This window comes from Semicossyphus pulcher, unplaced genomic scaffold, assembly GCF_022749685.1.
Source record: "Semicossyphus pulcher isolate SPU_LCO1_2020_fin unplaced genomic scaffold, fSemPul1.0.p SCAF_14, whole genome shotgun sequence".
NCBI lineage: Eukaryota > Metazoa > Chordata > Actinopteri > Labriformes > Labridae > Semicossyphus > Semicossyphus pulcher.
In genome coordinates, this window is record NW_027211648.1 from 2,448,416 (window position 1) to 2,509,282 (window position 60,867).

Sequence of the window (60,867 nt, forward strand, 5' to 3'; positions counted from 1 at the left end):
CTCTGCTGCTCACTGACGAAGCTGAAGTCCATCCACAGATCGATGACGAGCGGGGAGAGGAAGGGGCAGCTCCTTCACAGTTTATTTTAAAGTTCAGACTCGACAGCTGTTTGCTAGTTTAACTGTCTGTAACGCAGCTTCATCCTGTGAGCAAGCTCGAAACAGCAGCTTGTCCAGATATAACAGCCTAATCCCTGTCATGCGTAACGACCGTGTGTCCGTGTGGAAAACTCCAGATTATAATAATAATGACAAAATATTATCGACAGATTGTTTTTACTGACAAATACATTTTTTGATCACACAGAAGGTGGACTTGTCGCCATGATCAGTGTAAACTCAGAGCGCGACAGCCCTTATAATGCTGCGCTGCAGTTACCACCAGCTCTCTGCAGACGGTAATGTTTTCTCTCTCACTGCGCGCTGCTGTTAGCGCTGCTGTTGGTGAATTAGACGCTTTTTGCCACGAGGCTCATTTACATTAGGGGCAAAATTTGCCCTGAATGTCTGCATAATGACTCATTAAACGCAAACGGCACCAGAGCACAGAGACGCTGTTTGCTCTGCAGCACACTTTGGGGTGCATTCAACCCTCTGTGTGTGCTCGGAGAATTGAGTCTTTTTGTGTCATTTGACCAGGTGTCGCAGGTGCAAAAGCCGCGCAATCCTTTCATGAGTTTGGCCCTCAGTCTCAAGTTCGCCGTTTTTCTGTCATGAGGCGGGACATGACTTTAATAGTACGCTGCAGTCCCCGCAACTGGCAAACAATGTCTGCGTCGGCCCTCACAGCCAGAAGCTTCTGAATCTCTCCATCTCTCCAGTCTGCGGACATCTTTGCTGTCGACGTCACCGATCCTTCTTCTTCAACCTCGGATGTTTTTAATCGTCCTGTTATGCGCCGCTCTTCTGGTTTCACTCCGGTCACATGATATCAACCTCATCACTTCGCTCACGGTGAATGTTCCTAACTGTTACCTGCTGTGTTCACACATCGGCTCACCCCGACTTCTTGCAGACTTTTTACTCGGAGGCTGGCAGGAAGAAGACTGCATAAAGTCGGGGGGAGAAAAAAATTGGCGGTTTGCGTTCACACACGCAGCCCACCCGGACAATGTTGGGATATTTTCAGGAGTGCAGTGCATGTGTGGAAGGGGCTTGTGATAGTTTCAATAGTAACTATCAGTAAATGCACAGGAGTCATGTGTTCCATCATCTGTTGTCAGTCTCCTCAGTATTAAGGTGCAAAAGACAACAACAGTCGCAGATGATAAAATAGTTCCTTGCTTCCTGTCAGAGTTGTATTCCTGCTTCCCTGCTGTGAGTGCGTCTCCAGCATCAGGCAGTAATTGGGAGTTGTAGTCGGGCAGATGTCAGCGCTTGAAACCAAAGTCTTGACAGAGACGCTCCGGCTGTCAGATCTGTTTTTGCATCACGCTCTGACTCTGCTCTCTGTCTCTCCTGTGCTCACTCTCTCTCTCATTATATAACTTTCACTTCTCTCTTCTTCCTCACCTTTCAGTCTTTCTTTTCCCCTTTCCTCTGTTCCTCCTCTTCCACTGCGCTGTGAATTTAAACAGATTAAGTTTACTTTAACAAGACTGGGTCAAACCCCAGTATGTGGCTGACCACATGGGGCGGTCTGAAAGGTGTTGGTGTGTCTGTCTGTCATTCCAGCCAGAGTGTGTGAGGCATGTTTGGAGTGGGATGCCACCAGCTCTGACGCAATGACACCCTGGCTGTGTGTGTGTGTGTGTGTGTGTGTGTGTGTGTGTGTGTGTGTGTGTGTGTAAATAGCTGCAGTAATGTTTGCATCTCAGGTTTCTGTCTGAGCCTGGCGGGCAGGCAGGACACCGTGTCCCATGTGACCCCTGCTTCTTCTTCTTCTGCGGCTCCCGCTCCTTCAGCTTCTTATTTTTCTACTTCTTCTTTTCATCTATCTTCTCCTTCTCCCCTCCTTCTTCCTTTTCCCCTTCTCCTCCTTCATCGCCTTCTCCTTTTTTCATCTGATTCTTCTTTTCGTCCTTCTTCCTTTTTCTCCTTCTCTCCCTCTTCTAGTTCTTCTTCGTGCCCTCCACCTTCTTCTCCTTCTTTCTTCTTCCAGTCTTCTCTTTCTCCTTCTCCTCATTATTTTCCTTTGTCATCTTGGCCTTCTTCTCCTCCATCTTTTTGTTTGTTCTTCCTCTTCTCCTTCCCCTTCTTCTCGATCTTCTCTTCTCCTTTCAACATGGCGCCGGCTAAATTCCTGAACTCAAAGGGCTTCGAAAATGCAGTTGACACACCAGTGGACGACTTCACGGTGGCTACGTCCACTTGTATACAGTCTATAGTTTGAACATGTGATGTGTACAGTGTACAGTTGCACGGTGCGACAGGTGCGGGATGTCTCCTTCCCAAACGTCACTCTGAAGTTTGACAGGCTGTGATGAAGAGGCTGTGACGGATGAACGTGCAGCTGTAACGTTCAGCTGACGCACTCAGAAATCAGTGTTCAAAGCCTGTGATTTGTGAGCAGACGTGTGGAGAGCAGCAGGAAATCAAGAGGTTTGATTGTCTTTCTTTAAAGTTAATAGCACTGACGTGCAGCGGCCTGTATGCATAACAGGCTTTTAAATGACTCACTCTGAGCAGGTGGGCTCACTTCGACAGGCAGTTGATTGACACGTGAGCTGCTGCAGGGACCGAACCTGTTCATTTAAACGCACTTTACTGGGATTTAAAAACAAAATAAAGTGCAGTGAACGCAGCCTGTCGGAGCGGTGCACACATACTGCTCTTACAGCAGGCTGAGCTGCAGAACTTGCTGATGCTGCTTTTGTGATCATCCTGGGCTGTTTTCTGCATCATGAAAAAAATGTAACACAAGCGAGCTGCTCATTACATTAATTAATTTCTGTCCTTTCCAAAACACTTGAGATCACCATCATGAGTTGTTAGCTGTATAAACGATGCCAGCTGTGACCAGTGTTGGGTAACGTTACTTTTAAAAATAACTCGTTACGTTGCTGCGTTTCCTCCTGAGAAAAGTAACGTGTTAGATTACATTTGTGTTAGCAAAAATGAACCCAACTTTGAGACTCGTTCCACATGTGTGTGATGGAGGGGAGGGCGTGTAGCCTGCTGTAGGTTGAATGTATCGACTCTACCATCGTTGCGTCGCCTCCTTCACGTCCCATAATCTGTAACTCTGCAGCCTAACAGGACTGACAGACGCAGTATAACCTTTACAGCTCTTTATGATGCTAACAGTCTGACAGTGAACTGGGCAGAGGCATACAGTGTTAGGCACAGCTGTTTCCATGACAACAGTACAACACAGGCTCTTAGTCCCACCAGTGTTGTGGAGCTGTGTTTAGCTGCAGATGCTTCTTCACGTTTGAAGTTGAACTCTTCACAGCTGACGAGCACTTCTCCTCCAGACACAGCTTACATTTCACCGTCATGTTGTTCTCGTCCCTTTCACCCAAACATTCAGAATAATGTGAATATTTCCACAAAGTAAACGCTGTCCTCTCTGACAGCTCGCTAGCTGAGTTAGCTAGCTACACATGCGCACTGACACAGCTGTGTTTACCTTCTGCTGGTACGCAGCGACCTGCCAAGAAGGAGGAGAGAAACAGAAACAGAGCTTCAGGGAGTTTCTGTTTCTGTGGCAACAAAAGGAAAAGTAACAGATTACTTTGTATGAAATGGTACCTAAATAACAGATTACTTGAATTGCAGAAGAAAAGTGTTACGTTACACGTTACAACAGAAAAGTAAGGAGTTCTCTAATGGATTACTTTGCACGCATTACTCCAACTCTGTTCCTAACCATGAGATTCGTTCCTGTAACTACAAAAGATTCCTTATTACATTAATACAGTATAACTACATGATAAGCATGACTGAGCTTAGAGATAGAGCAGAAAAGACCCAGCAGGGTCTTACACAAGTCTTAATCCAGTGAAATCTGACAATGTAGAGCTGAGTCTAAAACTGTCTGAAACTTCAAAAGTCGTCGCTCAAATGACGATACATTTTTGGCTGACTGCCGGGGTCAGCCCTACACATGGGTCTGTTTGTGAGTGAGTGAGTGAGTGAGTGACGGTACTTTCAGAGCCATAGAGAGTAGGCGGGGCTGCTTCTCCGCTGCTCGTCCGCTGTCCTCCGCAGCGCGCATATTCAGGGGTAGTTTGTGGTCTTTGTTTTAAAGGTTTCCGTGTGTTGGTCTTCAATGGTTGTTGACAGTATTTTAAATTCCTCCACAGAAAGTTTATGTGAAAGTGAGACCAGTATTATTTGTTGTTCCTGAGGCTTTAATGGCTGCCTGTGCCACACAGACATGACACGCTCTGACAGGTGAAACATCTATTGTCTGACAGGAGAAAATCCTCCGTCTAACTCCAGAGCAGCTCAGAGTTTCCTCTCAGTCCATTGAAGAAATGCTATTTCTCAAATTTCACTCACCGGCGCTCAGAGAGTCTCTGCAGACTTGTTTTCACGATTTTTCTCAGTGAGTCACAGAGAGAGGGACGGTTTGAATCAGACTGACGGAGAGAGAAAGAGAAGCGGAAGGCCTGTCAGAGGGAGGGAGAGAGGGATGGACGGAGACGGGGGGATGTTGGTTTTCCACAACCTCCAGAGACGTGAGAATTGAGGTCACATCATCTGGCTGACACACAAACATTCAAACGCTGTGAGAAGCAGCTTCAGGACATGTTTATATCAGCCTGTTCTCACTCACAACTCATCAAACACAGCAGCTTCAAAATGTGACACTGTAGGAACAACTCAATGACTGTATATAAAGATGGATGAGGCGGATGAAGCCTGAATACCCCTTCAGCGGGCGCTGCCACCTGGCTCCAGAGAGAGATCGGCTGGAGGAGCCGCTGTACGCAACAACACGAGGCTGATGTTGGAAAATGGGGTTTCGGCTTCATTTTCGTACAACAAGAGGAGGTGGAGACGCGTCGGCCATCTTTATAAGGTCATTGTTGTAGACTAGGAAAGAGCAGTGAGCGCTGACGTGTGTGGCTTTTCCCCACCGACATTTGAAATAGAAAAAAGAAGGAGAGCTCCAAAAACTGTTCATATGACAAATATTTACAGATGTTTGGCTCTCAGTGATATTAAAGTGTTAATTGTGAAATACGAAAGGTGTTTCGGTGCATTCTGCTGCAGTGTGATGTCCTGACTCAGCCTGAATGACGTTCATGCGAGAAGTGGAAGTGCTGCAGGTCAGGAGAGTCGGGACTTCTCTGCTTTGTCGTGCTCTGAAATGATTTCCTGCTTTTTTCTCCCTCTCAGCCCTGAAGTGTTGAAGGTCGGCGTTAATCCAATTTCAATCCAGCCGATTCAGAAATTGGATTTTTCTTTCAAAGATTGAAGGTCTCAGAAAAGCATGATGCGTGTCCTCTCGCTCAGGATGAGATTGTGTGCTTTGTTATCGAACGCTGAATTGCAGTTTGACTCTACGTTTTTCCTTTTTCAGGGCACGACAGAGAAGTTACTTTAAAAAAACACCTTTATCTGAGCCTGGCCGTGACATTTAATCAAGAAGAACGCAGACGTGTGAAATGATTCTTATAAGTTCTGTCTTTCTTTAGAGATTATAGTTTTAGGTGTTTTTTGATTCATTTGGTCTAAAAGCCTCGGGACGGATCTCGTGCCTTGATGGATGAAAGAACGCCACCTTCAGCTCAACCTATCCAAGACGGAGCTCCTTGTCATCCCAGCCAGTCCCTCTATGCAACCACAGATCAACATCCAGCTCGGACACACTGAACTCATACCCACTAAGTCTGCCCGGAACCTGGGCGTCATAATCGACAACCAGCTCACCTTTAAGGTTCACGGGGCTTCGATTGCTCAGTCATGTCGATTTGCCCTGTACAACATCAGGCAGATCAGACCCTACCTGTCAGAGCATGCAAAACAACTACTGGTACAGGCTCTCATGATATCACGCATTGATTACTGCAGCTCCCGACTGGATGCATGCACATTCAAACCTCTACAGATGATCCAGAACGCAGCAGCACGACTGGTCTTCAATCAACCCAAAACAGCACACGTCGCTCCACCGCTCGTATCCCTCCACTGGTCATATCCCTCCACTGGCTCCCAGTCGCCGCTCGCATCAAATTCAAACCCTGTTGCTCGCTTACAAAATAGCAACAGAAACGTCTCCTGCCTACCTGAACGCCCTCATCCAGGTCTACACTCCGTCCCGCCCACTACGCTCCGCCAATGAAAGGCGCCTGGTACTCCCATCACAACAGGGCCCTAAGTCTCTTACTAGACTCTCCTCCTCAGTCGTCCCCCGGTGGTGGAACGAGCTACCAAACTCCATTCGGTCCGCAGAGTCCCTTTCACCTTTAAGAAGAAGCTAAAGACCCAGCTCTTTATGACCTCTGACCTTAATGAGATTGATGCTATTGATGATGATGACATCGAGGATATTGATTTTGTTGATTAGGATATTCATGATGATGATGATGACTGTATTGACCTTGTTGATGTTGTTATTAATGATGGTTATAAAAAAAACGCCCTACACACTTCCTGTCAGCACCAGTGTCCGATCGCACTTGAAGCTGTTTGTTGGCTCTTACTGACTCCGCCCCCTCCTGTCCTGATCGTTGCTTGTGTTGTATTTACTCTAAGATGTACGTCGCTTTGGACAAAAGCTAAATGAAATTGTAACATGGTAAAAAATGTGTGTTTTTCTCTTTAGATGCACAGCTATCATTTTAATTAGATAAATGCATCAATTAGTTTTAGGCTGGAATATCTAACGTCCACTCAAGACTGCTCCTCTTCTGATATCTGATACGTAGTTAACTCAATTGTTACGTCGTGTTCGAGCAGCTATTTTAAGTGCCTCAGTGTGTGTGTGTGTGTGTGTGTGTGTGTGTGAGGTCCGGTGCAGAGGAGCAGGAAGTGGCAGTGTGAAGTGTGTAAATCTCATTATGGATGCAGCTCGGTGCAGCAGTGTAACAGAAGGAGCAAAACCAGGAGAAACTGAACCTGGGATGTTTCTGTTACCCGACCTCCACGCCGCCGACATCTTGATTTATGACCAAGTTTCTGCACAACAAAGGCATTAAACTGGACTTTGTGTTAAGTGCTAATTTGTGTGTCAGCAAACGTCTGCTTTGCAATAGCAGTGCAGGAGAATTCTTCAGGCCCTGTTGTCTCTTCTGTGTGTTTACATTCTGCTCGGTGTTGATTCGTCTTCGCCTCCAAAACAAATTCCTGTTGGTCTGTTGTTCTTGGCAGGTGAAGTGATTGTTATTGTGCTCTCACAGCACAACACAGAGCCTTTTCCAGAGCATCTGTGCTGATCTGGCCATCGGATCAGGGTTTGGCAGGGCCTGGGCTGCAGGCGGCTGGCCGCGTGTTTGAGCGAGTCTCTCTGAGGCTGCAGCGACGGGACAGAAGAGGGAACAGGTTTCTTTGCTGCAACGCCAAGACAGCAGCTGTGTGTTGAATGTGTGTGAAGACAGACAGAAAGCTCAGTGTACAAATGCTGGTGGCAGTGAGTGTGTCCTCTTCAGTTCAGAGTGAAAAAAGCAGCTGTTGGGTGAAACCTCAGATACTGTATATCAGTCTTTGTATCAGAGAGGGAGCTGTTGGAGGCTGATTCTCCTCGCTGCTTCACAACTCTGATGAAATCAATGTGATAAAATTGTGATGTCACCCTGAAAAACTCCAAACTTTTCACACTGAAAGATTTGTTCCTGAACAACATGACAACTCCCTAAAAGTGAGGCCAATCCCTCTCTGTCGCCCCCTGCTGACTGGCTGCAGTATAGCTCATAAAGCCCGCCTCCTCCATGTTAACAGATGGGACATGAGTCAAACTATAAAATCAAAATACACGTCAAATACATTTTTCTCAAACATGGTTTCTGTCATTATAGTTAGTTCTTATCATGCTGATTTATGTCCAAGTGTTCATTTTTCGGACAAGTTTACTTTTAATTAGTTATTTGATGCTGTAAAAAGGGGGCGTGGACTCATGATTGACAGCTCTGTTGACAAATGGGGCTCCTGCAGCGTTCTGTTCCCGAGTAGCAGAGTAGAGGAGGAACGGGGAGAGGAGACGTAACTGTTCTGCTGCAGAGTGAACCCGCCTGAGGGCTCCAACACGGCCACAAGGTAAAGGTGTGTGACGGGTAGAGGAAGGGGCGGGACGTCAATACTGCGGCTCCACCAGCCGATCTCTACTGCACACACTCTGGATACAAATGAGCAAGATGACGGGAGGCTCTTTGCCATCATACAGCCATTGGTCTATACTACTCGTGCTCAGTGCAACCGAGGGTTAGTTGGCTAATTAGATAGTTAAGCATTGTAAAGATTCTGTTTGTGGTGGTGGCTGATCTGAGCAGTTTCTTCATCAGACTGAAGAAGCTAAGACAGCTTGTAGAACGTAGATGGCTTGTTCGACCAAACCTCCGTTGTATGATGTACCGTGTAACTTAAAACAACCGGCCTCCTCATGGGTTGTTGGGGAAAAGTCAACAACAGTCCTGACTCCCACGCACAGGCCTCCACAAATATATGAATGTATGACAAACACTGAAGCTAGCAAGCCAGGTATTGTGAGCACAGACACAGATACCAGCTAATTGGTGCTAACAAAGCAACATGATAGTACTAAAACTTCAAACGGTGAAAGAACTGGAGCTCAGCCTTCTTGGTTGGTCTCTTAACACCTTAAACCGCACAACAAGACAGATTATTTGTCCAATATTTGCATAAAAAATCTTGATAAACGCGGCCCGGCAGTTAAGTTCAGGGACTGAATTAGCTGAGGCGACACCTAGCAGACAGCTCGCAGCTCCCACCTGTCGCTCAAAGAGGCCACGCCACTTCTTAAGCCTTAACATAATGTAAACAGGTGAGTTATATAAAGATTCTCACAATACAGTTGTCAGGAAGAGAAAAAAGAGCTACAGAGGTCAAAACTGTTGCTCGTACATGACTGTAAACATGTTTATTTCTGCTGTTAAGTTTTAACATGGGGCTCTATGGGGATTGGCTCGCTTTTGGGGCCAGCCTCTAATGGCCATTTGAGGAACTGCAGTTTTTGGCGCTTTTGAATTGGCTTCATTTTTTTATCCTGTTGAAGACTTAAAGCAATAGAATAGAAGAGAAAGACATAAACGCCTCGATTAGGGAGGGTAGGTTCAAGAGCTGAGACTACATCTGAGGTAGACATGATACGTTTTCTTGTTAGTATTTAGCTGTAAAAAGTTCAAGACCAAATCTTTATTGGGCTATAATTATGTCACCACCCAAACACAAATGAGTCACCAATGATCCTCTTATAATAAGTGGAATTTTTATTTCCCTTTCGGCTCTTTAGCCGCAACATTAACCCCAAAACAAACATCCAGAAGCTAAATGTGACTTTACAGTGAGATCCGTCTGTGCGGCAGATATCATTCCTCTGCCCACTCAAACCAACATCCAGCCACCTAGCATAGCTGGAATAGATGCTGCTGTGGGCTTGGAACCAATGGGAACAGGGTAGAACACAAAACAGCAGAAGAAGAATGCTGCGTATTGTCTGTGTGAGAGCAGGCTGAAGACAATGTGGGCCTTCACTGGCTTGTGTCCGTTGTGCCTGGGGTTTCTTGGGCCGCGTCTCAGCTGCACAAGAGAAAGGTCTTCATTCAGGCTGCTGGGGGGCTTCTTCAAACCTGCTATTGTCATCTCTTCTTCTCTCTACGTCTCAGTGTTTTCCTTTCTCTCCGGGCTGATTGATTCACCTCTGCCGCAGAGACGCAGCGTCGTGTCATTCAGCACCCTGCGAGGGGTTTTTCTTTTGTTTGCAGCCTCACCTTTCTGTCAGTGTTTGCCTCCAGTTCTCAGAATAGGACAAGTGGAGAGGAGATCGGTTACATCCAAGGTCAACTCCTCAGTCCGTACACTGAGTGATGGAAGATATTCGAGTTTTAATGTAGCTCTCCAGGTCTTTTGTCGTAGTACAAATACTTTGTTGACAGGTATCTGTACTTAACTTGAGTATTTACTTTTTTCACAACTTTTTACCTTTACCTGCCACACTGTAACACAAATATCTGCACTTTCTACTCCTTAAACCTTCAAAAAAGACTTTACCTTTGAGGTGTTTAAGAGGAATTATTGCGTGACACCTTCCCAACAAAAAGACCAGTTTGCGCCTAAACTGACTGAACAATAACACACATAGAAGACAATTGGATAAACATTAGTGCATGTAACGTACGACAGATGTAACAATTTGACAACCAAGTTTAAGGCTTTTACCGTCCGGCAGACCATACAGAGTCCCCAAATGCAAACTAAACCGTTTCAAAAAGTCGTTTGTGCACACGTTGATCAAAATTCTAAACGCTTCCTGAGGTGATGTGGATTGTGGATTGTGCAATAGCATCATGGTGTTCCTATATTTTTATCTTTCCTCTTATTTCATACTTTCTTTTATGTGGATCTGTGCAATATGGGTTACACAGGCATGTACTCTTGTTTACATGTGGATTGTGTTGGTTTCTATTGTCTTTAATTTACTGATCCTCCTGTAATGGGAGCAGTGTGTGCGCAGCAGCATTGGAGTCCAAGACAAATTTCCTCAAGGGGACAATAAAATGTATCGTGTCAAGATGAAAGAGACGAGAGGGAAACTCAGCTGTGGAGAAGAAGTGTCTCATTATTGTGATGTGCAGTGCGAGCTCGTAGCAACATGGATGAAAGTGAGGCATCCAACATGGCCGTTGACGTCCGAGCAGATTCAGAGCAGCAAGACATTCCCCGTCCAAATGATTTGCACAATAAGCACGTTTCTACGGAAGCCCTGCACCCAGAGAAAGACATGACAGTAATGTTTCATAACTTGCTAAGACACAATATACAACATGTACAGTGTGTTTAAAGTCCTGAGAGAAGAAAGTATGAGATTTTCTTTTATACAAAAGGTATTTCTATACTTCGGCCTTATGTGGCCAAAATGAAACTAAAACAACAGACAGAAAAAAAAGTGTCCGAATTTGTTTTTTTTGTCACAGACAGAAAAAAGTACTACAAAAAAGGATGCTGCAAACTGTTTTTCCCAGCTGCTTGAACTTGTGGAGAAAAAAACCTGCAAATTGAACAGAATGATCCAAGACAAAAGTTTTCTTCCACTTGACCACATTTTTCTTCCCTCAAAATGTTTCACAGATGAACAAAAAAATCAAGGAACTAAGAGAGATTATGTTCGCAAAACACATTTTCCACACCTCTTCTTAAGTAATTAACACAAGAGAGAAAAGATCAGACTTAAGTGGGTCCTCAGATTTTCTTTTCACATTGGCCTCTCAGGGCTTCCGTACATTTCTCGTTATGGCAGTTTTGACCCACATCTTTTACTCTGTGTGAATATAAAGCCATTCCTGCAGCTGAACGACATTCAATACTGTGTTGTTTTTATTGTTGTTCCCCTGAATAATGTAGGAGTGATGTCACTCTGACCAGCAGCCACATGAACACTGCTGAATTCTGCTGTAAAAAGAGGAGCCAGATGATAAATGGCTGGTGAAAATAGGCCTCTGGATTGTGAGCAGCCAGCCAGTTTCTTTTGAATGCCAAAGAACCAAAGAAAACCTCCTTTTAAAAAGCCTTTCTTTTTCATTTGGTGAGGAAGTGTCTGAAAAAATCGTGACAGGCTTGTTAAAGCAAACACACACTGCTCCAACAAAGCTCCCCCGGCTGCCCCGCCACCAGCCTGCCTCTGTGTGGTTACTCTGCCCTGCTGGCAGAGGTCTATAAGAGGGGGGAGGGGGGTCACTCAGCCTGCTGCTAGCTAACAAGTGGACAAATTTAGAAATGTGTCTGATTTTTGGCCAAATTTCTTCCACTTTTCTGGGACTCACTGTTGAGAATGCTGGTCCAATGTCTGCCCCATAACCTGTTAGATTTGGCAGATACTGTTATCAATTTTAACGATGGTATTTGTCATTTAAAGGTCCTGTGAGGAGTTTTTAACTTGACTTAAAACAGATGCCTCCACATGACCTACGAAAGCAAACAAGACCATCAGGAAGATTATTTTTATAAAGCTATAGCCACCAAGTCGGTGTTACAAGAGATTAGACGTAACGCTTCGTCCACAGGGGGCGCCAAAAACCAAAGGTTCCTCACAGTAGCTTTAAAGCTACTACTTTAAAGTGAGTAGTAGTAGCAGGCGCAGCAAAAGCAGCAGTAGTAGCAGCAGTAGCAGCAGAAATAGCAGTAGTAGTAGTAGTAGCAGCAGCAGTATCAGTATCAGTAGTGATAGCAGTAGCAGCAGTAGCAGCAGTAGTAGCAGTAGCAGTAGTAGCAGCAGCAGCAGTAGTAGTAGCAGTAGTAGTAGCAGCATAAATAGTAGTAGTTTTAGTAGCAGCAGCAGTAGCAGAAATAGCAGTAGTAGTAGTGATAGTTGCAGCAGTAGCAGCAGTAGTAGTAGTAGTAGTCGCAGCAGTAGTAGTAGCAGTACTAGTAGCAGCAGCAGCAGTAGTAGAAGCAGTAGCAGCAGCAGCAGTAGTAGTCGTAGCAGTACTAGTAGCAGCAGCAGCAGTAGTAGTCGTAGCAGTACTAGTAGCAGCAGCAGCAGCAGCAGTAATAGCAGTAGCAGCAGTAGTGATAGTAGCAGTAGTAGTAGCAGTAGCAGTAGTAGTAGTAGCAGCACTAGTAGCAGCAGCAGCAGCAGTAGTAGCAGCAGTAGCAGTAGTAGTAGTAGTAGCAGCAGTAGCAGCAGCAGCAGTAGTAGCAGCAGCAGCAGCAGCAGCAGCAGCAGTAGTAGTAGTAGTAGTAGTAGTAGTAGCAGCAGCAGCAGCAGCAGCAGCAGCAGCAGCAGTAGTAGCAGCAGTAGTAGTAGCAGCAGTAGCAGTAGTAGCAGCAGTAATAGCAGCAGTAATAGCAGTAGTGATAGTAGCAGTAGTAGTAGTAGTAGCAGTAGTAGTAGCAGCAGTAATAGCAGTAGCAGCAGTAGTGATAGTAGCAGTAGCAGTAGTAGTAGCAGTAGCAGTAGCAGCAGAAATAGTAGTAGTAGCAGCAGTAGTGATATTAGCAGCAGCAGCAGTAGCAGCAGCAGTAGTAGTAGTAGCAGTAGCAGCAGTAATAGCAGTAGCAGCAGTAGTGATAGTAGCAGTAGCAGTAGTAGCAGCAGTAGTAGTAGTAGTAGTAGCAGTAGCAGCAGTAATAGCAGCAGTAGTAGTAGTAGCAGCAGCAGCAGTCGTAGTAGTAGCAGCAGTCGTAGTAGTAGCAGTAGCAGCAGAAATAGTAGTAGTAGCAGCAGTAGTGATAGTAGCAGCAGCAGCAGCAGCAGCAGCAGCAGCAGTAGTAGTAGTAGTAGTAGTAGTAGTAGCAGCAGCAGCAGCAGCAGCAGCAGCAGCAGTAGTAGTAGCAGTAGTAGTAGTAGCAGTAGCAGCAGAAATAGTAGTAGTAGCAGCAGTAGTGATAGTAGCAGCAGCAGCAGCAGCAGTAGTAGTAGTAGTAGTAGTAGTAGCAGCAGCAGTAGTAGTGGTAGCAGTAGTAGTAGTAGTAGTAGTAGTAGTAGTAGCAGTAGCAGCAGAAATAGTAGTAGTAGCAGTAGCAGTAGTGATAGCAGCAGCAGCAGTAGCAGTAGTAGTAGTAGCAGTAGTGATAGCAGCAGCAGCAGCAGCAGCAGCAGTAGTAGCAGCAGTAGTAGTAGCAGTATCAGTAGTGATAGCAGCAGCAGCAGTAGTAGCAGCAGCAGTAGCAGCAGCAGTAGCAGTAGTGATAGCAGCAGCAGCAGTAGTAGCAGTAGTAGTAGTAGCAGTATCAGTAGTGATAGCAGCAGCAGCAGTAGTAGTAGCAGCAGCAGTAGCAGCAGTAGTAGCAGTAGTGATAGCAGCAGCAGCAGTAGTAGCAGCAGTAGTAGTAGCAGTATCAGTAGTGATAGCAGCAGCAGCAGCAGTAGTAGTAGCAGCAGCAGCAGTAGCAGTAGTGATAGCAGCAGCAGCAGCAGCAGTATTGCTTATAAGCCTACAAATCCACAGAAGTATCAATAAATCTCTGATAAGTTAAAATCCACCTATAAGATTAACTGGGCGAATGTTTTGGTCGTTTCTGTTTAAACACTGACCTCGCTCATATTCATCTGTTCAGAATGAGAGAATCAAATTAACACCTCCTGTGAGCTGTGAAATGATCACACCAGCACAGACTCATTCACCCTGATGACTGTGTTTCCTGACAGGATGTGTTTGGCTTCACTGTAAACTGTTTAATAAAAACACGTCTGCGTCTCTGCGTGAATGACTCATCTGTTTGTGCATATTTGATAAAAACACAGCAGAAGTAAACCTGTCTCCTCTCTCTGTGTGTCCGTGTTCAGGCTGTGCAGTCTGACTCTGAAGAAGCTGGTGGTGATGAGGGAACTCGATAAGGAGCTGATCTCTGTGGTCATAGCTGTTAAAATCCAGGTATGCTGCATAAACAGACATCAGGCATGTGCAAAGCTGGTACACGCACAAACACAAACAAAATATTTTGTCCCTGTCGTTTTGAGAAATTACACCTTAAATGCAAAATCTCAGAGGGAAAAGAAAAGGCAAGTAATTTAAGAACAAATGGTTTAAATGATTTCATTCTCATCAGAAAAATGGAAAACAAATCAAGATGTTAGAAACCCTTTTGAGCACATTTTTTCTGTGGCTGAAAATACGTCTGTTAACCCCGATGGACGTTATGGGCACAAGGATTTATTCTGCCTGTCGAACCTGTATTTAAATCACACCCTATTTTATATATGTGATAATATGATATAAAATGTGCTTTAATAGTTTAATTTACCATCAATATTAAGATACATTTTTCAGATTTATTCTAATGCTTACAGTCTATAATTATTATATATATTATTATTTATTATGTCACTCCCTCAAAATACAATATGATAAAAAAAAAAGTTAACGGCATAATTTTCACTTTTGCTTTCTTTTATTTTCTTTTATATTATCCATGCTGTTTAAGTTGTTTTAAGTCAACCATTTTTTAAAGTTGTTTTCTGTATGTCTTCTTGTTTCATTTCTACATTATAATGCTGTTTATTGTTGGGATTTTACGTTTTGTAAAGCAGGTTGTAATGTTAGTTTTGATACATACTAAACAAATAAACTTTGTCATTGTTATTATTATTATTATTGTACAGATAAGAATGAAAAAGATTTCTTTGTGAGTTAAAAATGAATGCATGAGAGGATATGATAAAGACAATAATTCAATAATTCGCTTTGTTAGCTTGTAATGCACTCTGAAGTACATGCTACTACATTACATGTTCTTAAACTGGCAACAACACTAATATAGCATTTTAAAATTTGTTGACTACTGTCTAATTATTAAAGCCTTGTACCTCTGCTGCAGTTTCCTCCAGGTGAAGAGCTCGCACTAAATTTAACCTTCTCTTTTTTACAGGGCTCAAAGCGGATCCTGAGGTCCCATGAGATCGTGCTGCCACCCAGTGGGTCTGTGGAGACGGATCTGGCTCTCACCTTTTCACTGCAGGTAGAAAAGAAAAATGTCACCATGATGCTGTTTGGGGAAAAATAAATGTTGGTTGCCAAATAAACAATATGTCAGTCCTTCCCTCGATGCTTTCAGACTTCTCCGGTTTGCCTCGTTCCTTATGAAGAAACTGCTGTTACATGTTGCTCTGCGAGGCCACCAGACTCCATTGACAAAAACAGTGAACTTACTGCAGAAACATGGGAGCTGCTGGTCTACCTCTGCCTCCAATGGCTAGTTTATCTATTGTAGTAAGGCAAAGGTGGCAAAATGTATAATCTCGGATCCAACAGAAGATATAAACACTAACAAACTAACCAAGCAAGGCAGCAGTGGACCAGCAACTCCCATCTCCTGTGAGGTAAATTTACTGTTTTTGTCAGGAGTCTGGTGGCATAGAAGAGGGCGATATAACAGCTGTTCCTGGTTTCAGAAAACCTTTTCACCCTTTAACAAAAAGGTATATCTCTGTAGGGACAGTTTTAATACCAATCTGAGCCTATTAGTGGCAAAAAAGCTTTTAGTGGACCGTCTTAAATCATCACAGCCTCTTTCATGGCTGTTGGCTGAAACAATCAATGGGAGCAAGAAAAAGAGGGATGCTAGGTGCTCACGGTAGCAAGTTGTTAATCAATGGGAGCAATTCCAAACATTCTGTATGTCTAAGTCATTTAGACTCCAAAATGTGTAAAAAAAAAAATAGGGCCAAGATTTAAAAATACTGTAGCTCCTTTTAAATTTGAAGATTAGTCCTATTAGCTACACAGTGAACACGTGTAAAAGGGTCAAATACTTGAATTTGTTTACATAAACAAATATATTGCATATCCTCTAACAGGGTCCTTAAAGTTACCAGTCATAACATCTAAGTATCTTATTGAGTCATTTATTTTTTTTCCTACTTTTTCTGTATTTCTTCCCCCTTCAGTACCCACACTTCTTAAAACGTGAAGGGAACAAACTGCAGATCATGTTGCAGAGGCGGAAGAGATACAAGAACCGGACCATTCTGGGCTACAAGACACTCGCAGTGGGATCTATTGACATGGCCGAGGTGCGGTGCTATATGACCTCAACATCATGTTCACGTTGGAAAATTTAATTCACCATGTTCACACGATTGTCATATTCCTCTACACCCCCGCTTAGAGTGGAAAGCTTAAATGCTAATGTACTGCTGTGTGTCAGGTAGCAAATTATATAAAGGGAATGTTACAATCGTGATCAATTTGAAAAGATAATTTTTTGTGAAATTCTGAAGGGAAATTGGGCTATAATTGAAGTAAAAACAACATAATTGATAACCCTTTAGCTTCATAGACACCGGCTAATGTTAGCCTGCAACCACTTCTTAGCTAACATTAGTGTTAGTTAGCTAACATTAGTTAACTACTGTGTTGTTCTCACTTGAAAAATGGCCGGTTGGTCTACTGGATTTGTACTCTTCATTTTCTTTTTAGTTGCGGATCAATCTGGAAGTCGTGAAATGATATAGATTTTGCCGCTAGCAGTTATGTTAGCTAGGAGGCTGTTGCATGCTAACAATGTCTGTCTGTCTGTCTGCTCTTTGAATCACGAAAAGACATTTTTATTGAGACATTTCTCTTCCAAATTAGACTCTCCTCTTTCTCAGAATGAACCTGCCTTGCTAAATTTGTCCTTACAGAAGTGAAGGAAACTCCCTTGCTTGAAGCTCACAGAGTGGTTGAATTTTTACTTAAGACGGCCATGTAGCCATGAATACGTGACTTTGTTCAGATGATTATTTTACAGTGCAGAGTTCCCTCATGGCTGACAAAGCTCTGTGGAGCTTATTAAGGTGACTTCTTAGCAGCTGAAAGAACATAAAATATATACTTTAGTGCCTGGGAGGAAATAGAAAAAAGAAGCAGAAAGACAGGGTTAGAAATTATTCTCACTTTTTTATCTTGATAAAAATAAAAAAGGAGCTCTTACACAACAAACCACAGAAGATACTGTGTAATATGCTAAAGGCTTACGAGGTCTAGCTGGAGAGACTCGCCCCGGTTTGGGGCTGTGCTGTCCTGACGTGACTTTGGTTTGATTATCTGGAGTTTTAATAAATTACAATCTTACTTAGGTGCTGTTGAGCAAGGCGTTTAATCATGGATTTTCCTGCTTTATTGTAAACTAGCTAGGAAACTACGCTACAAACAAAAGCCGAGGTACAGGTAGGCACTCCTTGAAGCCTAAAATTTGTCATTTAGCCAGTTTCACCATCTTGGTTTTAAGGTGCCAGAAAGGTTAGCAAATGCTAAGTTAGCAGCTAACATTAGCTAGATTCTCTTACTTATCTTACATACTTTTGTACATAACCTATCATACTTCTCTTGCTATGTTATCCTATTAGGCAGCCCTAAAAGAAAAAATGCAAGTTAATAGGTCTAACCATTTGTTTTTCAGTGTGAATGTTTCTGAAGGTTTGATTATTTCTTGTATTTGAGAAATTAAGGATCTAAAGAGCTCCATCTAACTCTTCCAGGTGATGCAGCATCCGACGGAGGGCGGCCAGGTTCTTCCTCTCTGCAGTAACCAGAAAGACATGCTGGGTAAGGTGGCCGAGATCTGGATCTTCTCCCTGTCCAGTCAGCCCATCGACCACGAGGAGGCGGCGCTGCATGGAGGACAGAAGATCAAATGCTCTGGTACTCTCAGACTCTCTGTGTTCTGAGGTTAAAACTGCATGAAGCTTCATAATCATCTAATGTGCTGAACAGAGCGGGATCACAGGGTTCAGGGTGTTTTTTCCCCCCCTTGCTAATCGTGCAGAAAGTGATTAAATTCAGGTATCATTCAGCTCTGTGTGCACTGTACATAACGTATATTTAGAATCTGGCTGCGTGTCAAGTTTTAAAGGGTCGTTGAAAAATGTATGAGGCTTCTATCTTCTACACTCTGCAGCCTTTAATCTCCCTGCTTGTCTTTAGATAACTACTCAGAGGAGGAATATGAGAGCTTCTCCTCAGAGCAGGAGGCCAGCGACGACGCCGTGCAGGGACAGGTGAGTCTGCATGGAAGTCACTAATGCAAAGAAAATGTTTAAGGTCGTGAAGTGAATCGATTGAACTCCTCCTGGTCAGATTGGTTAATAATTAAGCGTTAGGTCTGGGCATGAGGAATAAAAGAACATCGAGGCAAACTAGTCGAGAAGCCCCTCAAAGTTTGAATAATCGATTTAGAAGACCCAAAATCAAATCACATTTTCTCAGTCAAAATGATATATTTTTTAGCTGCATCATTGTACACAGAGCCATAGCAGCTGTTAAGAAACATAGTATTATACTTAACCGTCAGTATTCATCTTCTATAAGGTTTTTATTTGACTATATTACTTTGCTTTTTCAGGTTTGAACACGTTAACAAACAGAAACTCTATTTATATAAAAAGGAAAAATACATAAAAGTACGCTAAACAATATTACAACAATGAAGGCAAAATAATAAAAAGATCCAAATAAAATAGAAATAAGAAATACAAATCTACAAAGACAACAAAATAAAGAAATGGAATAAAAGCTGCATGAAATACAGACGTGTCCTCTTCTGAAAAACACACAGACCCAGTGATTAAAACCTGTAAAATACTGAATGAATATGTGTCTTGTTAAAAATAAGTGTTTCTCCAACATTCTTCCTTGGCAGACACAGGAGGTCAGGAGGGGCTGCGAGCTGAGCTGTTGCTAGCTTGTTTGTCTTAGCTAGCTTGTTTCTCTCTCTCAGCTAGCCTGTTTTAACGTTAGGATTCTGAAAGAGATTGTTGTTTGTGCGGTTTTTATCATGAGCTGAATTATTTACAGAGATCTCCCTTTCTCCAAAACAAGCAAAAAACAGTTTAAAGACTGAGTACAGATGTGTTCCTCTCTGGCAGACACTGGACGTCAGGAGGGGCCGTGTGCTGAGCTGCTGTTAGCTTGTTTCTCTCAACCAGCTTGTTTTAATGTAGGATCGTGAAACTGATTGCTGTTTGTGAGGTTGTTATCGGGAGGTGAATTATTGACAGAGATCTCCCTAACCCTCTTTAAAACAAGTGAAAACCAGTAAAAACACTGAATATAGATGTGTTGTCTCTGGCAGACACTGGACGTCAGGAGGGGCTGTGTGCTGAGCTGCTGCTAGCCTGTGTCTAGGTGCTAGCTTGTTTTTAGATTAGGATTCTGAAAGAGATGGTTGTTTGTGAGGTGTTTACCACATCTGAATTATTTACAGAGATCTCCCTCTGATCTCCAAAACAAGCAAAAAGGCTGAATAAATATGTGTTCCTCTAACGTCAGGAGGGGCTGCAAGCTCAGCTGCTGCTAGCTTGTTTCTAGATGCTAGCTTGTTTTTATGCTAGGATTCCGTAAGATATTATTGTTTTGGAGATTTTTATCAGAAACCGAATTATTTCTGAGGTCTCCTTTCCCCCATACAAACGGACCTGCTGAATAAAAACAGGTAACATTGACTTAAAAAATTACACAGAAAAAATCAGTTTCTCTTTGACGCTCTTCGGGGGGGCTTTTGGGAGTTAAGCTAGCTTTCTAACTTTAGCTTATTAGCTAAAAAAATATTCGACGTTTGAGTAAATTATGTAGTTAAAAATGACTTGAAGTCTTGAAACACAAAGAAAACTGTCGACTGGAAATGTTTTAACGTCCCCCTGACAGCCTGCACTTTTTTGAAAACTGCAATAAACCTGCTTCTTACAGGTAAATCATGAGACACATGTAGGAAAAAAAATTGTGATTTGAACAGCTGAATCCGATTTAAATGACATAATTCTGAGTCATGTACATCCCCACATAGAAGTGCATTGACTTGTTTTTATGATGGCTGTATTTTAACTAGGCTTCTCTTTGTTTTCAGGATCTCGAGGATGACGAGTATGATGTGAGGAAGCCAAAGAAGCAGAGGCGGTCGATAGTGAGGACCCCCTCCATCACCAGAGTAAGATACAAAAAACAGGAACACAAGGAGGCCGGCTTAAGAATGAAGAAACAGCATATTTAAGTCATTTTAAAGCAGCCATCATTATTAAGAATCTTTAGGAATCTTTAGGAATGTAGAATGGGCGAAACCACGAGCTGTTTGTACAACTTTCTCCACAGCTATGGCGCCAATTTCAAATATTATTGCTTCTATCGACTACAGAGAACACCAGCTTTGACTGACAGAGGCTGTTACCAGGGGCGAACTGCTCCTTTAAAATGATTTTATATTTGGAAACAAAATCTTTAAGTTTTTATTAATTTGCATGCATTCCTGAGTATCTTTCATCGAACCCCTTTTAAGCATGCTGTTGTTCATATATTGAATCAAATACAGCTATAGAAATCATTGTTAGCATATTCCAAGCTGTCACTGCTGTTCGAGACAAACCAACCTCAAATAACACATATTAAAGCTGCTTCATCTGCAGATCTTAGCTTAAATAAGAACTTGTTTTTGCTCAGAGGTTTTTGTGGTTTCATGCGGCTCAGTGAGCTGCAGATGAAAGCCCAGAAAGCAGATGAGGCCTGATGTTGCTTGATTATTGATTTACATGAGCACACGCAGCAAAATCGATACTCAGCCGACCCTGCAAATGTATCTACTGCCGGTAAAATGAGTAAAATGGAAGAGCTGCTTTCTCAGTATTGGATTGCTGAGAGCTCTGTAGGAAATCAGAACTAGGTCACAGACTGACTGTGTTTGCTCTCGTGTGTTTTAGCAGCAGAACTTTAAGCAGCGAGTGGTGGCTCTGCTGAAGCGCTTCAGAGTTTCAGACGAGGTGGGTGTTTCTGTCTCCTGTTGCTCTGGGAATTCCGACTCCTCTGGAGCTGCTGAAGATGTAATTCCTCTGCCTGTGTGTGTGTTTGTGTGTTTGTTTGTACGCCTGCAGGTGCTGGACTCGGAGCAGGACCCTGCAGAGCCTCCCCCGGAGGTGGAGGAGGAGGACCTGGACCTGGACAGTGTGGAGTTTGAGAACCCGAGTGACAGCGGCCCAGAGCTCGATGACGATGACAGCGTCCTGAGCACACCCAAACCTAAACTCAAGTGAGTAATGAGTGATTTATTTGTTCAGCAGTTGCCTTATTGGGGATGTTACAGGTTAAATAATGATGGTAATAACGTTTTAATGCTGCAGAAAAATCAATTATAAGACTAAAATTGCAAAGAAGACAGAGTTCTTTTCTATTGAAGCCGGGTAGCGTTATAACCTTCTTTCACCTTTACCCCAGAGAGCAACAGAGCGACACTCTGATAGTGATTACAATTGCTTTCCCGTTCGAGGCTGACTTACCCTTGGGAAGGAGTTTCCGACATATTGCCTGTTAGTACTTAGTTGTACTCCAACAGTTAGTATTGCATGTCAATAAAGAAATGAAAAGAATGGTTGAAATTAAAGCTGCAGATGTTCAGATATCCTGACTTTAGTTCCTAGTTCGACACGAGCTCTGTTAATGCTGGAATCTTTCGCTTAAACAGTGAAGCTCTTCACACTTACGTGTGTGATCTGTTGTTTTTGGTGTAATGAAAGTACATGTTTACTTAACGTCAGACTGTTTCTTGTGTTTCAGGCCATATTTCGAGGGTCTCTCCCTCTCCAGCTCTCAAACTGAGATTGGCAGCATCCACAGCAGCCGGAGCCACAGGGAGCCCCCGAGCCCGGTGAGTGACATCCCTATAAGACAGAAGCGCCTTATACCAGTTCAAGGCAGGATTATCTCACCTCTGTTACGTTCCCTCTTCTCTGTAAAACGCACTGAGGCAGAACGGTGGGGCAAAGTCTCTTAGCCGGCATCGGAGGTAGCAACAGAGATGTAACAGAGGCACGATGCTATGCTACGTCGTTAGCTTCTGTGAATCCTTGTAATCTCAGCTACAAATTCCGCCCATCTCCATCCGAGCAGCGCTCGAACATCGTTCCAAATTTGTCTGCGGCGAGTTTGATAAACGGACTGAATGAGTAATAGATACAATAAAGACCTAACCACCGTAACATCTTCACTGTTTACTAACCCTGTCTCCGGCGTGTTTGTGAAGTCAGACGGTGACGCAGCAGAAAAAAACCAAAAGGAGTAAACTTCACTGGCAATGGGAAAAAAGACAATCGGCATCTATAAGTGGGTCTTCCTGGGTCTGAAAAACCTGCGTCCGCACGCTAATTTCAGTGGGAAAGGGGTATAAATAAACAGCGGAACAGCGCTGTGTTTGTATTTGAAGCATGCGCTGTTTGTTTTCACCTTGTGCACGTTTTGCTTCCACAACACCGGAACGCTGTAAGAACACAGGCTGGGCTGCCTGTGTTGCTTGGTGCAATGTAAAATGGCGAAGGCTGCATGACGGCGGAGCTTCGTTTCAGCGCTGAGGCGGAACCGCAGTGTAACGAGGGCTTTGGTAACCTCAGCAGAGATGCAGTTTAGTTTCTGCAGATTTAAAACAAGGAACTTCAGTTTCAATAAAATCTGCCTTTTCCACTTCTTCTCTGATTTCAAAGCAACCTCGTACATTTACTTAAACAAACTGGGTTACCACTGAAACCAGTGAAACAGCGGGAAGCCGTCCAGTCTAACCACTGAACTGCACTGATGGCTGATGAGCAAATCCACTGGGGCAGAAAGGCGATAATTGTTCTGCTCGAGGGCATATTTCACCAAGTAGAGAAGAGTAAAATTTCCTTCATTCAGCAGGTTCAAACCTGTTATAATATGATCACAAGCCTGTTTATGGACCTGCAGGGCCTCTGTTGAACCATCACGAGATGTTTAATGAAAAAATGCTTTACTTTCTGTGAAAATAAAAGCCCCTGGGGTTCCTTCAAAACCAGATAATCTTTATTATTCTTCTCACCATCTCATTCCAGATTGACCCAGACAAAACAAAGTGCGGTGGAGCCAAATTTCCAGATGACAGTGTGTCTGATAACGTCCCTTATGTGAGTATCAACTCTGTAATGATTGCCATGTGATCTTTCTGGATATGCACCTGATCACAGCACGACCATGAAGAGGGCTTATTTTTGCTACTGGCAGGCTCAGATTGTTATTTTACAACATTACTGCAAGGAAAACTCAATGAAAGTCAAGGCATTGAAGATGGGTAAACGTGTGGTTTTGAAGGGAAAAGTGCATAAACACGTCTCTCAGCTCTGAACTCATCAGCCCGTTGTCTTCCCTCAGGAGCAGCCGGAGGCGGTGACTCCGACCACGGAGCTGGAGATGGACAACATGGACACGTTTTTAGAGAGGCTGCCACCAAGCGGCAAAATGACCAAGACGGAGTCTCTAATCATTTCATCCAACAGGTAGAAAGTCCACTACTTTCCAGCACTGATGTATGTCTGCATGATGTTTAGGGTTAATAACGTGGCCATATTTTTTTATTTTTCTTGACCCATGTTTATACAATTTGCGCCCAAATGCTCCTGATCAAAGTCCATCTACTAAAAGTTTTAGTCTCTACGACAGGCTCAGATTGTTACTACAAGTGTCTGACAACATTACAGAAAGGATCCCTACAGAGATGGACCTTTTTGTTACAGAGGAAGATGATTTTTTAAAGCTAGAAACAGACGTTACGTCACTCTCTTAAAAGCCACCAGACTCCATTGATAAAAACATAATTTTTTTACAACCCAGAACACAGGAGTTGCTGCTCTACTGCCTGGATTTGTTAGTTTGTTTGCATTATCGTGTGACCTCTCTTAAAAGGTGCTCCTGTGGTCTGGGGGGTAAAAAGGCAGTTTTTGTCAATAGAGTCTGGTGGGTTTTGTGAGAGAGTGATGCGATGGCTGTTTGTAGTTCCAAAAAATCAATCAATCTTCCTCTGTAACAAAAAGGTCCATCTCTGTAGGGATCCTTTATGTAATGTTGTCAGACACTTTGAATAACAATCTGAGCCTGTCAGTGGAAAAAACAAGATCTTATATCGGACGAACTTTGAGCCCTAAAGGATCACCTTACAGCCTAGTCATATGCTGCCTCAATCAAATCAAAACGTTTTTGTACCTTTTCGTCATTCAGACCCCCAAAAAAGGTCAAATTAGTGCCCTTGTTTCAAAATATCAGAATTTCCCCTTTAAATCTCTCTGATGGAAATTCTCTTCCTCTGCTGTTTGCAGGCAGGAACCTAAGTTGGCGGGGAGGCGAGGCAGGAGCACGTCACTGAAGGAGCGCCAGGCCAGCAGGCCACAGAACGAGAGGGCCAACAGCCTGGACAATGAGAGGTCCATGGACACACGCTGCCACCTACAGGTAGGAGGAGAGAACTGCAGGATTATCAGAACATATTGTACTAAAGCTTTACAAAGTTCTGGAAGCAATTTTACTAACACAAAACACCAGTTAATATCACAGACTCTTTACAAACCATGATGTGTCATCATTTTAATCCACCGCAAACTTCACACATATTATCAAACATATTTTATAGTCCAAAAAGTCTCAATGTGGTCCTTATTCTAACCCAAAGATGTATTATACTTTTATTCTTACCTGCCTAGATCCCAAGAAAGACAGTGTATGACCAACTTAACCACATCCTGGTGTCTGATAACCACCTCCCCGACAGCATCATTCTCATCAACACGTCAGACTGGCAGGGCCAGGTAAGAATACCTGCACAAGAACATTGTAATGGCTCCCACTTTCCTAAGCTGGTAAGCTAAGTTAAGCTGGTAATTAATGATTTAACCAACAAACTGATGAGATGCTTTTCATAATAAAGTCACACATGTTTGAAGTTTAGTCTTTGCCGCTCATCTGTGTCTTCTCCTCCTCCCTTCGTAGTATCTTTCAGATATGCTGCAAAACCACCACCTACCAGTGGTCTGCACCTGCACCACGGCCGACATCCAGGCTGCGTTCAACACCATCGTCTCACGTATACAGAGATTGTAAGGCTGACTCAGTGTGTTGACTTTGGCTGTCTGTCTTCTCCCATCATTTATATTCACTGTGTCACATTTATTTTCTTTCCCAGTTGCAACTGTAACTCCCAGACGCCCATTCCCATAAAGATCGCAGTGGCCGGAGCGCAGCACTACCTCAGCGCTGTTCTGAGGCTGTTTGTGGACCACCTCTCCCATAAGACCCCTGACTGGCTCGGATACATGAGGTTCCTTATCATCCCACTAGGTTAGTGACACCTTAAAGCTAATGTTGCTCATAAATATACATAAATAGAAGAATAATTCAGATAATTTTCTTCAGTTAAAATCAGAGTACAAGTCCTGTTACTTAGCAAGTTACTTAGCTACTTTCCCACCCCGCAAACTTTTATAATAAGCTGATGTTGCCATGTCTGTGAAGGTTCTCAGTCATCCAGGTCATGGTAATTCTAAGCTTAATCCAAAAGGCAACTGGGCTTTGTCACCCGAAAGGCTCCTTCAGCTCTAACTGACTGGTGGGCAGAGCTAGAAATATAAGCCTCTGTACAGAGGTTTAAGCTTAGACTTAATGTTGCCATGGTTACCTTAAACATGCATCCTATGCAAATAAAATGAAATAAAACTTTGTAATTTTCAGAAGGAGACCTTTTGTCAAGGAGTACGATCCTTTGTTTAACCAGAAACAGCAGCTCTCTTCATAGCCGCCAGACTCCATTGACAAAAACAGTCATTTTACCTCGCAGCACATGGAGTTGCCGACGATCAGTGAGTTTGTTGGTGGTATTGTGTGGTGTTTTAAACGGGGGCGGACAGTAATGAAGTAAATTTACTTGAGTACTGTGCTTAACTGAGTTGAGTTGAGTAATTTTTTGGGGGGAAACTTATCAATTTTACTCAACTACATTAGAAAGACAAATATTGTATTATTGACTCCACTACATTTCTATGAATGTTCTCGTTTCTCTTTTGATCTGAAGTCAGCTGATGAATTTTATTTTATCTTCTCAAATCCAAAAGACAATAACAAGTTTGTGTAGTTCTGCGTGCGGTTTGTCTCAGTGGTGTTGCCGTACCCGTACCTCGCGTGTCTCCATGGTTGTATGTAGAGCAAACGCAGAGCAAACGTCACTCAGATCAGGCACTTCATTTAGTGCTGAGCACCCATAGCCATAATGTTTTCTCACTGTGTAAAGCCGGGCTGACATTTTCCCCGGTCATCAGGTATTTTTGGTTGTTCGTATTATTGTTCCCATTATTTTGGAGCTGCAAATCTGGAAATCTGTAGCATTTTAGTTTTAAAATTTGAATACTTAAGTAGTTTAAAAGCTTAAAAGTCATAATTTGACTGAGCAACTTTCACTTGTATTGGAGTAACATTTTACCAGGAGTATCTATACTTTGACTCAAGTACTTTGTCCACCACTGGCTTTAAAGGTTTAGTTCGGTTCTGAACTAACGTGTGTTGCGACGTGTAACGAGGCAGCGGTAGACCAGCCAGTCCCGTGTTCTGCAAGATAAAAAATTACTGTTTTTGATAATGGAGTCTGGTGGCTTTGAAAACAGCGGTCTAATGACTGTTTCTGGTTAAACAAAGAACTTCCTTCAGTCTGGGTCAAAGGTGGTGTTTCCTTCAAACTCTCCTCCGTTCACGGCTCACTCACGTTACCAGCTGGTTAGTCGTTTCAGCCCAGCTCTCCTGCTTCACTTCGTCCTCTTAGTATTGATCTCATTTGTTTGCAGGGGTATTAATAATTAAATCTGCACATTTAAAGATGTTCAGTGTATGATTTTGGCTGTTTTTCTTTTTTTGGTTCAGGTGCACATCCTGTCTCCAAATATCTCGGCACTATTGACTATCGATACAACAGTTTGTTCCAGGATGCAGCGTGGAGGGACCTGTTTCACAAGCCAGAGGCCCCCGTCGTTGGTGGGTTTTTAGGTCTTTCAACTTAATGAGAAATAAAACTCTTGTTTTGTAGTTTACAGCACTCTGAAGAGGACATCTACATCCAGGACACCTGGTCATTTGTGCTTCTAAGTTACAGGGTTAAGAATTAGAAATCTAAAAATCAATAAAAGAACATTGTTTTTAATGTGTCTGACTGTATCCAGGTGTAAAGTTAGTAGTAGAGGGTTGATTTATTGCTGTTTCCTGTGCAGTCCAGGAGAACCCAGACGTGGTGTCCAGAGTAACTCAGTATATGGTGGGGGCCAACGGAGCTCACCAGCTCCCCATCGCAGAGGCCATGCTCACCTACAAACAGAAGAGGTATGTTTTCGATTGTTTTCAGGCGTTCATTCTCATTAATAGACAAAAAAACAGACCTGACACAATTACATAGTGAGCTGTAAAATTGGGGCTTTAAATGTGTCATAATGAGCCACAATAAGAGTTAAAGGTTTGGTCAAGTCGGAGGTTTTCATCTAACTAAAGCTTCTAATGCTTTCAGCAGTTTTTCAAAAGGGGGTTGAAATGTTCTGCGAAAGATGCTCTCTATGAACAAAACAGGTGATACATTAGCTGGCTTTTTAAAATATAAGTTATATATTTTTGGACATTATTTAAAAATTCAGGTAAACTTTTAGTTTAGCGTTTGTTTTATTTTAGTTTCACGTTTGGGAATTACGCTTTTTTTGCTTTCTGTCCAAGAGTTGGATAAAATAATGTATACCAATGTCAAATTGAAAGTGGTAGTTTTATATTTAATCTATAAACTAGAGTTGGTTTAGCAGGACTAGAACTGAATAATATCATTAAAGCATTTGATGTTTTTTTGTGTAAGTAGGCTAAATAGTTACTATACTAGTTGGATAAATGTTGACTAAAAAATATAATATTCCCTATGAAATGTAATGGAATTGTGCAGAAAAATTTGCAGAAAAACATCATATTTATGTACACTATTTGAGTACATTTTCTTAATTTACTACTTTACTTTATTTACTACTACTTACAGGGTTTTATTAGCAAAGTTTTAGCTTGAAATGTGTAGGATAGCAAGATGGCTAGCTTGGTTAGCGCTGATTCATTGCATAAAATGTATTTATAAATCACAATTTTGTACTCATCTCCAGTAAATCTACTACATTCAAGCAATGAGTTAAATTCATAACAGTAGGCTTAACACAGTGATTTAAAAGTTACTGACAATGTTGTAGTAGCAACACATTGACAGCTAGCTTAATGGAATTAACAGTAAACCCAACACAGTAGTAAAATAGTTAATTACGACATTGTTAGCCTATTTAGAATGTTTTAATAGCAAAATGTTAGCTTGAAACAGGTAGGTTAGCGAAATGGCTAGCTTAGTTAGCACTTGATAATGCTAATCCATTGCAGAAAAATGTCAAGCACTGCAGTAACCAGTAACTGTTAGCCCAACATAATAGTTAAGTAGTTACTTGCAATATTGTAAGTCTACTTAGAATGTTTTACGTGCAGCGTGTTAGCATAAAACAGGTAGGTTAATGAAAGGGCTAGCTTGGTACGCATTAAACTGATAGCAGGAATACATACAAAATCACATATCAGTACTTATGTAAATCTACAACATTGAAGCACTGAATTTATAACACAGTAATGTAATTTATCCTTAGAATGTTTTAGTAGCAACACACACATTAGAGAGCAGCTAGCTTAATGTGATTTCTAGCTTGGTTAGCATTAAACTGGTTTGCAAAAAAGAAGTACTAAATCACAAATCAGTGCTCTTTTCCAGGACATCTACTGAATTCAAGCTCTGAGGTCAACCAATAATGGTTAGCACAACACAGTAATGTCATAGTTGCTTACAGTGTTGTTGTAGCAACCATATTAGCTTGAGACCAGTGGCTTAATGAAATTGCTAGTTTGGTTAGCATTAAACTTGTTGAAAAAAAGAAGTAATGAATCACAATGCTCATTTCCAGTATCTACTGAATTCAAGCTCTGAGTTAAATCAATAACAGTTAGCCCAACACATTCATGTTATAGTTGCTTACAGTGTTGTACAAGCAACAAATTAGCTTAACATAGGTAGCTTAATGAAAAACAACAGCAAAGGAAGCAAGAAGAACATTTAAGGCGTGGATAAATGATGTTTACCAATATTTTCTCTTTCACAGATCTTAATGGCGGCTGTAGTATAAAGATGTCCGTTAAGCTGCCATGGAACTTTGTTAGGAGCGGTTGTTATTAGCAACAGAATGTTCAACTGAAACCAACTGTTTATCGTTAGCTAGTTAGCTAAGTGGTGAATGTATTCAAATGTTCAACCCCCTTTTGAAAAGCAGGTTGAGGTAAAGTTTTCACTAATGTTGCTGAGTTTGTGTGGGCACTGTTGGTGTCTTGTTAACATCACTGTCTTTCCATCACTGTGTCTGTGAATAACATGGTTTATCTTTGTGTTGTATTTTTTCTTTTCTGTCTTTAAAGGAAAAAGAGCTTTCATTTTGATTTTGCAGTAAGGTATTGTGGTCGATTGAGTTTGTTTCTCACGTAGCTTGGTGATTCATGTGCTTTCTGTGTGTTGGAGCCATTTTCCCCTGAACCCTCTGAGCATTTTCCTGGAGCTTGTCACTTTAACAGCTGCCTAGAAAAGTTTCTATTAACAGTTTGAACCATAAACAGCGAAGATAAGATGCAACTGAGCTGTGGCCTCAATAGCTGAGTAAGAGCAAGAGCACACAGATATGGCAGTGGGAGACTTCTTGAACTAATTAAAGCTGCACAAGGGCAACATTTTATTTAGAAGTCAACTTTTGTCAGTCTAGAAACGAGGGAAGCAACACGACACTGCGGCTTTGAGCCTTTAGTCTTATCTTTTTCAAACAATGTGAAAGTGTTAAAATTCTGGGGGAGATTTGTGTTGCAAGCAAAGAAATAAAAAAATGTGTCTCCCTGCCTCTCATTGAGAACTAGCAGTGCTAATGCTAATTTCATGCTGCAACTTTAATTGCCAATGCTGCAACTCAACAGGTACCTTGGTTTTGAAATCGTAAACATGAAATAGAGAGTTGAAGTGAAACCACAAGATTCAGGCTCATTTGCAAAATTAGTTAAATAGCCACTGACTTGTTTAACTGCGCTAATATCACAAGACAAGTTTGCAAGAGAACCCTTTTCAACTATTTGTCAGACATCTCGCCTAAGTTTGAAAACAGTTTTAATATTAGTTTATTCAATATTTTTGTTTTTAGTGGCCTTTAACAAACACCGTTTCCCACATTGCCTAGACTGTTGCAAGCTAAATAAAGCAAAAGTCCAAGTCATAGCCTGATAGTTGAGTCAAGGAGTCTTGGTTAGCTCAAATATTCTTTTGCGTTTCCAAAAGGCCAATGAAAGGACGCTGAAAAAGTTAGCTAAGCTAAGCACATGCTGGCTGTAGCTTTGTATTAACTGTGCAGACATAAAGTGGGATTGCTCTGCTCATTTTTGTAAATATGAATGTTTCTCAGTCCATCGTCTGTGCGCTCTTGTTGAGAACATTATTATTCCCATCATTAATGCCAATTCTCCTCCAAACAATCCTCCCTGATAAGACATCAGAGGACTGACTGGAGGGTAAGACGTGCTGATAAAGTGGCAAGAGACCAAAGAAAGCAGCTCTGTGTTTCCTCCTCTGGAACTTTTCTTCTGTTTCGTCCTCCCTGCTGTTTCCTCTCCATCACGTTCTGCTGGCCATCCATGTCTGTCTGTTATTTGTACCAGCTAGAATAGAAACCTGCACACGGTCACTGACATGACAAAAGAGTGACTTTTTTAACCTTTATGTTTATTATAATTTGACTGTTAGTCGTTTGACCAATCATAGTCGTCAGTGCTACTTGGACTATTTTAAAATTACACTCATAGATTTTTTTAATGTTTGCACTTCACTTTATTGCTCAATGCTATAGTCTTAAAACGTAACTATATTTTACAGGAAGTGTTGCAAAGTCTTTTTGGAGCCATTTGCAATTTTTTTGACATTAACAACATGTTTACAATTATTTGTTTTTGATATAAAACATCCATTAAAGAAAACAAATTTACATAAAACGCACTTTTAAAATGAAAAGCTTCCCTGTTTTCCCTGAAATCACTTCCAGATTGCATAAATCTCTCTAAAGAAATGCATTATTTTAATAGTTTAGGAAACGATGGGCCTTTAAAATAAAGTGTTGCTGTTCTTTATTTTGGCTAAAGCATTTTAGAAATATTCCCAACTTTACAAAAACCAGAAGCATTTATGAAGCTTAAAAAAACAATGTTTCAAAGGGTCTTAAATTAAAACAAGGGATACAAAGTAAATGGTACCTTAGTTGGAAAGCTAATAATAATTAAAAACATGAATTCACAAGACAATATATACATTCTCATACATTCTGTAAGGAAAACAAATCTATATGTTAAAGATGATACTAACAACTCTTATTTCTCGCAGCTTTAGAACCTAATTTTGACAGAAAAGCAGAACTAGATTTGCCTCCTATCTGAACAGGGCATGTGTTATATCCTTAGCCCACATCCATCTACATGGATTGACATGCATGTGCCTCTATTATCAGATAAATTGCACATCTAATGATAATTCCGGTATTCTTAAACCTGGGCTTTGTTTTTTTATATAAAATTTGGTGTCAAAGTGACTAATAGGTACTACGATTTTGGAGCTGCTCCAGGAGATCGCTTTATCGGGCAGCTATCAAACAGGCAGTAATGGCTGCAAAGCAACTGTGTGTGAAGTGTTTCACGTTCTAAAAGTTCTTGTTTTTCCACTGACAGGCCCAGACTGATTTTCTAGGTGTCTGACAACGTTACAGAAAGGATCCCTACAGAGATAGACTTTTTTGTTAAAGGGTAAGAAGGTTAACTTTACCCAGAAACAGCTTTTTCATCGCTCTCTTTTAAGCCACCAGACTCCATTGACAAAAAAAGCAATTCTACACACAGGAGTTGCTGGTCTTCACCTGCCTCAATCAGGGAGTTATTTTGTATTGCTCTGTCATCATGTTGTTTTAAATGACTAGTTTGGATCCAGCACAACAAAATAACATAAACTTAACCAACGAGTTGTGGCCGCTTGAGAACATCACCTCCTGTGTTCTGTAAAGTGAAATTAATGGTTTTGTCAATGGAGTCTGGTGGCTGTTAAGAGAGTGGTGTAACTGCTGTTTCTGGTTAAAAAAGAAGCATTTACCTTTTATGAAAAAAGGTCTATCTCTATAGGGATCCTTTCTTTAATGTTGTCAGACACTTAGTGAAATAAACAAGAACTTTTAGTGGTAAGATTACATTGCAGCTATTACAGCCTGTTTTGCAGCTGCCGGATGAAGAAATCGACAGGAGCAATTCCAAAACGTCTTGTACCTTTTAGTCATTTAGACCCTAAAATATGTAAATGACAACAATATGTAGGGCCCAGGTTTAAAAAGGTGGATCAAAAGCATCAGACAGAAGCCATGTTTTCTGTCAGAATCCATCCCTGCAAGGCGAGATGAACATAAAACACTCACATACCAGTCAGACATCCGGCTCCTTCCCTCTCCAGCTGCTCTGAGGCCGACCACAGCAGAGATGTGTTGTGTCGGGCAAACAGAAAGTGGCCTTGATGACGTGCAAACTGTGACCCACTGCAGACTGTCTTCTCTCTTTCTCTCCCCTCCTCCCGTAGTCTCTCTGTTTCTTCCCTGGGGGGGCGATGGCAGGTTTCTTCAAGGCAAGAGCAACAACCTTTCACATCATGACATACATTTTAGAAAACGTAGACGTAGAACCATTCAGGCTATTTTTCTGGTCGCTGCCGGGAAAATAGTTCATGGAAGGCTTGTAGTGACGCACTCCCGGAGAAGTGTTGGATGTAGGTTGGTGCTCTTCCTTCTCATCCACTTCTGTATGACTCTGTAGTTGAGTTTCTCCTCTGATGGACTTGCTGCCTCCTGAATGCACCCGGTTTGGTAGATCCAGCCCGTCTCTGCAGTACCTGGATGGCTTTTTGTGTGTGTTTTTTGGAGGCCTTAAATTGGCCCGATAACTTGCATGCTTCGCTCTCTGCTTCTGAATCGGTCATTGTGGAGGGTTAAAGCAGCAGCAGGTGCAGCATGCTCTGTTTCGGTTGTGATATCTCTGCATTCTCTCTCCAGTATTTCCAGATGTGAATCATCGGAAATCAAAAGTCCTTCTCAAGTTCCTTATATTAGATCTCAGTGGTACTAACTCTTGATTCTTTAAACTGTAAATTTAGATTTCCTTTAGATTCAATCAAAATATTCATCTACATTAATTTCTTCCCATAAATCAAAACATATTGATTCTTTTCTCGCCTCCTTTTTTAAACCTGAACTCTCTTCTGCCGCTCCACAGCCCTGACGAGGACTCGTGTCAGAAGTTTATCCCTTTCATTGGGGTAAGTAGCCTCTTTATTTCACAGTTTGCCATAAATATTCTGTGTTTTGCTGGTTTCTTTGTCCAACCAATGGTGCTCATTGTTAGGCTGCGACCTCTAGTGGCCATTGTAGTTATAGCAAGTGAAAAGGTGGAAGTAAGGCTATGTATTATAATTTGGAGGCGACAGAAGTGTCAAACAAACAAAAGGGATTACAGTTCAGGAGAATCAGTGTTGACTTATTTAAAGTTAGACTGACGGACTTTATTGATCCCAACCTGGGAAACTGGTGTGTTTCAGCAGCAGGTTATCAGAGCAAATACAGCACTGGAGAAAATAAGTACAAAATAAATATCTCTATCACTACAAGAAAGAAATATGTTCACCCAGAAATTCCATACGACAGTAATAAATTATAGCCTCAACGATAGTAAAATATATAAAATATAATATATTTTTGTTTAGATTGTAGGTTTTTTAGATTCTGTTTCATCTCAGATATATATGTGTAAAAAACTAAGAGTGTACAGAGGTGTCAATGTACACAGTTTAAGTGTTTCTAAATGTGCAAATTTTAGAAGGCAAGATCACTCGGGCAATTTCATGTATGTAACGTCACATGTGTAACAAAACATACATGCATAATTGACCTTACATAACCAGGGTTCTTATTTTAACCAAATCACAAACTTGTTGTAAACTTAACCAAGTCGTTTTGGTCCCTAAACCAAACCAAACAATGCCCGTTTTAAAACATGAACCTCATGTTTTTGGGGTTGCCCAGAGGGGAAAGGGGGGTTTTCTATAGTTATTTATTATTTTAAAACAATTGGATGCAAGTTATTTCAACACTATTTAAATTTATTTTCCTTGAATCCCATTTAAAACACACAAATTACAGCCTACCATCTGTTTTATCCATGTCAAGTTTGCAGTCCTGCTAGCTACCGGTGCTGTAGTTGAGCTCAGCCTACGGTAACGTTGATTGTTGTGAGGATGGTGGCTGCACTGGCGATCATGACTGCGCATGTCCGAGACGAAGCTTTAGCTAGATTATAGCGCCATCGTCTGGGTAAAATACGTAACACAATAAAATACCTCTGAGTTTATACTGGTATATAGGACACAACCCACTTTTTAGATGGAAAAAAAATGATTAGAAGTGCGTCTCATACACCGACTTTTACGGTAATTTAGGACACTCTTGGGTGGTTGTATCGGAGGACAAAGAAACATGACCTATGTGTTGTACTGGTTGGAGGATTGTTGTGCCATCTCGACCAGGTGTCTCTTTAATAAAGAGATCGTAAGGGACTTCCTGTTTTAATAAAGGTTAAATATAAATAAAATCATGAAAAAACAATCATCTAAATGAGAAGAGAATACTCTTTTGTTTGCATTTTGCCATCCATGAATGCAAACTATCACAAGACTCCTAAAACATTCCTTTACAGACAACACCGTCATTAATCTCCAACAGTTATACAACCAGACCTTCGATTACACGGCAGTCACATTTTATGTGTCAAAATTCCATAATTTTCCAGACTTGGAAATCACTAAAAATGTCATTCCAAACATTTCTGTACTGCATATGAACGCGGTACAACATGGGATGAAGAAATTGTTTGACTCTGACACAACTTCAACAATTCTTTCCTCTCTGTTTTGAATCCTGCAGATGGTAAAAGTCGGCATCGTGGAGCAAACATCTGCAACGTCAGGCAAGTGATGAGTTTGTTGAAAGTTCTTGACTTTGAAAAGGATAAATGTAATAAATCAGTTTACAGAGTGTACATACTAACCTGCACTAAAGTACCTTCAGGTTGCACCTGACACATCTACACAAAGGCTGCTCGTATGACGTAAATATATTTTTGAAAGTTAATGGCCGCCTGTGTCCTCCCTCAGGAGACTCTGATGATGCAGCTCCTCTGGGCTCCTCGCTGCTCTCCTCCACTCCTCCTCAAGTATCACCCGCACTCAAAGAGGCGTCACCCACCCCTCCCTCCTCTCCCTCTGTCAACTTCTGTGCTTACAGGTATGATGTGATGCATGAGGAGCTCATCTGTCATCTGATCTGTCACGATATTGTTTTTTTCTTACAGGATAATTGACTAAATATGTGGAGTTTTGTATGCAAAGATTTAGTTATGATAAAGGATATTAGCTAACATATGTAAGATATATTGATTTTGTTTGCTTTAAAGAAATAGTACAATATTTTGGGAAACACACTAACTGATGTTAAGATTGATACACATCTAATGTCTGTACTGTAAATATGAAGCTACAACAGCAGCTGGTTAGCTTAGCTTAGCATCAAGACTGGAAACAGAGGGAAGCAGTCCACAGGTGAAATAAACAACCTGCATTGGTTGTATTTTCAGATTTACCCTACATACATAGTAGTTGCACTAATTACCTTTTTAAATTATATATTATACATACTGTATATATTTTTTTCAGTTGTTGAATCATGCCTAGAATATACAGGAGTTTTCTGTTACTGCTTTAAAGTGCAATCTACTCGTCATATTTTAGACGATTCCTGAACTCCTATGTGAGTAAAAATAAAGTTTACACAACACCCACCTCTCTTATTTTCTCTCTGTAGTTCTGCAGGTCAGGCGGAGCTGATGGGGCTGCAGGTCGACTACTGGGTCGCTCCCACAGAAAGGAAGAAAGACTTGGAGAAGCGGGACTCCTCCTCCAAAAACACTCTCAAGTGCAATTTCCGCTCGCTGCAGGTCAGCCGGCTGCCACTGGGGGGCGCTGAGCCGAGCCCCCAGCCCACCATGTCCATGACTGTGGTGACCAAGGAGAAGAATAAGAAGGGTAGGCTGCACTCTTTGGATAACAGTAATGTAACACAAAGTGCGTCACATAAACAGAAAATCAATAAAAACTATATAATCAACCCGTCGCACAAAAAGGTAATAAATAAAGAACTCAGTAAAACAGGAAACTGAGGAACTGTGGAAACGCCATCATGTATGTGTGATGAGGAAACACAGGAGGTGAGATAAAGTGTTAAAAGTCTCTATAGCAAAATACTAGAATAAAATAAAATGGAAGAAATAAATAAGCTAATAAAAAAGTAGCACTTATACTTCAGTAAAGAGTCTGAATACTTTCTTACAGCCGACCTCAAACTTTGCACCACAGTGCCAAATGTTATTTAATCCCCATGAGAGCAGAAAGATTGTGACCCCTCATTAACTCACAGCGTGCGTCTCTGCTGTTTCCTTCTGTCAGTCATGTTCCTGCCAAAAAAGAGCAAAGACAAGGAGGTGGAGTCCAAGAGTCAAGTGATCGAGGGCATCAGCCGGCTCATCTGCACTGCCAAGCACCAGCAGACCATGCTGAGAGGTACGACGTGTCCGCAGCACAGCCACCCTCAGAGGGATGTTTTTCTGTTCTGGTTCATCTGCCCGACAGTTTAATGATGTCTGGAAAAGTTGATTTTCACAGAGTAAAACTGAAGAAACACACAGAACAGCGAGATTTAAATTAGAAGTAAAAGAAGGAAGAATGCTTTTATGATAATCTGCTGAGAGGAAGGTGCCTTTATGAAACAAACAATAATCTGTACTGACAAACCTCTGCTGTAGTTTAAACTATGTGGTTAATGCTGCACTGATTAGCCTCATAGACACATTAGAATTAAAGGCTTGTATGTGGTTTTTATTTTAGTAAAAGTAGCATTACTGCTGTGGAGCAATACTTCATACTTCTTATACAAGAATAAGAAACAGAATCTGAAATTTACTTCAGTTAGAGTACAAAGTATTCAGCTTAACAACATACTTAAAGAACCAAACATAAATTGGATTGATATTATGTATGCTTTAACGTGTTCAACACTTGATGTTTGCAGCTGGTAAAGGTGGGGCTATTTTGGGGCCCATACTTTAAGTATGTTTTATATCATACTTTATGTACAGGGACTACATATTATGGATGTATAAGGATAAATTGATACAGCGTCAGAGGCAAGGCCCAGTTCATTCCTGTTAAGCTGCTCTGTGGTGCAAAAAGCCAGTAAAGTTCAACTAATTTACCCGATTCTTTCACATAACTTCTGCATCATTTAAACTGTTGGAGGAAAATAACTGCAAATGACACAACAAGGCCGAGCACACGCAGAGGGTGAAATGCACTTCGAAGTGCACTGCAGAGCAAACGGCGTCTCTGCTCTCCGGTGCTGTTTGCATGTATTTAAATGAGTCATTATGCAGACATTCGGGGCAGATTTCACCCCTTTCTGTGCAAATGAGCCTCATGGCAAACATCTCGTGGCACCTAATTCACCAACAGCAGTGCTAACAGCACCGCGCAGTTAGAGAGTAAATATTACCGTCTGCAGAGAGCTGGTGGTAACTGCAGCGCAGCGTTATAAGGGCTGTCACGCTCCGAGTTTACACTGATCATGACGACAAGTCCACTTTTTGTGTGATCAAAAAATGTATTTGTCTGTAAATACCGTTTGTTACTAATATTTTGTCATCATTGTTATAATCCAGAGATCAATCGGTCCGGTCCTGTCTGAGGTTCAACCCCGGCACACACGCACACTTTGTCCACATGTGTGGACACGGTCGGGAGCCGTTATGCATCACAGGGATTTTTAGGCTATATGGAAGAGCTGCTGCTTCTCGCTCAAGTAATGAAGCTGTGCTACAAACAGTGAAAATAGTAAACGCCTGCCGAGTCTGAGCTTAATAATAAGCTGTTCAAAGAGCTGCCCCCTCCTCTCCCTGCTCATCACTGATCTGTGCATGGAGCTGAGCTCCGTCAGTGTGGAGCTCAGCACGGCGCAGCAGAGAGTGGAGTTGCAGACAGCTTCTCTTCAAAATCGGACACAAAAAAGGAGCAAACTGCTCATGTCTGCTGAACTGTATGGTGTTTTATGCTTCAATATCATCAGTGCAATCTGCTTTGTGAATCTGACCTTGAGACGGAGCAGATAACGGGTGCAAACCAGGCGCAATTTATGGCGCTATCAGCCGCACAACTGATTCTTAGTGAATTCCCCCTAAAAGATGATAGCCCTCGAACATGAAATATGGTTGTGGGACGTCTCTTTCACACCTGAAGTAGTAGCCACTGTCAGACTCATAGCACAGGACATCAAGGTGGGAAGGACGTACCACAACCTGCCACCTCACCTACATGATGGACAGTGAAGTACGTCACAGTGCAATAACAATGTTCTAAAATAACAATGAGCAAACATAGTGCAATAACATAAGAGTACATATATTGTTTTATACAGTGTCTCCTTTTGTATTTTAAGAAAGTGTTTTTTCTATAGTGTATATTTCTTGTGTTCACACATTTATTTATTTTTCCGCTCTTCTATCTTTTATATTTTATAAAGCTCACTCTAGGAGCAATACACACAAATTCCAAAGTACCTGTACTGTCCTGAACCCGTGCAAATGACCGGCCTGGAAGAAGTTATAACATGATTTGGTCCCGAAGACAAATTTGCTTAAAAGCCTGATGCACTTCCTGGTACAGCTTGACACATGTGTAAAATGAGTGAGCTAAATGTCCCCTTGTGAAAGTGAAGGCACTTGATTTAAAAACAAAAGGAATTAACACAAAATGTTTTATAGTCGAGGCAGAAGGGTTTGAAATGCCTCTATATTGATATACTGTACATGACTGGGTCGTACTTATGTACTATTTATTGTACATTATATTTAAGTACGGCACACAAATGTACTTAGTTACTTTCCCGCACTGGACTCTGGGTTGTGCAGAATAACTGTCACTCACTGCAGTAATGAAAGTGTAACGGCTGTTTGAAATGACGTTTGTGTTCCTCCTCTGCAGTACTGATCGACGGCGTCGAGTGGAACGACGTCAAGTTTTTCCAGCTAGCGGCACAGTGGTCCTCACACGTCAAACACTTCCCCATCGGGATCTTTGGACACACAAAAGGCCCGTATTAGCAGCACTAAGAGACTGAATCACTGAGGACAGCCCCCCTTTACCTTCCCCTCGTGCCAACAGCGTTTAACCCCCTCCTTCACACTCTCCCCGCTGCACTCTTCTTCTGTTCTGCCGTCTTAATTTAAGCTCCTGCTTTCACCTGTCACATTTGTCTGATTATTTAATCTTTTGCGTGTTTTTTTAATTTTCTATTTATGTAAAAACGTCTCGAGGCAAGAATATTTCTTTACTCAGCTTTTTATCCTGCTGATGTTTTATAGACTTTTAAGAAAAAATAACTAATTAAATAATAATTAGAAATGACTTTTAACCTTTAACATGCTGTAAAAGCGCCCAGGTTTCCCCCTCTGCCATCTTTTTTTTTAATTTGGTGAGGCACAGCACATTTAATCAAGAATATATTAAAAATAAAAGCAGCTGCCTTGTGATGAAGTGAATTATCATCTTGTTTCAAACCATGAAGACGACGTTTTGGAACTTCAGAGACTGTTAAATGTCAAAACCCTGAAGAAGAGAAAAAGACTCTTTGAAGAAGTCTGATGTGCAATAGACTGAATACTGTGTGAATGATGATTCTGAATAATAACCTGGCACTGATTTTCACTCTGTGTAAACCCATGTCTTCTGTTTTCTCTCCCCTGGTAAACTGGCTTGAAGGTTGAAGAGTTTTCCTCCTGAGTTAGACCTGTAATTAAAAAAAAAAAACCTGCACAGCACAAAGTAAACCACTTTTTACATTAAAGTACAGACTTAAATCTATAGGCCTACAGTTATATTTTGGGAAATGTGCTCATTCGTTTTCTTGCAGAAAGTTAGATAAAAAGATACCACCCAAATAGTTTCACAGTGCAGTAAACAAGTAGCTACAGCTAGCAGTATGTTAGCTTAGCTTAGGAAAGACACAGGAAACGGGGAAACGGCTAGCCTGGCTCTGTCTGAAGGAAACAAAATCCACCTACAAGCACCTCTTAACTTCGCTTGTTAAAATGCCTTTTCTTTTAAGGTTCTATATTAAACTCTGTAAGCTTGTGGCCATAAAGTGAAAATCATTTAGAATCCTGTAGCTAGCACTCTAGCCCTCTTTACGTGACGTGACAAACAGGAACTGAACATGATTGACTGGCATCACGTTACTAAGATATCTCTGCTTCGTAACGTTAGCTACATTGTGTACTGTTAAAAAAATAAATACTGTTGATCTAGTAATTAAGTTTCAATGACCATGCTAGTGCAAGTAAACCGCTGCGTTGAGAACCAAGCTAACAGTAGCTAACGAAACCTAATTTCCCCCTGACTAGTCCATGTAAGTTCACTCACAAAGTATCTTCAAACTCTACTTCAAGAAGTGTAAAAACAACTAGTTTGGGTTTCACAGGCGGTTAAAAGGAAACAGTCTGGCACACAACCACATGAAAAACAACACCTTGTCCTGTTTTACACTTCAGCTTTTGTGCAAACTAAGCAAAAGCTATTATTATCTAACCTTCAGATAGAGCAATGCTAACTGTTTATGTCTGTGGCTGCCTGCTTGCAAACAGCTAGCCTGGCTCTGGTGATTAAAAGTAACAAAAACAGCCTACCAGCATCTCTAAAGGTCATGTATAACACACAATGTCTTATTTTAATCTGTGCAGAAACTGAGCCAGGCTAATTGTTTCAGCTAATTAAGCTAACTACTGGCTTTGTAGCTATACATTGAAAGCATGAGAATAGTCCTTATCTTCAAGACAGCTCAAATGTTTACTTCCTTAAATGTCAAACTGTCTTTAAGCTCTGATTATTAAATGGAACTAATATTACAGAGTTTATCTGTAGATACTTATAAATTAGCATTTTTGTTATTTTTCTAAACAATGTTTATTTAAACTCTTCGTCCTCAAGCCGCACACTCCTCCGACACACTCCGTATGTTTTGCTAGAAGCAAATGTTATTTTTGCCAAAGGAACACTCATCAACTGCAGCTCACTCATTACCTGTGTGGTATTATAGAAGACTTCATAATGTAGAGGTGAATGTATTGAAGGTACCTTAATGTAAAGCACTTTTAAATGTTTGTCCATTATAGATTAGTGTGTTGTAAACCTACCTGGGAACCTGCAGGTTTAAATGACTGACTGTGGTTCACAGAGGCACAAACAGACAGAGTCTGAATCTGTTTTTATACCTGAGCTGAACAACAGCACAAACAAAGGTGACATCTTTATCCTCTCTGTGCTGTTGAAGATCACTTTACGCTCAGTGTGAGGCCTCTTTGGACTGTTTAAATTATGATTTAATATCCGAGGTTAGCCTAGAATGTGTATGTGTTGTTAACGTTTCAGTAGATTTTGCTAAATATTTTCATTGACTGTTAAGCATAAAACTAAAAAGTATTTTGCTTATAAAATTTATTTCAGTAGCAGCATAACTTTTGCCAATTTCTTGATAAGTGCCTAAATTGCTTAAGTTTGACAAATCAACATAAATAATAATGTCCCCGGCTAACATGGTGCTGATTCTGGTTCAACCAACTGCAAAATATATAAATACAGTGCTTTGATTTTGCATTTTAAACACATGCAGTCAAGCTTGTTCATAGCAGGGAGGAAAAAATAACGTTCTGGCTCTGAAATATGGGTTTCAATAATTAAAAGAACACTTATGCTCGTTCGTTCATTTGTTTCTCTGTATAGAAGATGTTTTTTGTTTGTTTTTCATGTTGTCTCAAAGAAAGGCTTGTTGAACTGAAAGTTCCCTAAAGACTACCACTGTAATCCAACAACTTGGAGTAATAAAACTACTATACACACTAAAAGTGTACTTTTTCTTTCCATGTGAAAGTTATTACGTTGATTTTTCTTTTTGAAGTGGTAAATATAAAGGTGAATCAGACATATAAGGCCAGTCGGTGAAGGCAACAAATAGAAGAGTTTTCATAAAAAGCGTTTTCTATTCTCTGACTATAGGAGCCATTGCTGAGAAAACACACAAAAGAATGCTGTTGGCTGTTAGTAATTTCTCATTATATTCATTAACAGATTCCTTTTACCTTCATTTTTACATTTAAATTAAAACCCTACTTGAAATGGGTGTTGCAAAAAGGGCAATGTTTTCCTCTTAAATGTAGCAGAGTAGAAGCATAGGACGCTTTCTTTAATATATAAGTACTCTCCACCACAATCATTTTTTTGTTAACAATGCTGTTTCCTCTTTTCATCCTGTTGTAAAGATTACCCCACAAATAAATCAACCTAAAAGTCTGAACGGATGTGAATCCAAGTTCTTCATAAAGTTTTTGCCACCTGTCAAATACCTGGTAAAATATGAAATTAAAGCTTTAGTGATGTACAGGAGTCCTGTTGATGGGACTGCCGAGGAGACAAGAGGAGGTACAACCCTGCATTCACGTGCTGTCGGAATAATTGGAAAAATGGGTTTCTCACTGGGAAAGTTCACGTAAAGGCAAAACAGCTTCTGGGAATGTCAGAGAGACTTGCCTTTATAGTACGCAGACATATGGCGGACGAGAGTAAATGTTGGCTTAATAGTCAAGCAGTCTGTATTAATTCACGTATAGCATATCAATTTGGGGTTTAAATTGATTTGTATTTGTATTAGACTGTTACCTTAGTTGCTGTACACATACAATGACTTAGACTAGCACTATGCGTTAAAATATAACACCGCGTTCATGTTGTTCACACATTACGACGTAAAGGCTCTTGAACACACCGGACGAACGGCTTTCCAACCTAGAAACTCCGAGCATCCGAGGAGCACGTGAATGCAGGGCAAAACAACGTCGACATCAGCAGCGGGGCTTCCACCATAATGTAGACCAAACAGAGCCAGGAACATCCACCGAGGAGCAAGAACACATGTCCGGGGTGCGGTGGTGAAAACAAAAGCAAAACAGGGGCGGTAATTTCTTGTGCACGGGTGAAAATGAAGGAGCTGAAGGGCTGCGGTATGCGCTCTTCAGTGGGCTTTCTGTCCCGCAGAAAGCTGACTGGGCAGCCGCTCATGAAGGAGGAATTCCAGAGACGCAGGTTGGCAGGCTGCACCAGCCTCTATAAGAAGGATATGCTCGGACACTTTGGCTGTGTCAACGCCATTGAGTTCTCCAACAACGGCGGTGAATGGCTCGTGTCTGGTAGGTTGACAAATCCCCCCTTTTCCCTACTGACTGAGACTGTTTAAAATTGTTAGCATGCTAACGCTAACTAGCCAGGCAATCAGCTGAAGCCCTCTTGGGCTAGCTAAGTTACCATGCATTCACGTGCTGTCGGAATAATCGGAGTTCTGACCGGGGAAAAAACTAACTAGCAAGCTAGCTAACGTCAACGTCAAATTCACGTGAAGGCCTTATCAGTTTGGAACAACAACTGGGAAAGTAGGAGAACATTTTGGTACCCGTGTTGCCGAGATGACAGATTTGACGTCATGTTACGCAGTACTTTATATTGCATATCAAGAATTGGCTCATTTGTAATTTGTAATATGGTATAAAGCTAAACGTTAGTAGCTTGATACATAGAGAGACTAGTTATAAACAAAATTTTTAGTTGTAGCGTTCATTATGTTCCCCCACATACGACTCAAAGATCATGAACACACCGTAGTTGGAGCAACGACTTTTCAAACTTGGAAACTCCGAGCAATTGTGGAGCACTTGAATGCAGCATTAGCCTAGCCTTTCTTACCAGCTAACTAGCTAGCTAGCTAACGTCAAACCAAACAGCAAGCAGCTCATAGGGCAGCTGCCCCGGACCAGTCCCATATGTCAGTCCATGAACTCGTCTCAGTTCCCGCATATGTCTCACATATGTCTCTAAAATCGGTCTTACCATGTCTTCCTCCTGAAACACAAACCTATTTATGTCCTGAGAGGATTAAAACCATCATCTGGCCTTGTTTAAGAGCCCCAGGCTTGCCATTTTTGGTCTGCCGAGGATGTTTACCTTGCACAACAAAGCTCAAATGATCCTAATAAATCCCAGTATATTAGCTTGATAGCACATAACCAGTTGAGGTAACCAGTATACATGCAAATGACCTCTGCAACTTTTTTAACTAAAACGTATAAACAGTTCCTGGTTCACAATATTTGTTTGAATGAAAGAAGTCAGATGCCCCACAGAAGGTTGCTACATATTAAAAATACATTACGTTAACTCAAGTTTTTTGGCAAATCAGCATTGTATTCTAAATATTCTTGATTCTAAATTAAAAATGGATCAAATCCAGCTTTTGATTTTTGATTGTCAAAGGAGGATTGACTTTTCGGCATTATTTTCTTCTATAAAACGCTGCTATTCTCCACACATGAAAAAAAAACTTCAACCCAGACTGTATTGTTACTTTTCTAAGTTTGTGATGTTAGTCTGTCTTTTCATGTCTTCAGGAGGAGACGACCGCCGGGTGCTGCTGTGGCACATGGAGAAAGCCATCCACGCTCGGTCCAAGCCTGTAAAGCTTAAAGGCGAGCACCTGTCCAACATCTTCTGTCTGGCCTTTGACAGCACCAACAAAAAGGTCTTCTCTGGAGGTAAGAGCAAGAAAATCAATTCTTACCTCTGTTCAGTCATAGCAACAAGGTTTCTCTCCTCTTCCCCTGTCCCATACCTGTGCAATGCTTGTTCTAAATCACATACTTTTTCTTTTTACAATAGAATTTACAGCAGTTGCCTTTACAAACTGTGAACTTTGCATACAGTATAATTAATATGGAACATACGCTGTCCAAAATATAAAACAGTGTTACAGTTAAGGAAGGCTGTGTAACTGTTTATTTTTTAGCCACCAAAAATCTACTTAACTAAATTAAGCAGCTTGGTTGGCTGTGGGGCAAGTGCTTAAAAAATATGAACTGAATTCTGTTGTTGTTGCAGTGGTGAATGATGTTTTCTGACCAATCTAAAGCCGACATGCAAATGAAATAAACACAATAAAATATTGACAATACTTCATAAAGATTTAGTTAGTTTAAAGCTGATAAACTAACCACACCGCTTAAAACAGACCTGATGACTGCACTTGTTTTGCATCTGGACACTGAGTTTGAAAATGATTCTTCCTGCAGTGTGAACCTCATTCTTTCACTTTGTGATTCACAGTTTGTCTGTTTGCTGTTTTTCAGGAAATGATGAGCAGGTGATTCTTCACGACGTGGAGAGGTGGGTAAAAAGTACAAAGATGATAGCATCAAAACGGCTGCATTTATTCACAGCTGTTATAAAAATCTTAAACTGTCTGGTGATTAAACTGGTGGATGATTGTTGTTCCAACAGAAGGGAAACTCTGAACGTGTTCCTGCACATCGACGCGGTCTACAGTTTGTCCGTCAGCCCGGTCAACGACAACGTGTTCGCCAGCTCGTCTGACGACGGACGCGTTCTCATCTGGGACACCCGCGAGCCACCGAGCGCAGGTAAGCAGAGGAGGCATGTCTGTTTCTGTGACGCTCCGTATAATAAAAAAATATTTTCAAGAAGGCTACTGGCACTGTCCTACACATGTTCTGGGAATGCCTCCCAGTGGCCAGATTCTGGGGGATTGTCGTCTCCAACTTAGCCAGGATATTTGAGATCAATTTACCTCATTTGCCTGTTACACTTATTTTAAATGATCTCTCTAACACAGACTTAACAATGAACAAAAAAGGCCATTATTAGCTGGTCTCACAGCAGCGAAGAAGCTCATTGCCATACGCTGAAAGCCTGCACACTTACTTTCTTGTCAAGTATAGATATTAACGTACTTAGACATTGTGTACCTAGAACTAGCCACAGCCCGAATACATGGGGCCAAGAGGCAGCTGTGGAGATGTGGCAACTTAAGTTTTACATTATTCATTTATTTCTATTTATTTACCTTTTTCTTTCTTCTCAGTATTTTTTTTATTTTTCTCTTCGCCCCTTTTTTTCATGTTGTGTATTGTACTACTTACTGTAAAAGTATCTCACTTTTGTTTTGTATTGGTGTGTATGCAAATGTAAATAAAGTAAACATTTGATCGATGATGATGATGAAAGTACTACCCCCTGAGCAGGGACTTTTCAGGGGGTAAGTCAATTACCCTGGAACTAAATTTAGACCCTGGTTCCTGCTGTCGAAAGCACCTAAAGATTAATTTGGAAACGGGCCAAGTCTCGTCTTTTCTGGCGGAGCTTGGTCGGGTGGTTTGGTTCACACCAAAGACTGTATATATCTATCTATGTATATATACAGTAATTGGCTCACACCTGTCCAAATGAACCGGACTTCCGGAATAAAGTCTAAAAGTCCGGACCAAAGCTGTCAGGTCTGAATGCACCCTTTTACATCCAGGATATGATGCCTCATAGTCTGAAAATTAGGGATCGGGACGAGTACTCATTGATGACGTCATTATTCGAGTAACGTTACACTACCCGCGCACCTGCGCATCCGTAGTTTAACTCAGTTAGCATACACGCACCATGTCAGCTGTGACCAGGAAAAAGTGACGTCTGGAAGTACTTTGACAAAAAAGACGACGATAAGGTGCCGTGCGAGATATGTGCTGTTAAACTTGTAGATCATAGAAATAGTTCGTTGCTTCACCACACGCGCTTAAAGCTCAAGGAGAAGCCAGCGGAGATAGACAACAGGCAGCCTGGCATCACATCATTTGCTAGTCCTGTTAGCACACGCCGTTGTGATGATGCCAGAGCGGAGAAGATTAGCCTGCTGAGGATGTCCAACGTGTTTTTAAAAAAATATATTTATTTTGCGATTACTCGTTCATAAGGTAATTAGATTAGTCGAATATTGAGATTACTTGAAATGCCCATCCCTACTGAAAATGCATACTGCTGCTGTGAGAGGATACAATACAAAATAATGTGCTTTCACCTTTCAAACTTTGCTGCACTGGAACATGTTCCAGTGCTCAGTCTGGTAAAAACACTGGAATCAGCATCTTACGTTTGTTTCCTTTCATGTGAATGCAGCTCTTAAACAGTGTGCATGTCTCCTCTAATGTTGTCTCTTTATGTCTAATTAATAAGCTGTTCACAGGGCGTCAGGCAGTGTATTTAACGTGTCTCTGAAAAAGGTGGGACGGTGCTTCATGAAGGGACTTAATGAGACTTGTTGATAACTTTAAAAATGCAGGGGATCATCTTGCATGACGTGAACATCCTCCTATTTTAGAAACCCTCCCTTGTGACCGAGTTGACCTAATAATAATACATGTAGCAGTAATCACTATTCATGTCTGCCAGCAGCACGTCTGTTCACTGAGGCTCCAGTTGGAAAGGATGGAATTACACACACAAATGTTTTCACAGTACTTCATTAGTCGAGGTGTGTCTCTAAATACAAGCTGTGGTGAAATGTTTTGGTTAATTAAAGATATTCTTAGGGGCATTTTTTCCCTGGTAATTGATAGAAACAGCTGAAGGTCGACAGGAAATACAAGGGAGAGAAAAAGAGGATGAAAGGCAGAAACAGCCCAGGGTTGAAATCAAACCTTTGCGATCAGACGACCACCACACTCACCGCACCGCCGTATATGCAACAAATCCTCCGCCACAAAAAAGCCAATAATGGTAATTTATTATATACATTTTAGGTTGTACAGACGACTAAAAATAGAGCTCAGGAAACGAAGCAACACAAACCTGAGGATAATGTAAAGAGAGCAGAGAAATTCCTTTGCCAAAATTATATGACTCTTATCTGCGTCCAAAAACCTAATTGTTTCATCCCTGATAGAAATTTTCCACTGTTAAATATTTTTATGAAAGCATCAAGAAAACCTGATTTAATGGCAAAAATCTGACCAAAATACAAATAAATAGCAAAGAGTTTTAAACCACATTTAACCACAGCAGTACTTTGAGCTAAACGCTAATTTCAGCATGCTAGCAACTCACGCTGCTGTTGTTAAGCATCTTTATTGTTTTATTTGCTAATTAGCTCTGAAAACAAAAATGTGTGTAAATATACTGTATGTACAAATGTAAACTGTTTCCTTTCCATGAGTGTACATTGTTGTTTTTATAGCTGTCTGATGGCAGCTAACGAAAATGTCATTAGAGTTCTGCACTGGATGGACTATTTGGAAAAACAATGAGCGTTTATTTTAGCAAAACGAGTCTGCTTAATAATGTTAATAATAATCATGTAACTGTGATTAATTAAAGTGTTATCTGTGTCTGTAGAGCCGTTCTGCCTGGCCAGCTACCCCTCAGCCTTCCACAGTGTGATGTTTAACCCCGTGGAGCCCAGACTGATCGCCACCGCCAACTCCAAGGAGGGAGTCGGCTTGTGGGACATCCGCAAGCCACGCAGGTGAGACCTCTTCCTGTGATGGTGTCGGACACTTAGAACAACTGAGCTGGTCAGAAAACAACAACTGTTAGCGGACGTACCGCACTGGTCCCAATATAAGACGACCCTGATTATAAGACGACCTCAAGACTTTTTGAAGACCAAATCTTGTTTTATTACAGAAAACATTTTTAAGATGATATTTTTGGCTTTTCCCCTGTATTGTACAGGACAGCTGAAGAGAGACAGGATATGTGGGGAGGAGAGAGTGGGGAGCCCCTTTTACACTGCCAGTTTAAGGCAGGATTATTGCGTTCCCTCTGCGAGACAGAATGGTGGGGTGTGTTAACTGCGGAGCCGGCGGGGCGGAACTGCTCCGTGTGTGTGTATATTGAAGAACGCGCGATTTGTTTACACCTCGCACAACACTGGAACACTGTGTAAAAACACGTACGCACCACATGATCGGCAGACCGGGAGTCGAACCTGCGATCAGTGCGTCGAGGACTGTAGCTTCTACACATGGGCGCCTGCTCTACCAACTGAGCTAAACCAGCGCCCCAAGAAAACAATCTAATGTAAAATAAAATCACATTTCAATATTTTTAATGTTAAATTGTCACATTTAGATGAAATGTTATGCTAGTAACACACTCACACACTCTCCTGTCAGTCTCTTAGAAGGGACCGCTTTGAGGACCACGGTACGATTTTCTCTCTTAGCATCGGTTAGCTAAGACTGCGCTCTCTGCCCTCTGTGACGCTGTATTTTTGGCTGCTTGACAGTTGTTTAAACACTCTGCTGTTCTTAACATTAATTGGCATTTAAAAGTCTAGACCCTGAAAAAACCCATCTTATACTCGGACCAATAGAGTACTTTGATCGTGTGCCTTTGACCCTTCAGGATTATGTTGCAGCCATTACGGCCTGTTTCCTGGCTGCAGGCTGAAGCAATCTAACGGAGCAATTCCAAAACATTTCAAACCCATCACTCATGTAGTCCTCAAGTTGTTTGAATGTAGGGCCCAGGTTGAAACATATCAGAATTACCCCTTAACACATATGTTCACAGTTTGCATCCAGCAGGAGTTCTGAGACCGCTTTATTTAAGAAATCTTGTTGAGGGAAATTAGAAAAAACTGTTTTCCAGATAAGATTTTTCTTTTAGAAGCTTTTATTGCAGAATATTATAGTCGAGGTAATACAAAACAAATAAATAAATAGGCCTTTAAACAGTGATTTCATGCTGCTGACAACATGCTGACTTTAGGAGTTTGGAAAGTGGCAAAAGCGTGTTATAAATATTTGTGACTTCAGGCATATGGTAACTCATTTATAATCGATTGTTTTTTATTATTATTTTCTTTCATCATATTAAAAAAAATCTCAACATAGCTTGCGTTGGTTTACAGTCAAATATTCTCATTCATTCATTCTAAGTCGTGTCCACCAGGGGGCGACAAAGTCCACCTGTTAAACTGAACACTGCTGCTCTTCTGCCAGCTGCTGAGCAAAACACCAAATGTTTATTCAACTAAATGGTTTTGTGAAAACACTGAGTGTGTGTTTACACATTGATACTCGGGTCAGGTTTAGTTTTTGCTTATTAAACCAACAAATGTCCAATAAAAGTAAACACTGAGTCATTTCTCTTCCTCCTCTGTTGGCTCTGCCTCGCTGCAGTCTGTTTACGGCTCAGAAACTCCCTCAGTTCACTCTGAGGGTTAAAAATAGCTTCAAGTTAAATTTAATTTATTTGATAAGCTGCAGATGCATCATAATTACAATTCTGATGATGTTATATGTTGGTTGCGTTAGTTATTTTTTAGTGATTACGTTTTTTTATTTGAAAAGAAAAGATTCTCTGGAGTCTCACTTTGTGATTTAGGGCAGATTTAAGTCTTTTTCATGCACTGCACAGAGGAAATGGATGTAACTACGTCGACAACTCCATCAGTTTGTGAACCCCATTTTAAAGCCCTCAGCTCCATATTTTTGCCTTCGCCATCTGCATTTTTTCAAACTAGAATAGAACAGATTTGGTGAACGTGCTTTGCTCCATTTCTGATCAATCACAGGCTGCCATGTCCCAAAGCAAACCCTGCTGCATGGTTAGTTTGGCTCTAAGTTTGATTGTAATTTACTGAATGAACATCATGCTGTGTTGAAGAAGACTTGAAACTAGAGAGTGAGACCATAAAGTTGTTAGGAAAATGTTTATTTAGGTAATATAACAAGTGAGCAGTCGGCTGCACTTTTGAAACCAGAGTCTATGTCCACTTCTTTTAAACAGTCTCTGGTCTTACCTGGCTCTCATGTGTTCCTCTGCTCTGTCAGCTCGTTGCTGCGTTACGGAGGCAGCATGTCCCTGCAGAGCGCCATGAGCGTCCGCTTCAACAGCACCGGCACTCAGCTGCTGGCGCTGCGTCGCCGCCTGCCGCCCGTCCTCTACGAGCTGCACTCCCGCCTGCCCAGCTTCCAGTTCGACAACCAGGGCTACTTCAACTCCTGCACCATGAAGAGCTGCTGCTTCGCTGGGGACAAAGATCAGGTGGGTCATCAGATCGTAAAAACCCTCAACTAAAAAACTAATGTTGTCAACTTAGCTAGCCCTTTTAAAACCTGAGGCGGAGGGAGGTCTGCTTTTTACATGGTCCTGTTTGAATGGATCTTAAACACAACCTACAATAGCTACAGACTTCATTCTTTCTGCAGCCAAAAGCCAAAGCATGCATCTTTCCAAAAATCATGTTGTCCGTTCTTTGACGACCTCCTCATGATATATTAAGTGCGGTATAAAGCCGCATGACAATGCGCCAGCAGCTACAAAATGACAGCAGATCATTTTTTAAATGATCCTGTTTAAATCAATCTGGGATACAAACTGCGCCTAGAGCCACTTTTTAAGAGTTAAACAAGTCAAAACAAATGTACTGTTGCAGAAAAGCAGAAAGACGAAGAAGGGAAGCAGAATTTAACGGCATCTTTTCAAATTCTAGTGTCCCAATGTTTCCTAACGCCCTTTTCTTTAACATGCAGGGAAATACATGAGTGAAGTATTAAACAGGACATGCAAACTTTTCCATTTCATGCACATGTGGAGCCTTAAAAGCAATGTAACATATCCCCCTCAAGATTTAGCTCCTGATGCAACAAGCAAATACAAGTGAAAAAGTGGTTTTTATCTGTCTTTGTGGTTACGAAAAATATAATCTGTTTTTTTAGTACAGGAAGTCTTCTGGTGTCTGTTTGTAGTCCGAGTAGTATTGACCAATCACGTATCAGTAGGCTGCGGCGTGTGCAGGACAAACAGTCCTTGTGGAGAGCAAAAACAGGCAGAACATCATCCACCGTAATGATCAGATCAGCGTCATGTGATGATGATTCAGCTTCTTATTAATCTCTATAAACAGACATCTGCATGCTAACAGCTAACAATCTGTTCTAGATCAAAAGTTCAACTTGAGACAAATTCCCTTGAGGCCGTGTCGCAAAAGCCACTCAGCGTTTAGATTTCCTGACTTCCTTAAATGCATCATAAATGATGGCTCCGCCCTCCGTCTCAGTTTAAAGTAGTGTTCTTCTCCTCCTGAGGACAGACCTGACAAAGCTTCATGTTGTTCCTAATCTGCATCATGATGTTGTTCTTTCAGCAAACTGAAGAGCCGTTAATTAAAGTCGATCACAAGAAAATCTGTTTCTGTTTGGGCTTCATCCCGCTGCAGTAAGCCAGAGTGCAGCCTCTGTGTAACTTCCTGTTTACAGTGAGACTGAGACTCAGCACAGACAGGTGAACGGGCGCTCCTCCGGGGGATGGGCCGAACCGAGAGATGACAGCGTTTATTTAGCAGACACATCTGGAGGGAGAATTTACCTTCGCTTTGATCTGAACACACGGTCGCTTCTCAAGCTGCTGACTGGACTGTAAACAATGCAGCGCACGGAGGAGGAAGTCTGGGCTGGAAGTCCTTATCGCTGAATGCTGGCACGTCAGACATGTTCACCGTTGTCCCCAGAGACTTTATCATCGAGAAGAAGGAGATTGAAGAAGATGAAGAATATTGAAAACATGGGATCAATAGAAAGAATGAAAAAAATAATTATTAGCTTCTTCTGTGGACTTTCTGAGTGGAACAGCAGAAGCCCTCGTGGACCTGCTGTCGGTCCTCCTCAGACATGACATCACCCTGCAGCCATGTTTGTTATGTTAACATTATCCTCGGGTGACAGCAGAGCTCACTGAGCCTTAAAATATTATCCCTCTCTACATGAGAGAAGGAGGTAGTTTGAAGGTTGCAGAAAGAGGTCAGGACCGTACAAGAAGGGTGCTGGTTTGATTCTGTTCAAAAAGAAGAGATGGCAAAAGAAACGAGAACAATGAGACAAATGATGTGCTGATGAAATGATCCCATTGTCTCGCTAGTTCTCTCCCTGCCTTTCCAATTCTCCAGAATGTCCTCATGTAGACTACAAACCACAGACGATGGAGGATTTTCTCAGAATAGTGTGAAAGCAGAGGTGCTGAGTAACAACTTACCACACAAAACTGATGGAGAGGAAAGAGGGAGGGAGCTCTGGGTGTGACATTCCTGCCTGACGTGTCCTCTGGGAACCTGAGGAGGAGCACACAGGTGTTCATGAGCCCCGGAGCTACAGTGGTTTAACTTACAGTCTGAGTTTAAGGGATAATGATTTTTTATCACCGCAGAGCGTGTTTTTAATCTCGGTGCCTTTTTTTTTAACCAAAGAAATAAAACAGTGACAAGAAAAGATGCAAAACTTCACATTCTCAAAACATTTTTCACAGAGTTCAAAGAGAAATTCAGAATATTTACAGGAGGAAATCATCGCACATAGAAATGTTCTCGTTCACATTGTGCAGAAAAGTTTACAGAAAAAACATCCAAACATTGCAAAAGTTGGTTTTCAAAGGTGGTTAATTTCTGGAAGTCAACTTGTTTCACCCCGTTCTTCTTCAGTGACAGCTACTGCAGCAGATATTTGCAGTGGTGGATGGAAATGCACTTAAACTTGATATTTCTTGTGCCAATTTGGTTTGCATTTGCATTCGTGAGTTGTCTTTACGATTTAAACAATGACAAGCACATGGAAAAAGAAGTCTTTGCCCCAATACCCGCTTTTAGTTTTACATCCAGGAAATATGCTCAATATGGCTGTCGCCCCCTGAGGCTGAATCATCACCAGCCATATGGATTACAGGCACAATTGGCATCTAGCGGTGAGGTTGCCGGTAGCAACCGATCAATAAAGTCGCACCCTCCTCTTCCATGTGTGTAAGAGAGCCTTCAGTAGCCTAATCATGAAAAAATTAGCCTGTTTCGGTTGTTCGTTTTGTGCTACTGTAGAAACATTGTGGTGCAACATGGCGGTTGTCTTCGTAAATATAAAAAGCTCCTTTTTAACACAACAGCTCACATTTCCAGGCGATTATAGATTAAAGAAAAACCTATAACACATTTCTGCTCATAGATCCCCTTAAATCTCACACACTGGCCCTTTAAGGCACACATAAGAACCCGCTGCTTCCCACTCCGCCTCTGTCAAAATGCACCTTAAGCGACAGGTCTAAGTGGAACCATCTGTTTACAGAGTGTAATAACAGTTCGGACGGGGAGCAGGAGCTGTTGTAGGGTCAGACTGTCATGTCATGTCAGGCGTGTGTTTGATCCACATTATGAGACGAATCACCGCGATAAGATCTGCTGGTTTCGTGCCGTACATTGACCCCCCGGGGTTTCTGTGTGGAAATATTTCCGCTCCCCTGAGGTCTGATGGAAACTTTCGAGAAACCAAACGGAGCAGACTTAAATATGTAAACATCTCTCTGTTTCACTCCGCAGTACATCTTGTCTGGATCAGATGACTTCAACCTCTACATGTGGAAAATACCGAAGGATCCTGAAGCTGGTGAGTTATTGTATCTGGCTGTGGGTGTTTGCTGATCTGAAGGCAATAATTCAGATTGATTTTGGACAAGACGAGCAGAAACATTTGGTTATCTGGCTGCTACGGTGGAATTTGCCTCTGTCCTCGTTGCTAAATTCTCCCTTTTTGTTCTTTCAGTTTGTAAAGTTCACACTGTCCATCAGGGAATCGGTGCTTGTAAAGAGATGAACAACAATTTTCCGCTTCTTTTAAAGGCTTAATATGCAACATTTTACACATTAATATATCTGTAATGTCACTAAAAAGAGAGTAAAGTCAAACTACACGGAGTAACATTAGGGACGATCGCTAACTCACTGTTTATTTGAATGAGACGCTTGCTTGCTTAGTGTTCTGTAGCCTTATCATATCACGCCCATTCTGTGTAATTAACCATGCAAGCGGGGGGCTGTAGCAATATGCACAGTGAACTAAAGTGTGCTAACGTTAGCCCGCAGCAGACGGGGTAAACAGCGGTTTTGGCCCGTGACGTCGGGCTGTGAGGCGTCACAAATGCGGCGACATTCTTTGCGAAATGACGGACGAGACACAAACAGTGATGCTTAACAGGACTTTTTCCATGTTTACACATACAGTATATGTGCAGTTACTCGTCTACTACATTGAGGAACAGAGGCGTCAGTATAGATTCTTCTTCTTCTTTGCATAACCGGGTTACATCACCGCCTGTTGGTGTGACAGCGTTTCTGTTGTGTTTTTGCTTTTTCGATTGGACAGGGATTTTTTATGACCGTGCTTGTGTGGACGGGTTTTTTTGGAAAGGAAGGAGGGTGTACGTGTAGACATGGCCTTAGAAATGTCTCCGAGACAGTACAGCAGAATAGGACATCTAGGTGGCTGCTGTATGGCCGAGTTGTGCGTTTGTTTTGGTTTCATGCTGGTGCTCAAGTGCGACATCTACTGGACATAAAAGGCACATATTAAGCCTTTAAGGACAAGGTTTTGTTGACCTTCATTCCTGCAAGGTTAAAGATTTCCGTGGAGTCTAGAAAGTGCAAAACAAACCGGATTCCAGTCGCTCTACGTTTGGACGTCTCTGTGCTTTTTGCAAATGAGGAGCCGCCCAGTCAGTTCATTTATTCACAATACACTTTCCAGCCATCAGATATCCTGTACCAACGTGTGTCTTATTATATAAAACTCCATTTTGTGGTCTCAGTTAACGCTAAGTTCTGACAGGTATCAAACTGGTATACAGGTGGATTTCCAGGATTTTTGAACCTACATATTTTGGGGTCTAAATGATGAAAGGTACAAAAAGTTCGTCCACTGACGGGCTCAGATTGTTATTCTAAGTGTCTGACAACATTACAGGAAGGATCCCTACAGAGATGGACCTTTTTATTAAGATCCTTATTTGTAACCAGAAACAGACGTTACATCGCTCTCTTTAAAGCCACCAGACTCCATTGTCATTTTACCTCACACAACACAGGACTTTCTGACCCACCCCTGCTTCAGTAGGCTTTCTGTGTTATTGTGCGACTGTGGTGTTTGAAATGGTTAAGTCGGATCCAACAAAATATTTGTGTTGTGTTTTTTTTTAACCAGAAGCAGCTGTTCGATCGCTCTCTTCAAAGCCACCAGACTCCGTTGACGAAAACAGTAATTTTAAACTTCAGTACGAAGGACTCGCTGGTCTGCCTCGTCCTTGTTGTGCCTTCTCCTTTCAGTTTGTTCGGGTTATTGTGTGACTTTCATGGTTAGTTTGGATCCAACACATTAATTTTGCAAAACAAGGCAGCAGTGGAAAAGCAACTCGTATTCTGGGAGGTAAAAGCAATGGTTTTGTCAATGGTGTCTGGTGGCTGTGAAGAGAGCGGTCTAACGGCTGTTAGGTCCATCTCTTGTCATTTCAACACCAAAACATGTAAACACAGGGCCCAGGTTTGAAAATAACAGAGTTTCATTTTATTTCATTTGCATAGGATGCATGTGTACGGTAACCATAGCAACATTAGTTAATTATAAAAATCAGCGGGGTGAGAAAGTAACTAAGTAACTTTTACTTTCAGTACTTTTTAAGTGAGCTACTTTTTACTTTAACTTGAGTACAGGTAACGAGACGTGTCGGTACTCTTTACACCTCTGATGACAGAACATTTTGCGGCTGTGTGCTGAAGCAATCTGCTGGAGCAAAACCCAAACTTTTTGTACCTTTTCAGTTATTCCTAAATATGTTAAAATGAGTCCCAGGTTTAAAAATACAGGAAATTCCCTTTAACGCTAAGACGTTAGAAATCACTGCTCCACGTGGGCTTCCTGTGAACACGCCTTTGGTCTCGTTCCCTGGGAAGAAATACAACAATCCAAGAATGTGGCGCTTGTAGCTCTGTGGCACCACCTGACACATTTATGGATTTTATTTTCCCTGGAGTTACTCACACTGAAAAATATGTGCACTGGGCCTTTCTGTGTCTGACTAATGGCATGCTATGAGGATTACATTCCTGCTGTATTTCACAACCTGTCTTTTCTGTCTGTCTTCTCTCCTTGTGCAGTTCAACGTGTTTGTTTTCACAGGCTTGTATCTCTGAGAATCTGAACTTATGTTAAACCAACCCACTTCCTGTTCTTCCTTTTAAGGGGGCCCGGGTCGTGTTGTAAACGGGGCGTTCATGGTCCTGAAGGGTCACCGCTCCATAGTGAACCAGGTCCGCTTCAACCCGCACACCTACATGATCTGCTCGTCCGGCGTGGAGAAAGTCATCAAGGTCAGTGAGGGGACATCAGCTGTGTTTTTTAGGAGAGTTTCTGGGAGGTTAATCTTGTTTCCTCTGCAGCATCCGGACGATAAAGCTGTACAAGAGATTGTCCTGAAAGTGGTCAGACTAAGTTTGTCTCTGTCCTCGGATGTTCAGACAGCAGACGTGCCCTGAAGTGAGACATTGATCTTTAATGACACCACACAGTAACTGAGTGAGCTCAGACTTCCCTCTTTGGAGGGGGTCATGAAAAAAGAGATGGATTCTCCCACAAATCATTGACTCTCGTTTGTGACGGATGATGTTTGGCAGCGTTCAAAAACTGGGTCATGGGAAGAAGTGAATGGATCCACAGAGGCAGTATTTTATCTCCATCTTCCCCTTTCCCATCCGTCCCTTGTAACTTCTGTTCTTTGTGTCTCTCAGGTGTGGAGTCCGTATCAGCAGCCCAACAGTCTTGGTGACCTGGAGGGCCGTGTGGAGGACAAGTCTCGCAGCCTCTACACCCATGAGGAGTACATCAGCCTGGTGCTGAACAGCGGCAGCGGTCTGTCCCACGACTACGTCAGCCAGTCCATCCAGGAGGATCCACGTATGATGGCGTTCTTCGACTCTCTGGTACGTCGGGAGATCGAAGGCTGGAGCTCCGACTCTGACAGCGACCTGAGCGGGGAGGCTATCATGCAGCTGCATGCCCGAGGACGCCGCTCCGCTCGTCCCACGCCCACAGTTCCCGCCGCTCCCTCTGCTGCCGGACACCACAGCGACTCTGACAACTCGTCTTCATCCTCTCTGGCCGGACCGGACGCCTCAGGAGGGGAGGAGCCAGCCGAGGCGGAGGCAGAGGGGCGGCAGAGGAGACGGAGCAGGCATCAGCGGCATCAGTCCGGCTTCCTTGTGAACGAGGACTCGGACTCAAGCGAGTTCTGGTTGGACCCCATGCCGCGGCCGCGCTCCCCGAGCCCCAGGGACAACTCCACACTGTCCAGCCCCACCTCCTCTCCCTCACTTCCAGCCGGGGCCTCCAGCTCTTCCACATCCACCTCCAGTTCCAGCAGCGATGACGAGGAGCGGCGTAGCGCAGTGAGGAGGCGCAACGTCATGAGGCGACGACGCATGAATGTGGTCTCTAGAGCCGGGGACCGACCCGAGTCTGTGCAGGCTCTGTTTTCAGCCGTGGACTCCTGCAGTTACCCGTCGATATCAGTCGATGATTTGTCCACCTCCTCGTCAGGCGGGGAGCAAAACTCGCTCCAAATCAAGCCTCACAGAGAGGAGGAGAAATGTCTGAGCCCGTCTGACTTTGTGTGTCTGAGCCCGGTGATGTCCCCTGAGAGCCGCGAGAACGAGGATGGGAGTGAGAGGACTGAGCTGGAGAGACTTTCAGCTGCGTCTCCGCGGTCGCAGGTCGGACTCAGGACTGAACAGAGAGCTGCTACCGACAGCTCCGACAGCGGGGAGGCCTGTAGCAGCTCGGGGATTTTGGAAAGTAACTCCCAGAGCCGACGCAGCCCCGGGGTGAACGGGCAGCACCGGACTGTAGCTCCATGTGTGAGCGAGAACCTCCACGTCTCCTCAGAATCAGAGGAAGAAGACACGAGGCCGCAGAGGGAGAAAGTCCCGGCACAGAGCGCGCTGAAACGGACTCATGTTGGATCAGAGGAGGGCGAGTCCGGCTCCTCGCCCTCCGAGAAGAAGTTAAAAACATAACGAGATCTCTTTCTCACCCGGGGAAGAAATCACTCATGAACAGACTTAATTCAGGACGTGGGTTTTCTATGGGTTTTTACAACTCAGCGTTTTCTTTTTGCTCTCGTAGTCATGTGATCCATGAACTGAATACGAGCAGAAGACTAAAAAAAGAGTTTAATTTACAGATAAACTGAACAGTGTCATCAGTCCTTCGGTCAAACCGCAGGTGACAGTAAAAGATGGAACATATAAAACTAAACATTGTTGATAACAATGCTATTTTTAAGTGAACCACGTTTATTTTCATGCAGCATCAGTGTTTCTTTCTCATGCTCTGGTTGTTGCAGAAAGCTCCACCCAGGATTTGGAGCTCTTTCAGCCATAACAAAAAAAAGGTCTAATGGAGGACAAGAGCTTTGCAGCATTTTAATTCTCTGGTTTCACACTGAGCGTGAATCTGATTGGGCTTACTTTTCATTTTAAAGTGATTCTCAGCTGCTTCAGGGAGTCTGAGGGATTGACTGAGTCAATAGAAGTCTTAAGGAGCAGCTTTTGTTGAAGCGGTGCATTGAAATGATGCTCTCAGTGTCTCTACAAATTGTTTTTTGTCTCATTATCCAGCCCTCCTGGGTATCAGTACAACCAGTGCTCGCTTTTGTTTTCCTGCAATTAAAGAATAATTTGTTCTCCAGTGAAGACGCCCCTTAATTTAATCAATGATATATGTACTTTCTCTTTCTCCGGCACAAATACATCAGTGTAGCTTTGGGTGCTCTTCTGCTGCTAACCGAGTTTCCATGGCAGCGCTAACACTCCGGTGAAAGAAGCCTGTTCAGCTGGCCGTGACCCTGAGCTGCCGACATCACCCAAAGAAGAATATTTTATTGACAGAAGCAAAAGAGAGAGCAGTTAAATCAGTTATTAGCAGTCTGACACTCTGAATGAAACATACACATCACGGAGAGTTAAAACGGGGATTCATGCGTCTCAAACACAAACGATGCTTCTTTGGATACATTCTGAGAGAAAGCAGTTAACAGCTGCAGACTGAAAATAAGGAAATTAAAGGAAATTCCAAACTGGTTCTATATTTTTCTTTTAGATATATTTTAGAGTCTGAATGACTAAAACTTGCTTCAGCCAGCAGCCATGAGATGGGCTGTAATGGCTGCAACATATTACTTGAGGGAAAATTGGCCTGATCAAAGCACGTGCACTAACAGTTCTGGTTTTTCCACTGACAGATTGTTAGTCTAAATGTGTGACAACACTACAGAAAGGATCCCTGCAGAGAAGGACCTTTATGTTAAAGTTATAATCTCGAAGATCCTGTGGTGATAAACGGTAACTGCAGGAGCACACTCCCCAGATATCCAGACAGTGCTGCATGTGTGACGTCCGCGGTCGGCTCCGGTTGTAACTCTTGATTTTCCTGGCTGACGGTCGCTTTCCTTTTCAGACTGTTTGCTTCATCTGAGCGTCGAGTTTGTTTCTTCTTCTTTGGATTTTCACTTCTTGTTGAA

General features: G+C 42.1%; 2 protein-coding genes across 2 annotated transcripts; both read left to right on the forward strand.

The window, feature by feature from the left end:
• Positions 1-14,356: 14,356 nt before the first annotated feature.
• Positions 14,357-42,497, forward strand: pacs2 (phosphofurin acidic cluster sorting protein 2). The gene is made up of 23 exons (XM_069662425.1): positions 14,357-14,438; positions 15,433-15,522; positions 16,451-16,576; positions 18,026-18,188; positions 18,471-18,544; positions 20,389-20,469; positions 21,233-21,292; positions 21,404-21,558; positions 22,083-22,173; positions 23,369-23,440; positions 23,685-23,809; positions 24,626-24,758; positions 25,007-25,111; positions 25,293-25,399; positions 25,486-25,640; positions 27,210-27,320; positions 27,554-27,662; positions 33,717-33,759; positions 35,420-35,462; positions 35,650-35,779; positions 36,356-36,576; positions 36,997-37,110; positions 39,583-42,497. The coding sequence occupies exons 1-23, from the start codon at positions 14,385-14,387 to the stop codon at positions 39,699-39,701; spliced, it is 2,481 nt and encodes an 826-aa protein (XP_069518526.1). The 5' UTR covers positions 14,357-14,384; the 3' UTR covers positions 39,702-42,497.
• A 1,007-nt stretch (positions 42,498-43,504) lies between these two features.
• Positions 43,505-60,386, forward strand: dcaf5 (ddb1 and cul4 associated factor 5). The gene is made up of 9 exons (XM_069662417.1): positions 43,505-43,835; positions 45,087-45,230; positions 45,822-45,858; positions 45,973-46,112; positions 48,871-49,000; positions 51,318-51,531; positions 54,842-54,908; positions 57,534-57,661; positions 58,079-60,386. The coding sequence occupies exons 1-9, from the start codon at positions 43,628-43,630 to the stop codon at positions 59,360-59,362; spliced, it is 2,352 nt and encodes a 783-aa protein (XP_069518518.1). The 5' UTR covers positions 43,505-43,627; the 3' UTR covers positions 59,363-60,386.
• Positions 60,387-60,867: the final 481 nt, after the last annotated feature.

What these genes read in the sequence shown, in the direction of transcription:
- pacs2 (XM_069662425.1), top strand. Translation starts at nt 14,385, where the DNA reads ATGAGGGAACTCGATAAGGAGCTGATCTCTGTGGTCATAGCTGTTAAA. An exon ending in ACACACGCTGCCACCTACAG is followed by an intron (nt 24,759 to 25,006) that starts GTAGGAGGAGAG and finishes TTACCTGCCTAG; the next exon opens with ATCCCAAGAAAGACAGTGTA. An exon ending in GCCAGAGGCCCCCGTCGTTG is followed by an intron (nt 27,321 to 27,553) that starts GTGGGTTTTTAG and finishes TTTCCTGTGCAG; the next exon opens with TCCAGGAGAACCCAGACGTG.
- dcaf5 (XM_069662417.1), top strand. Translation starts at nt 43,628, where the DNA reads ATGAAGGAGCTGAAGGGCTGCGGTATGCGCTCTTCAGTGGGCTTTCTG. An exon ending in CAAAAAGGTCTTCTCTGGAG is followed by an intron (nt 45,231 to 45,821) that starts GTAAGAGCAAGA and finishes GCTGTTTTTCAG; the next exon opens with GAAATGATGAGCAGGTGATT. An exon ending in ACCGAAGGATCCTGAAGCTG is followed by an intron (nt 54,909 to 57,533) that starts GTGAGTTATTGT and finishes CTTCCTTTTAAG; the next exon opens with GGGGCCCGGGTCGTGTTGTA.